Source organism: Gossypium arboreum, chromosome 10 (genome assembly GCF_025698485.1).
Source record: "Gossypium arboreum isolate Shixiya-1 chromosome 10, ASM2569848v2, whole genome shotgun sequence".
Classification (NCBI taxonomy): domain Eukaryota; kingdom Viridiplantae; phylum Streptophyta; class Magnoliopsida; order Malvales; family Malvaceae; genus Gossypium; species Gossypium arboreum.
In genome coordinates, this window is record NC_069079.1 from 8,857,159 (window position 1) to 8,918,106 (window position 60,948).

Below are 60,948 nucleotides of genomic sequence, written 5' to 3' on the forward strand. Positions count from 1 at the left end.
TGTTCTGATTGTTGTCATCTAAGTATGTCACGCAAAGCATGTTCATACGAGTATTCGTAGTCTGCATGTCAATATGCATAAAATAGACGTAGTATTAAATTTTTTTAAAAATTTAAATTTTAATCTGATTAAAAATAGATTTAAATAATTTTTGAAAATAAATTTAAATACTTCTATAAAAACAAAATCAAATTAAAAAGAATTTGTAAAAAATTAAAATATTAACCAAATTTCTAAAATTACAAAATCTATAAAATAGATTTAAATATTAAATTAAATAATATTTAAAAACACATTTAAAATACTGTGAAAATAAAAAAACCTAAAACACATATTTAAAAATTAAAACCATTAACAAAATAGATATTAAAAATAATAAAATTGTTAAAAAATAAATTTTAATAAATTTACATTACTTATATTGTTTCTTTTACGTAAAATTTTAATAAATATAATTTTTACATAATTTTTTCACCAATATATCATAATCTAATAAAATTATAAAAATGACATACTGATTATTCCAGAAAAAAATATACAGATGGGTTTCAATCAAATAATAATTAAATTAAAGATAACTAGAGTCCCCAAAATGAATAATTATTTGCATTAATAGATGAAATCTAAACATTGATTATGTGCCTATATTAATACATGAACTCTAGTTCATGAACATTAATTCTGCAACAATTTTGTGCACTAATGCATGAACTCTACAGGCCTATATTAAATGGTTGCACTAAGTAGAGTCAAACAGTAGCAACTACCAAGGATTTAGGTTTTAATTCTGCAACACAATACAAATATAATTATCAGGATAATAATTATATTTTTATAATTATAAAAATTGTAATTTTTTAAACGTGCGTCATTTTAATTTTTTTTTTTCATATTTGTGATGCAATCGTAAACTAATTAAAAGTTCGATAAAGGCAAGTGCATCTAACAATTAATAATATAGCTACGGTAAGCAAAGATTTCGTTCCCACGAAGACTAAAAGTATTAGTAATTGTTGTCTTTCTATTATTTAACCGAAAATTTGGAGTGATTGATAAACCAGGAAAATAAACGATTAACAACCAAGAAGCGAGACAATACTCAGGAAAGAATTGACCTAGACTTCATCTGTCATTATCAATCTATATTACACATTTTCTTCACTTAGTATTTTCATCCATAGATTTATAAAAAAAATAGAAATTGCCCAAAACTTTCATAATACTTAATTTATAAATAATATTATTTTTTGCCATTACTTTTAATTTTTTATAAATAAATTACGAGAAAAATTATAACTTTTTTGTTAATAAATATATTATTTTTATAATATATAGTAAGGACACATAAATAAGTTATATTTATACTTGACCATAAATTTTATAAATAATATATTATAAAACTCTTATAACATGTAAATTATTTTTATAACAATTTTTAATCATAACTTTAATTTTTTTAGAATTTAAATAATATTTTTATAATTTTATAAAATACACAAAATTATTTCTATAATATTAATTTTAGGATTTATATTAAAGAATTTTTTGTCATGACCATTCTAAAGAGTCATACATGTCATTAGAGATGCTCATGAGTCGGGTTGGGTCAGGCCTAAAGATGATATTAATATACTTTATACTTGCCCAAACTGACCCGAGCAAAATATAAGCCTAAATTTTTACCAAATCCGCCCATATTTGTAAAAGACTAATCCAAACCCATTTTAGGCCCACCCATATTATATTTTTTAATTTTAAAAATAATTATTTTATTTTAATCTTTAATATTTAATGATTTTATATATTTTTATTTATTGAAAATTTTATATAATCATCTTAACATTATTTTAATTTTGCTTTATAGTAGTATTATATATTCAAGATAGATTTATTTTTTAATGTGTTCTAAATTACATAATATATAAAAAAATAATATAATATAAACTTAAAAATGAGTTGAGCCTAATTTTTTTACCCACCCTCCCAAATTTAGGGTAGGCCTTCATGCTTAGAGAGTAGCCCAACCCATGAACAGGTATACCTGTCATGCTTATAATATAATTTTATAACTTGTATAATAATATTTTTTAAAATTTGAATTTGAGTGTAATTACTCCAATTCTTACCCTTAAGAATTGGAAAGTGTAATTAGATGCTCTAATTATACTCAATTCAATAAGACCCATCAATTACAATGGTTACTCAAACATGCCATTCTTATGTAATTACAAGTAATTATTCTAAAATCCATTTACTATGTGACTTTCTAAATGCTGACTATGTGACTTTCTAAATGCTGAGTTAGTAATATATATTCCTGTTTATAGTGAAGAAAGGGGTTGCAGCTCATCGAGAAGCAACATGATTGGAGTGTTTACGAGGTTTCCTAGATTACTGCAAGCCACATACATAGTAGGTTTTGCGGAGGAACCCCCATGGCAATGCTGCCAGAGTTTACCCAACACCAGAGTTTTCGCAAGATTGCGAGAATTGGTTGCAATGTTATTAACTATTCTCTCCGTCGTAGCATGCATGCATGTCTTCAACTTTTACTTGGTTTTGATTAATCATTTCATAAACCATGTTTATAATTGGTTGCAATGTTTGTGAAGAAACGGAGTCGTTCTATAATTGTTCTCTATGTTATTTGTAGCATCCGTTAGCCAATATATATCAATTGTTGGCACCCCAATTCAATGAAGATCTGTTAGCAATAAATCTGAAATGAGTATTATGATGTTGTAGTTAATCGCAACATTTAATTTAATGTGCAATACATGAATAATATTGTAAAAGTTTTTTAAAAGTAACTTTTCTTAAGATCAAGGTTGTTCAGTACTGAAAACTCGACATCTGATCAGTTAATACTTGATCAATCAAGATTTTAGAATAGTTTGAGGGGATTTATTGGCTTATTTGACTTGTATTGTGATTTATGGATGTGTTTCATTGTGTCTCATAGTCATGATCGACGAATTTGGAGTATTGAAAAGGTTAATATCGATTTAACTGTGTGAATAAAATTTATACTTATCTTTTATATTTATTCTAATAGATTTATGTATTAATTTAAAAAAAAATTATTCTACTTTATTTTGAAATAATTATTAGAGATAATTTAAGAATATATATTGAGATTATTAGCGTATAAATAGGTTTGCTGTAGAATCCATATTTGAAATCTTATGTCAGCAGGTTCTTATGTTTAAGAAAAAATTTTGAGGGAAAAGCAACAGAAATGTTGTCCTAGTGGTGGGGTGGGGTAAGTTCTTTATTATATAAACAAATTAACCAATCGGTGTTCCAATGGAACACAAACAAAGTGCTGGGAATTTGACTTTTTGTTCTAAATAATAAGCAAAAGACAGGTTCAAATTTACAATCTGAAATCTAGCAAGGACCCAAGTGAAGACATTGATTTCCTCATCGACAACATCCCTCATGGAAGAGCAACAAAGATACAGATGATATATAAGGCAAAAATGAGTAAACGAAGGGTACGACTTAACTTTGACAGGATCTATTCTGTAAGCTTGAACTGAGATTGTGTTTCCCCTGAGGACCCGATTTTGGCCTGTCCAACTTAGACTGGAGTGGTTGCACAATTGTCGAACTTGACATTTTTCTTTTCCCCCTCAACAGAGTTGCTGCCATGATAAAGGATAGCTTTAGAAATATTGGAAGAATGAATGGACTCAAAACTCACCCGAAAAAACATCAAACAATCTGTTGTGAGAGATAAAATAAGATCTATGAATGACAAAACCACATTTATGAGACCACAAAGAATATCACTTTTATAAGAGATTCTCACCCTTTTCTTCATAAAACCCAAAAAAAAAAAAGAAGGGATTTGTTACACTGCAATCCATAGTTTTTGAGTGAGGGACAACTCTCTCTCAAAACTACGCCTCAAATGTCTCTCACAAACAAACTATATATATTTTATTAAAAATTATTTGTTACACTATCAAAACAAAAGGTTCACAAATCTCCTATAGAAATTTATTAAAATATTAAAAATATAAAAAAATTACATTGCCCATGTATAAAATATTTATGTATTGTACTGGTCCAAATTTGACCGGGCCCAAAACTCAACAACCCTAGCCCAAAATTCATTTTCTAACCCCAAAGCCCAAACCTAAAAAAATTAAACCCAAATACCCCTAAACCCCAAACCAGTCCAACTGGCCTAAATTTAGAGTGTTAGACTCTGAAACCCTAAACCACTTGCCCTCTGACGCCTCTGACGACGCCTCAGCACCGCCCCACCATCCTCCAAGTTGCACCGTCACTCACCTGCAAGCATTAAACGAGAAAAGACAGAAAGTAAGAAAAGGAGCAGTGTAAACGAATATATATGCCAAACATACAATGTAAAAGACACCTTTTTTTTCGAATGCAAAGAAAAGAAGCAGATTCAAATAAATATAGCAAGCAAACGAAGAGATCTATCGTGCAAAGGTCTCATCCTTTTGTTTATTTTTCTTTTCTTTTCCTTCCGAATACACGTACATCTATTTTCTTTATTTTTTTTATTTATTAAAAACAACATATATATATATAGTCACACAAAAATATAAAAAAAATTATAAAAAAATTTACCTTTTTTTTGAAACTCCACGGTGGCCGGTGACGGCGGTCCGGTGACCGAACGGTGACCGGCCCTGTGGCCGGGAATCGCCCCCTTCCCCTCTCTTCCCTTTTTTTTTTCTTTCTTCTCCAGCAGCTCAAATGAATTTTTTTTGAAAGAACTTGGCCTTTTATAGCCTCCCAAAACGACGTCGTTTTGGGGGCTGCCTTTTAACCCCAAAACGACGTCGTTTTGAGCATGACTCGAGTGATCCACGTGTTTTCACTAATTGGGCTATTTACACCTATAGTCCTTCCGTATTTTTTATTCTTTTAATTTAATCCTTTTGTTATTTTTCTTTTGTTTTTAAATTTGGCCACGTAAATTCGCTTGGAGCTCAATTTGGTCCCTAATGCGTGGATGCGCCAGTGATGGACACATGTCCAGAAATTGGTTTTATTTCTGTTTGGTCCTCAAAACTCACGCGTGTTTTTGTATTTACCCCCTGTTTTTTTAATTATAATTTTCACCTCTGATTCCATTTTTACTCCAATTTAACCCCTTATCAGTTTGATTTTAGTCCTTTTTTATTTTTATTTACTTATTCATTTTATTATTAATTCATTTATTTCATTTAGTCATTTAATTTGCCATTGTTATTTTGTTTATTTTATATTTTATTATTCTTACTTGATACTTTTATATATATATATATATATGTCATATAGTATTATTAATAGTTTTTAATATTATGGTTTTTATTAATGTACTTGTATGTCATATAGGTATTCTTTTAATATATACACATTATACTCCATATTATGTATATATATATTAGTATTATATTATGTATATTCGTTCTTTTGAACGTTATACATATATATATTTTATTTTTTATTTTGTATATTATGTCTATATTTTAATATATTATGCATATTTTATATATCATGTACATATTATGTTTATACTTTTAATATTATCATATATTTATTTTCAATATATATTTATGTAATATTATTAACAATTTTTTATTTTATTATTATCATTATCATTGTATTGTTACTATTATTATTATACCCTTCATTGCTATCTCTATTGTATTATTACTACTATTATTATAACATTTTCTTCCTTTTGTAATTACTTATACGCTATTATTTTTATACTAGCATATATATATATATATATATATATATATATATATATATATATATTAGCACACTTATTTTGCTTATATATCATTACTCTTATTATTATCGTTTCATCACGAATTTATTTATATCTTTGTAAATAATTTCAAACCTTAAATTATGCATTATTTGTATTATCATTATTATTATTACTAATATTAATATTCTTATATGACTATTATTATTATTATCATTAGTATTATCATATTTTACCACTATTATCATTATTTATATTACTATTATTATTATCGTTTTCGTTATCATTGTCTTTTTTTATTTTGTTATGTTTTATTTATTTTTATTTATTTATTTACTTATGTATTCGATCATTACATTTACCTTATGCTTTTGTTTTATATTTTTATATTACTAGCCTTGCTTTCATCTTTTATAATTGCTCGTATAATTGTTATTGACACTGTCGCATTTATTATTACGTATTAGCACCATAATTTGCTTTTATGTTTTACTATAAATCACATTATATTTTTACTCAATACATTAAAATAATTCTTTCATGAAAGTAATATTCCGTATTTGGTAATTCAAGACAATCGTGCCCTAACTTACTGGGTTTCGATTTCTTCTCATTTTACCTAAATAACGGAATATTCTTTTTAATCACAATACGAGTTTTAAAAAAATGTTTATTTTCGGAGATACGAGGTGTGGTGCCCTAACTTACTGGGTATGACATTTTGTTACCTCGAAATAAGATTTTTCGCAAATAAAGGCAATATTCGGTATTCGAAAATTCGAGGAAACGTGCCCTAACTTACTGGGTTTCGATTTTCCTCGTTCACCCTAACTAACCGAATATCCTTTTAAAAGAAATTAAAATACATTAATTTTAAATAAAAGGCATGCTCAGTCTCAAAGCTCGAGATGTCGTGTCCTTACTTACTGGGCATGACATTTTATTACTTCGAGATGAGAGAGTCCTTAACATCTGTTTTAATTTACTTAGCATTTTTAAATTAACATTAATACCAAGAGGGATTGTATTTTAAATTCTTTCAAGTTTTCAAATTTTCGACATTGAGACACTAATTAATCAACTAGGTACTAATTCTTAGGCGTATCGAGGATGCTAATCCTTCCTCGTGCGTAACCGACTCCCAAACTCATTTTCTGATTTTCGTAGACCAAAAATTAACATTTTAGTAAATCTTAACTTTTATTAAAATGATTAATTTAAGGTGATCCGATCACACCTCATCAAAAAAGGATTGGTGGCGACTCCCATTTTTTTTATTTTTGTTTCCAAAACCAAAGTCGATCCCCGTTTTTAAAAAAAAATAGTTTTGACACCTATATTTTATAATTTACTACAAACTACACGTTCATTATGTGAAAATTATTAAATAAAAGTACATAAAAAAAGGAAATTGTTATTAATGTTCAAGTAAAGAAAATAATTAAGGTTTGATAAATACGAAAGGAAGTGCAAAGCAATCAATGCTTCACTTATTTATGTTGTATAACTATAATGTAAAACACATTAGTCACCCAAACAACTGTTCAAAGGTCGGGTAGCTCATCTAACTCGATAGATTCGATTCGATTTGAGTCGAGTATGAATAAAAATTTTGTACCTTGAGTTGAGTCTGCTTAACCCGAATTTAATTTAAATAATAAAGAATATTTATAAAATTTAAATTTAATTATAAAATATATAAAATATCAATTAAAAATATTTTTTAAAATATTTTATTAATTTTTAATAGTAAAAATGAGTTTTTTTAGCAGGCCAAGCCAATCAAAAAACAAGTCTAAACATAAGAAATTTTTAGAACAAGGCCTCGATTTAGTCCATAGACAACTCTAATCACGCAAACTTAAAAATATAGACTTTGCTTCATTAGTAGAATTTAGGTTTTCAAAATTTTGAATATCATGTTTAAGCTTTACTTTGTATAAATACACAAATTGTATCTAAATTTATGTTGGTTAGCTTGTTAGTTAGCTAATTTCAATTGAATTAATTATTCATTAAATCCCTCTAATAATTCATTGTATTGAAACTATTCTAACTCCAAACATAGATAGGTAGATGGGAACATATACTATTTGAACTCAATACACCACTATTTTATTTAACATTAACTATATGTGCATTACAAAACTGAAAATTAGGTTAAAAAGTGCTCTAAGACCCTTATTTTTTTTTATAAATTTAGATTTTAGTCTCTATTTTTAAAATTAAAATGTAAGTTCAATGATTAACACTATTAATTTTTTTGTTAAATTCGAGTCATTAAAACATTATTTGTCTGTTACATAACTATGAAGTGGGTATTTTTCAAATTTCAAAAATTTTAAGTTGGCATTAATAATTAGACTTAAAAATTGAAAAGTATAAAGACTAAATTTCATGAAATAAAAATAGAGATGAAATAAAAATAGAGAGACTAAGTTCTAAATTTATGAAAAGTAGAAAAACTTAAAAGCATATTTAACCCAAAAATTATAGATTTCTTGAGCACAAAAAAAACAAACAAACAAACAAAGGTTGTTAAACGTTTTTCTCATGTCATAAAAAATATTCTAAAAGCAACTTTGCCCGAAAATCTTTACAAAAGAGGAGAACAAAAGCCCTAATATCATATCATATCATGAGAGAGAAATTGTTCATGAATGTGAATTAAAGATTTAAATACAATTTTTATCGTTTTATTAAGCAATATTACTTTATTTAATTAAAGTAGAATAACTATTCAATTTAATAACTAATAATCATAATTAAAATATATAAATTATTTTGATAATTTAAATATTATAATAATATAATAATTATTAATTGTTAGTAAAGCATTTGTGACGTGTTATAAATTAATACTATTCACTCTTCAATTATTATTTTTCTTTTTTTAATAATCAATAAAATGACTGTAATAATTCATAGACAGTATATAATAAATATAAAATATTATTTTATATTTTGCTATATAAATGTTTTTCTATAAAATTTATATATGGGATATAAATAATTAAAACTAAAATAAAATAAATTTTATTTTTAATTTTTCTAGTTAATGAAAAAGTAATATGTCAAATATAAAACTTAACATTTTATGTATTATTATATACATTTATTTAATAAATATCTATTAAGATAAATTTTTTTTGAACAATCGTTCCGATCATTTTTTGTTTTTTTTTTTACCTAATATCTAGGACTATTCATAATCCCTCCTCAACTCATAAATAGGAAGATAATGTACTTCAGCGCACTCGAACCCACGGCCTCCTACATTGGTAACAATGTTCATGTCAATCGAACTAAGACTCAATCGACTTATTAAGATACAGTAAAACTCTCTTCTTTTTAATAATTATTTTTAGATACAAGAAAAAAGTAAAATATTTTTTTGAATACAATAAAATATACATTAAAAGGTAAAATAAAACTTTCTTAGTGGGCTAATGCTTCTTTATCAAAACAATGCATATTTCTTCGGATTTGTGGTGCGAAAGTACAGCACTAAATTTAATTAATACAGCCACTATACCAGAAATAATAAGGGTAAATATACATTTTGGTACTTAAAATCGGCTTTACTTATATTTTTTGTCTAAGTAAGTACCTAAACTTGGCCTCAATGTTTAATTTGATACCTAAACTTTTTTTGGTCCAAATAGGTACCCAAACTTGTTCAAATTAGTACTTGAACTTGGCTTCATAATTCAAATTGATTCAAAAAAGTCATTTACCATAAGTACTAATTTGGACCAAAAAACCAAGTTCAGGTACCAATTTGAACCAAGAAGCCAAGTTTAGATACCTAATTGGATCAAAATAAACTTTAGGTACCAAATTGGATCTTAAAGTCAAGTTCAAGTACCTAATTGGATTGAAAAAACCTTAGGTGCCAATTTGAACTTTGAAGGCAAGTTCAGGTACCAAAATGTATATTTACCCAAATAATACAAAGAATTAATAAAGTAATATAATTTGGCAGAAGAAACGACGACAAGAAAAGGTGGTTGAGTGAAGGAATCCAATCAAAATTAGGTACTCGTTAAATACTTTTAATAATATATAAATATTACCAAAATTTTTATTTAATCTGATTTTTCTAAAATATAGAAAAACAATTAGCTGCCGACACTTATATTCCCGAACCTACCACTCAGTGCGAAGAGCCAGCTATGGTCCCAAACCTCTTCTCTATGTTACATCATCTCACTTTTTTTTAAAAATAATAAAAAATATGATATAAAACATGCGCTATTTAATAAAGATAAAACTAATGTAATAATTATAGACTAAAAAAACGATATGATATATCTAAATATAATTAATATAAATAATTTAATTTATTAATTTATATGAGTAATATAAAATATAACACACTAATTATTAAATTATTTTTTATAAAATTATAAATTTTATTGAATTATTTATTAGAAAATACGTTTGATTGTTTAAAATTTTTTTATGCAAAATGAAATGTTTATTTAAATATAAATTAAAATCCTAGAACTTTTAATATAAATTAAAGATTAAATGTTTATTTAATACAAATTAGAAGACAATGACTTATTTAAATGTAATAAAAATTTTAAAATTTGATACTTTGTCTATTTAATATAAAAATTCATGGCTTTTTTTTTTAAATTATTAAAAAAAAAACAGTTGTATTTCTTTTGGATTACTTTACTCTATCTGTATGCAAGCATAAAAAGACAGAGACAAAGAGTGAAACAGAGAGTTAGTGAACTCAATTGTTGCCCCTTTCACCTTTATATTATCTTTAATGTTTTTCTTTTCCTTATTCAGTTATTAATTTGTATCAGCTCTTTTCCTTGCTTACTTAAAGTTTTTGGCAAGAATTCCATGAATTTTCTTTGTATTGGGTACTAAATTCTCTGTTTTTAGTGCTTTGCTCTGCATGCTTTAGTCGTTTTCTTAGAGTTTTGGAGTGCACCCCAAGTAGAAAAGATGCTGTCAACGAAGTCGGAATCGGATATCACAAGCCTTGCTCCATCATCACCGTCGAGGTCTCCCAAACGTCCCGTATACTATGTTCAGAGTCCATCACGAGACTCTCATGATGGAGACAAGTCATCCACCATGCAACCGAGTCCCATGGAGTCGCCTTCACACCCTTCCTCCGTTGGCCGCCATTCCAGGAACTCTTCGGCTAGTCGGTTTTCGGGGATATTCCGCTCGTCCTCCGGTAGGAAAGGGGGGAGGAAGAGGAATGATAAAGGGTGGCCTGAGTGTGGGGTAATTATGGAAGAAGGGCCCTATGATGAGTTCGAGGATAAGGCTTTCACTAGGCGTTGCCAGGCCTTGATTGCTCTTTTCACTTTTGTGGTATTGTTTACTGTGTTTTGCTTGATTATTTGGGGTGCCAGCAGGCCTTACAAAGCTGAAATCCTGGTCAAGGTATGCTAATTTTATCCATTTCTTCATTTTCTAATCATACTTACGTTAAAATATCAGAAAAAGTAAGAATATTTATACTCTCTAACACGTTTAGGTCTGTTTGGTTGAGAGGAAAAAAAGAAAGGAGTTAACGAAAAGTGGAAAGAAAATAAATCAAAATCTCCAGGTTCATTACTGTTGACAGTAAACTTAGATAAGCAGAAACCATGAGTTCCTCCACTCATATGCAAATGCAATATGCATATTTTATCACTTGTTTTTATATGTTTTGTGTTGATTTGATGAAGAATGTGAGTCTCCCAGAGCTTTGCAGTGCACAACTTCTATATCGGGGAAGGTTCAGATTTCTCAGGGGTACCAACAAAATTGCTGACTGTCAATGGCACCTTGAAGCTGAGTGTATACAACCCTGCTACAATATTTGGGATTCATGTTACTTCCAATCCCGTCAATCTCGTATACTCAGAAATTCCCGTTGCAACCGGTCAGGTACGATTTCGTGTTGACGATTCATTGAAATCCCGATCATGTTTGGTTATAAACTTGTGATGCAATGAAGTGAATGTCTTAACCAAATCTATTGCAGCTGAAGAAATATTATCAGCCAAGGAAGAGCCGTAGGACTGTATCAGTGGTGTTGGAAGGGAAAAAAGTGCCACTTTATGGGGCTGGATCAACCTTAACATTTACACAAAATGGTGCTGCAGAAATTCCATTGGTACTGAAGTTTGAAGTCCGGTCGAGGGGAAATGTGGTCGGGAAACTTGTGAGAACGAAGCACCGGAAACAAATTTCTTGCCCTTTGGTCATTGATTCTACAAAGACCAAGCTCATTAAATTCAAGAAAACCACATGCACATATCATTGAGTCGTTTAATGGGGGATGATGGTTTGCAGTCTCTTTGCTAGCACTCATCATTAAAACTCCAAGGTGTTCCCATGGCCTCCTCTTTTTCTATCTATCTTGTTGGAAGGTTGTAAATGTTTATTGTTTTGGGTTAATATTGTGAGTTATATTAATGGAAATAAAACAAATGTATAGATGATATAAGAGGTTCTTTGTGGATGAGTTGCTTAGGAATGTCATAACATAGCAGTAATAAAGAGAGTTACAATGTTGTTCTATTCCTCCCAATAGCCTGTGTTATTCGATCTTTTTTACTTATTGTTTTGAGAAATCCTAGCATATATTCATTCACGAAAAGAGACCAAGTACAACATTCCAAGGGTCAGACAGCAAGGGAGCCAATCTCAAACAAAAGGAAACAAGGACAGCATCGACCCAGAGTCAAGCCTACATCAAGGAGGCCAAGGGGCTGCAAAATCCCTCGGTTTGCACTTCTGTTTAGCATTGATGTATGTACTATTGGTGAAACAAAAAAACTTGGTTTACAGCTGTATAAAATACATTTTTGTTCTAACTTCTGTTGAAAAAGAATAAGGATAGAATTAAGAGAGTTTGCAAAACAAATCCAAAGCCCAAGTGAGTTAGAGATTAGTAAAGAGAGAATTGGCACATGGTATTTCTTACTGCAATTTGGATTCCCCAATCCTATAGCAGAGTCTCAATTAGTGAATGATTTTATTCACCAATTGTTTAAATCACTAATTGCTGGGATCAATCTATTGGCTTATGCCCAATCTACACTTACAGAAAAAAATAATTCAAACTCCAATATCAACGCCAATTGTACAAATCACTCTCCTCCAAAGACCTTACTTTACATAATTTCTTTCCATAACAAATCTCTACACAATGGCGTGTTAGAGACGCCCCACATGACTGAAGTAGAATGTCGATCAATAGCCTATTTATAGGTTCTCTAACGTGATCAACAATAATGTTTTGATAAGCTTTAAACTCCTATTTAAAAATTAAAATAATCTCATTAATTATCCTGAGTATTTATTAAGTAAAAGTCTTCAGAAATCAGTCTTTCAACAGCTCCAAAACTCTCTAAAATAAATATGATATTTATCTCTAAAAAATAGCACTTCAATCACTAAGAGACAAAATACTTTCAAGCTTATCTAACTACCTCAAATTATTCAATTGAGAAACTTAGTATCCAAGTCAACCCATGCTTCTGTTTTTTCAAATATGTCACACTCAGGTAGACCAAATTCAGCTTAATTGAGATCTATACGAAGCCCAACACGATGGCCCAAGTAGTAAAATAGGTTTGTTAGAACAAAACATAGAACAAGCAACAACAACTCCCCTAACAATCTCCCTTTTGACATTTTTGACAAAATCCTATAACAAATTGTTAGCCTTCATAACAAAATGTGAAAATAAAAAGAACTCAATTGAAACCCCATCTAAGAGTATGCATCACCAATTGTCTTGCTTAAACTCTCTCTATCACTATATGCATCACCAATTGTCTTGCTTAAACTCTCTGTATCACTATGAATCATGAAATATCACTATGCACTATGCACCATAAGGCAGTTTGCTGCTGCCATAATATCCCATTTTTGGAAAAGATGCCAAAGAGGGTTCTTTTCACTTTATGATCTTCTCTAAAATATTTCAGTAAAGTGCATATGTAACACCCCTTACCCGACTCGATCATTGGGTCCAAGTTACCGGATGTTACAGTCGTTGTCAGAGCAACTACTATCAAATTCACAACAAATCATCATTTCACATCATCATTCATGATCGTTCATGCAATAAAAAATGAAACAATATTAAATATCATGAACATTCTTTCCCGGGTCTTATACGAACATACAAATGCTTTAAAAATAACTTGAGATCAATAGGGATATTTTTACAAGTTTTTAAAACTTCATATCAAATACACCATAAATAAATCATTCAAATATTCAATCATATCATAATTACTTATATATTATGATACATAATTAAATTCAAGTCTTAATCGAGCTTACTAAAGCTCTTTTGTTGAACCGAGCTTAAAATAGGACCAAATTGTAAACTTTCAAAAATTTTGAAAATGTACGGATACCCTTGATAGGTACCGATACTATTTTTAACTTTGAATTTTTGAGAAATTGATAAAAAAATGACAAGTATGGATACTTGTTCTAAAGTATTGATACACTATGTAAAGTATCTATACTTTATTATAGTATTGATATCGTTTTGAAGTTTGATGTTTTGAAAATTCAATAAAATTTCTAAAGCATCGATACCCAACCCCATGGCATCAATACCTCCTATTAAGTTTGCAAAAATCTTCATTTTGGTGCCTATTTCATACAAACAAACAACTTATACAACTAGTGCATAAATGCACTCTTATACCTACACCAAACTGATCTAAAACATACCTACTCAAGCATACAATCATTCATAACCCATCCAACTCAACAATTTAACCAATTCGGCATCTAATTTATCATACCATCGTATACAAGCTTAACTTTCAAAATCATACCATTTAACCATTCAAACTCATCACATTGAAATTACCATTCTACATTCAAATTTACCACTTATATACCACATTCATAGCTTAACTTATAACCAAACATATACACATACATAACATTCCCTGTAACACCCCTATAACCCGTATCCGTCGCCAGAGTGGGTTATGAGGAGTTACCAATCTAAAACACTACATTTGTACATTCACACTTACATAAGTTCATTAGCAATTATATGCATAGCCAAACAAAATCAAAGATCGAAATTCAGACTTATACCGACATTCAAAAGTTACCATATTCACATGGCTTATATACAACAACATCTCAAAATATCATTCACTTAAGTCTATTCTATACATGCCATACTAGCCCCAAAACATAGTAGTACCAAAATGATAGATAGTGTGACGAGTTCTTGTGATCCCCGAAAGCGGTGACTGGAGTCAACAATCTATAAAAGCAAAAAACGTAACAAATGAGTAAGCTTTCATAAGCTTAGTAAGTTTTAAGCAATGCAAACAAATAAACTCAATTATACTTCGATCATTCAATTTCTCAAGAGGCCATTTTCTAGGTAAATTGCCATTTGGCCGAATATACACAAGCACATAATGCACATTTAGCATTCCTATTTCACTTAATCTGAATTCATATAACATAAATAAATCAAATACTTTCACATACATTCACACCTTGATCGAATGTATCATGATGATAGATATAGTTATAACATTTATTCACATATGTATCACATTATACACTTATGATTCAATTCAAATCAAACTCACATATAAGTACATAATACGTACCTGGCCAACTTAACGTATTGAATGTATTCATTTGTCGTTCTAACACGAGGTATCTTAGTCTTAGACTTTTATCAAATCACTGGCATTTAGCCTGCTAGGTTTTAAACCCGAATTCATCCACCGGCATTTCGCCTGCTAGGTTCGAAGCCCGATATCATTTCACTGGCATTATAGCTTGCTAGGCTCGAAGGCCTGAATAGTATCTCACCGGCATTATAGCCTGCTAGGCTCAAAGGCCCGAATAGTATCTCACCGGCATTATAGCCTGCTAGGCTCAAAGGCCCAAATAGTACCGTACAATATTCAAATCAACAAGTTTCGTATAACACAATCACACTAAATTAGGTACTAGCATCATTCGAATATATCATCCTACATTTTATTCACTTTTATTTCATTTCATCATTCACACTTATCATTTGATAGTTTACACAGAACATCTCACTCATATTCATCTAACACTTATCATTTGATCATAAAAGCATATCACATTTTACTTCCATATTATATTTGTCATTCGGCCATATACATACATTACAAGTAATACTTAATTCTCATAATATGTCATGTCATTATCAAATATTATTTATGTTTAACTACTTAAAACTTACCTCGAATATTTTCGAACAGTCTCGGATCGGCTATTCAACTACTTTCTCTTTTCCCCTGTCCAACCTTAGTTCTCTATGCTCTTGAGCTAATTCAAACAAATTTAACTTATTAAAGTCCCATTATGCTAGCTTATGGTCGAATATGACAAGAAATTTAATAGATCATATAGCTACTTTTAGCTCAAATACAAAATGGTCATACACATTTTTAATCACATTAAGCAATTTAATACAATTAATTTAACATTTCCTCATGTACACCTTTATGACTGAATACACATATCAAATAAGTAAATTACCTTAACACATAACCCACATAGCCAAAGTACATATAACCCTAATGACCGAATATGTATATCACCAAAATTCCTATGACTTAACCTTTAACCTTCATAGCCGAATATTTATTGTATACTTAGTTCACATACACAAACACAAAACTCATATGGCTTATCATAATTTCATATACATATCTTAACCATATAGCCGAATATATAGCTCATCAAATAGATATTTATTCACGTTCCCTTAACACATATTGATCAACTAGTCCAGCATTGTATCATGAGTATATTCGGCTTTCACACATATTAAACATAGTAATAATCATGCACATTATAATCAAGGTGCAATTAATCCCATACACAAAAATATATGACACTTCATTTCTATCTACTTATATACACGTATCACATAAGACCATTTCATACTTTCTATCACCTAAATAAACAACAAATTTTCCAATTAATTTCTTAAGTTCACATTCGGCATCTATATCCACATAAACACATTAGTCGATTACTATAATCATCTAATTCAAACTTTCAATAATCTCACTTTGCAAACAATCACTCATTTCATTCACCAAAATGTCATTCGGTAATTATTCAAACAGAATTATCATTTAAACATTTCTTCTTCTTTTTTAACATTTAACAAAATCTACTTACTTTAACAGAATAACCGATTATCATTTTTCACCTAAATCACACATACATATCATGCTAGCACATAACACCATGACCGAATGCTCTCATCTTTTATTTATTCAATTAAACCAGTCCTTGACCAAATATTACATTCGACCATGGAATAGGCTAATTTAACAAATAAACACATACTTCCAACAATTAACAAGAATTTTTACAACTTAACACCAATACCCGAATAACATTTTAAACACTTATTCAATTCATTAACTATTTGATCATTCGGCAATTATATCTCCCATTCAAGCCATATTTTAAACTACCATGTACAATTCTTGCATTATACTCTAATAGCCGATTACCATTTATCTTTCTAACCACAACTATCCTTATTCATCAAGCTCAACTCATCTATCATCACATTTAATACCAAAAACATCAAACACCTTCAAAGACACTCAAACAACCCATAGCCGAATGCATCACTTCAAACCAATAACAAAAATTGAGTCATGGGCTATGAAAGGAGCTTAGCAATTAACTCAATTTCACATAAATTATCAAGAAATAAAATCAAACATACCTCCAATTAGATTCACCAAGGCCGAATATCAAAGAGCCTTTTGTTTTACCTTGTTCTTTAGATTTCGGGAAATGAAAGAAAGAATGGATGAAAACTTTGTTTTCATCACCTATTACTTTATTAATTAATATATTTCCTCTTATAAAATCATTAAATATTATAATACTAATATGGAATGCATATAATATCCATTAAGTTATTATTTTACTAACACAAAATACATATATTACTTATCATCTATCATCATTGCCGTCCATTAATTTAATAGTGGTCCATTTGACATGCAAATCCTCCTTGTCACATTCTACCTATCACATTTTTAAGTTTTATCACACAAGTCCTTTTTAACAATTCCACATCCAAATGACAAAATCAAAGCATGAAATTTTCACACATGCAATTTCACATATAATAGACATATAATATAACATTTAATTATTTTTGTGACTAGATTTTGTGGTCCCGAAACCACTTTCCGATTAGGGTCAAATTAGGGCTGTCACATTCCCTAATTCAAATATTAATCAAATTCAAACCAACTATTGTTCATATACATGTCACATATCCAATTTTAAACTATCAAAAGACTACCGAGTCAGAGTTGGATAATGTGAGCTTCTGGATGATCCGCAAGACACGTTCTGCAAGTAGACAATCTACAAAAAGAGGAAAGACAACGGGTTGAGCATTTCGAATGCTTAGTAAATCCATATAAAATTTACTTAACTTACCTTGACATTTCAACTATTTAAGTAACTAAACATGTTGGAATTAAGCATGATAATCCTTTGCATCTTATACCTTCTGTGCATTTCAACGAAACACTTCAAATAGGTTAGTTCAACTACAGGTCATGAATTTATAATACATTCGAATAATACATAACATTTCATCTAATAACAACTAAGTCATATTCATCTTATAACACATATAATTTCATTTATATACATTCATTTCGACCATTGTGTTTCCATTTAGTACCAATCTCATTCCTTTCTTTCTTTCTTTCTTTTTTATCTCGAAGAACCCTAGTAAATTGAGCTCGAATACACGAGACTAATTTTGTTCACATAAGCTGACATATTTAGGCTGTTAACACTAGCTTCAGATTAGGGTTGCTAATACTAGCTTAGTACGATGCTACTAACACTAGCTTCAGAGAGTCTGCAACAAATGCTAGATCTCAAGTCATCGTATTAATCCTTGATCAAACACCTATTTTACTTTTCGGAACCCTAATGGCTTGCCATTCATATCCTGATTGTTTATTAAGTTCACACAGGCACTATTACAATATTCAAATCATTTCAATCTTTATAAGGCCATCATTTATATGTCATCCAATCATATAAACATTTCATACCCATTCAGTATCTTGTATTTGTTTGTGTCATGTATTTTATTATTTATGGTTTAATCTATTCGATGCCAAAAGTCATTATTTTCATATTAATTTAAAAAAAACAAAATAATACAATACAAATGTAACAAGAATTAACTTAGTAAGTTTCATATGAACTTACCTAACAAGAACAACAACAAACAAGACAACGAGGACTAATATGCAATTTTACTTTTTCCTTGATTATTCTCTGGTTGATTCAATTTTCGTTCTATAATCATTTATTCTAATTTATCAATTTCATACATCTTATAATAGCCTATTATAAACATGTATTAATTCAATTTCATTTTTAATTCTTCTAAATTTTTGCATTTTAGTTAATTTAGTCTTTAAAACCAAAATTATCATATCTTTCAAAATTGAGCTTCGATTTTAAAATTAATCTCAATTTCATCCTTCTACAGCCCTATATTATCTAAAATTATAAAAACAAATTTACATAAATTTTGAAATTTATGCACTTTAGTCCCTATGTTCAAAAACTAGCAATTTAACTTTATAGACTAGTCTCTTTTTTTATATCTAAGCTTAAAATCTAACAAATTAACACCAATTTCATCAAGTATTCAATAATAACAACTTTTGAGAACTTTAACAGTTTTGCAAAATAGTACATGAGTCAGCAAAATCAAGCTCACAGGATCTCAAAAACATAATAATTACAAGAAACGGGCTTGAAAATGCTTACTAATTGAAGGACCAAATAGTGAAAGCTTCAAACCTTAATATTCTTCCTTTTCTTCGTGAAAAGATGAAGATGAATGAAAATAAATTATTTTATTTCAATTCTAACTTATATACTTGATTAACATTTAATTAATTATAATTTATTTAATTAAAATTTGATTAATTAAACATAAATCTAATTAACAAACTTAGTGGAGGCCAGATATCATCCACCACCAGTTGGCATTTTAAAGAAGATCCAATTGCTCAATTGGTCCTTAAAGTAATTAAAAATTTGTAGGGATTAAATTTTATGACTTTTACAATTTAATCCTTGTACCTTAATTAATTATCTGATTCACAAAATTAATGGACCAAAATTTACTTAAGTTTTATACTTACCTCATAAATATTAAATAATAATATTTACAAACTCAAACATAAAAAATGAGATTTCAAAACTATTATTTTCGACACCACTGAAAAACAGGTTGTTTACAGCATAAGCATCCAATAAACTAGTAGGGATTAAGAATAAAACCAAGTGCAACAAAAACCAACTTCAAGTTTGAAAGCAATATATGCACAAAGTGAGTGCATAAAAAAATGGAATTGATAAGCAAGAGCAACAATCAAAAACCAAATCAGTAACATATTTGTTGATATCATCTTCTCTCCGTGCCAGTTCATAATTTTACTCTATTTTCAAATGAGTTTCCTAATCAATATGTTTGTTCATCCCATTGTCCATCAAGCATACACACATTCTTAAATTAATTTTGAAGGGATATAGAGCATGACAAATAAGTTAAATATAAATCATATAGTATTCAACAAAAACAACATCAAGTTGCATAAAGAGATCACCAGATAAACAATAAATCAGCATCTACCATTTGCTACGCCATGTTGACTCCTTTGACAAAGCATAAACTAGCAACTATCAATATTACCTATGTCAATTTGATATAATTGTTGACATATTTCCTTAGCCCTACAACATTGACTATGAGAGACTCCTTATCTAAATTTTTCATTGGACTTTATTCAACACTAGAATTCCTTTTTGTTGCTTTCTTCACCCTCACCATATATATCAAATTGTTTTCATAAATTTATCACATCATACAACACATAATTTTCAATATGGTGTGCCCCCAAAATCTACTACCAATTTATTAAGTGTAGCACCACATTTTTGCCCAAGCCTACAAAGCATCGATAAACTTAATTAATGCAAACCGAACACTGGATTGTCTTCAAATAACTCTTGAAACTTGCTTTGATACCAATTGAAAAATCTCTCGATTTGCACTTCATTCTAACATTGATGTATGTACTATTGCTGGAACAACAAAACTTGGTTTACCGCCATTCAAAAAACAATTTCGTTCTAACTTTTGTTGGAATAAAATCTGGACAGAATTAAGAGAGTTTGCAAAACAAATCCAAAACGCAAGTGAGTAAGAGGGATAGGTAAAAAGAGAATCGACATACGATATTTTGTTAACACCTTTTGGATTTCCCAATCCTATATCTGCAAAGCCTTGCTCAAAGAATAATTTTATTCACCAATTATCTGTATCACTTGTTGGCTTAATCCTAATCTATCCCTACACAAAAGTAATTCCAGCCCTAATACCGACCCCAATTGTACAAATCATTATCCCCTAAATACCTCACTTTACATCATTTTCCTACATAATAAATCTCTACACGAGGACATGTCTTCAACACCACACATAGTTAAAGTAGAATGTCGATCAACCACCTATTTATAGGCTATCCAATTGGATCAACAATAGTATTTTGATAGGCTTTAAACTCTTATTTAAAAACTGAAATTATTTTATCAATTATTTGAGTATTTATCAAGTAAAAGTCTTCATAAATTAGTCTTTCAACAACTTAAAAACTCTCTTGAATAAATATGATATTTATCTCTAAAAAATAGCACTTCAATCACCAAAAGATAAAAGAAATTCAAGCTTATCAAACCACCTCAAAGTTTTCAATTGGGAGACTTAGTATCCAAGTTGACTCATGCTTCTGTTTTATCAAATATGCCATCCTAGGTGGACTGAATTCAATTTAACAGAAATTTGTACAAGGCCTAACACGATGGCTCAAGCAGTAAAACATGTAACAATCTAGTTTAGACCTTAGTCAGAATTATGGTTTCGGCACCACAAATCTGAGTCAAAAAATATTTTAAATATATTTTTTGTGTTTATAATATGTGAATTGACATGTGTGAAAGTTTCGTATGAAAATTTGATCAATTGCGTGCTTAACTTGTGAAAAAGACCTAATCGCATAAAACGTAAAAGTGGCCTTCTATTTGTTAAAGTGCTTATTTGATATGTCTTTGTAAATGAAAGGTCTTTAAATATTTGACCATTGTAAGCTTGAGTGGACATTAATGGCCTTGATATTAATGTTTTAAATGTTTAAAATGCAAGGGTAAATTGATAATTTATGTATTAAAGTATATTAAATAAACCAAAACATAATTTTAGTCATTTTATCATCCATTTTGCCGAATTCACAAAGAAATAAGAAGTTCTATTCTTATTTTAGGGTTTCAGCCTTTGAGTTTAAAATTAGATCAAGAATTAAAGAAAATGAAATTAGATCGGGGAAAGTCAAAAATCGTTGAGTAGCCTATTCCGTTTATCCGAATTCGTACGAGGTAAGTCAATATACAAATAAATGTGTTTGAGATGGTTTATTTATGCTTATATGCTATTGAAAAATGGTGAATGGCTATGTGCATTGATTATGAGATATCCGAAAAAGTATCGACAATTTCTGACATCCGAAAAGCCCCGTACGAACCTTAGGAATAGTTAGGATACGTATGTCATGACATAGGATTTTCGATATGTGATATCGTGTAAGACCACGTCTGGATGTTGGCATCGTATTTGATTTCGTGTAAGACCCTGTCTGGGACAGTGACATCGATATTTGATTACATGTAAGACCACGTCTGGGAAGTTGGCATTATACGAGCTTTTCAAGCTATCTGCGTATCCTTATGATTCCGAACGGTTCAACAGGCATTCTAAGAAAAGAATGATTATATAAATTGTGTATCCGATTCAGGTACGTTTGAAATGTGTACTATATTTGAGAATAAAAGGTAAGTACATGTGAAATTGTTGATATGTGATATAAGTATGAGAAAATATGCTATATGTGCAAATGAATTAGAAATATGAGAAATGTATATGAACTATGTGATTTGTGATATTATTTGGCTATGGAACATATGTATTTTATGTTGTTTATATGTTTTAAATGATAATTTTATTTGTATATGGCTTATTAAGCTTTTGAAAGCTTATTTTGTGTATGTTTGCATTGTTTTATAGATATCGTAACTATCGGGAGCTCGGGGATTATCGAGGATCATCATCACACTATCGAACTCTATTTTGGTACCTTTTGAAAATGTATATATTAAAGTATGGCATGTATAGGCTAGAGGATTTTGGTTATATTTTGTAATGTGTATATCTAGCCATGTGATATGGCTTGGTTATGGATGAGATTATGAATGAATTTAGTATATGCTTGTGTTCATAAATGGCATGTTTTGATGTGCTTTAATAACCAAATGAAATGGTCAATTTTGGTAAGTTTTGATATGTGCAAATTGTGAAATTGGTAAATTTATAGCATGTGATTAAATGAAAATAAAATGAGGTTATGAAACAAATGTTTAGATATGATTTTTCTTATGTTTTGGCATAATTTGGTATGACTATTAAGCATGAAATTGGTTGATAAGGTTATGGCATGAGTGATGTAAGTTTTGGTATTGAAATTAGCTGAAATTATAGTGCAAATGTGCTTGGTTTGATGCTTGTAGGTTTGACCCAAATTGGGTGGCAAATTGGCTTTTCAAATGGCCTATTTTTGTCCACACGGGTAGAGACACGGATGTGTGTCTCAGCCGTGTGCGACACACGGCCATGTTGCACTGCCGTGTGTCCCCTTGGGTACCCTACGATTTTAAGTTAGTCTTGAGCACGGCCAAGGCACACGGGCGTGTGCCTAGCTGTGTGACACAAGTCAAGTTTCGACTATGGCCAAGGCACACGGGCATGTATTGTGGCCGTGTGACTAAGTCAGTATGTATGCCCTGTTTTGACACGGCCTAGACATACGGGCGAGTCTAAAGCCGTGTGAGGCACACGGTCTATTCACACGGGTGTGTGGCCTGTACAACTTTGAAAAATTTTTAAGTTTCAAAAAATTTTGTATGAGTTCGGTTTAGTCCCGAACCTTCTCTAAAGCATGTTTAAGGTTTCGTAAACCTTCTAAAGGGACTATTTGCGTATAAATTGCTATGATATGATTATGTATGATTTATAATTTTGTAATGTTCCAATTTGTCCGGTAATGCCTCTTAACCCTAGTCCGGCAATAGATACGGGTTAGGGGTGTTACAAAACAAGTTCATTACAACAGAACATGGAACGAGAAACAACAACTTCTCCAATAGGGGCACCACAACCGCAACACTGGTAGGGTAAACAGTAGATACCTACAGTTCTCAAACCATGTTGCGGAGGGGGAGGTATTCATCAGCCCAAACAAATATCCAAGCCATAGGTAACAATACAACCAAAGTTGCTCATCAGCCAAACCATTCGTTTATGCAAAAATCCTACTTGCCAAAGAGGGTTGAGAGTCATACTTAAACTCTACCCTATAGGGAAAAAATAAGGTTAATATATACGAAGGCACTTGAACTTGCCAACTTGTACCTATTTGATACCTAAACTTTTTTTTTTAGTACCTAACTGGTACTGTAAGCTAACTTAGTATTTTTTTTTTAGGTGTTCGACTAACACTGTTAAAATATATTTACGTGACATTAAAATCCAAGTCAAGTAACGTTCAAATCAGCATCACATCGATTTTTTAACAATATTTGTCAAGTACCTAAAAATAGTACCAAATTGACTTACACATTTTTAAGTTTAAAAACCAAATAAATATAGATTGCCAAATTTAAGTAGTTCCGTATATATTAACCTAAATAAAATAAAATATTAAGTGCATACAGGTTGGAATCCTACATAAATGCATTTTTGTCCGACATGTAGCCCAATTTGTGTATCACTTATTATGAAGGGACCCTCACCAGTGTCCAATCTCAGAGCCACTTGAGTTCATTTTTGACTGACAAAACTAACCAAACCAAACCGTAATAAAGTCGACCTGTTCATTCTTTTAGCTCAGCCCAGGCTTCAATTTGACACCTGACATGGCAGTAACTCACAACGGATTGAAAAGTTGCACTAAATTCAACTATTTTTAGCGATGGAAGTGTTAAGTAATTTGCCCATCAAGATTATCCATCACAGTACGATACATGATGGAAAACATAAAAAGGGAATACAACAGAAGCTCCATATTTTATTATTACAGAATATGAGTGATCACAGCGTAGGAAGTAGGAGGCATGGTACAATTACTTTTAAACATGAATTTTTTTTAGTTCGAAATTGAATGAAAAATCAACAAGAGGAGGATCAACCCAACTTTTCTTTTCTAACCAATTTATGATACAAAAATCCAAATCTTATGTCATCACTAGTTTATTACTAATAGTCAGAGCCTGCAATATTAACTGATAGAAATGCGAAATCTACAGCAGCTGTTTTTGCACCTCTGACAAAACAAGATCCATCCAATGACTCATTTAACATTCGCAGCCTGTAGATCTCTGTGGCCGTCCTCCACTAGCAACATCAATGGTTTCCGGAAGGTAGCTGTCAATTCACCATCAGAGAACACAAGTAGTAAACAAAACCAATTAGCAAAGACTGGTAACCCAATCTAATTTGTACATTCATAAGGCTTTCTATAAACCATCAATAGATACACATACATATGGAAATTATATTTTATACATGTGAAACAATTCATTAAATATACATACAGACAGAAACATAAGGGATAAAGCAAATTTTATGAGAAATTCATTGTCTATTAGAAAAAGTCTTATATCCTGCAGATTAGCTTTTGAACTGTATAAGGCTCAACTGGTTTATTTAACTTTAACAAGAACCCATGGTCCACCTAATAGAAGATGCTAGAAGAATCTAATGCACATAAAACAAAGATCCTCAAGGAAGAATTCCAGTAACAAAGCAGTTCAAAATTGGAATTACATTACCCCAACAACACGTCAGTTTTGGCTCCAGTGTGGTGAGTATGCATCCCCGCCACACTTGAAGCCATTCACCAAACAGGCCCATAATGGTGTGTGGATAGTTCAACCCTCAAAGTAAACCCACAAAACAAGTTTAACAAGTTCCTAAGAAATTTCTTAATATGAGAAGCATTCAGTTGCTGTTCAAGAAATAAGCTGGTCCATCATAGAAAGTTCAGACACATCTCCTAGCATCAATTAACTACCTTTGTTATGTTGTACTTTAATATTTTATTTATTTATTTATTTGGAGACTGATGCATCGGTGTTAACAGTTTATTAGGCATCACCTGCTTCTTTTAAGAACATGTTGATTTAAGAAAATACTTACATTTCTTCTTCAGGCTCATTCTTGAGAGCATTTCTGGCTATGCACTCAAAAGCAGCATCGACATTGAATCCTTCTTTTGCAGAGGTCTCAAAGTAAGGTATGTTTCCCTTTGAAGCACACCATGCCTTTGCTTTCTTCTCAGAAACCTAAACCAGAGAGATATAACCTCATCAATACACCATCAAGAAACCCATTTGAACTCCCATATGATACTATAAAACACTAAGAAAATTGTAAGCAAACATGGAAGGGAGAAAGGCATCTTACCACGCGACTGTTACCACCATCAACATCAACCTTGTTTCCCAGCACAACAAATGGAAAGTTTTCAGGGTCAGACGGACTCGCCTGAACACTCAACCAAAAGATAACATCAGTCATTCTTCCAATTAAGGTACTACATGTGTCATAGTATAGAAACATTACCTGAATCAGAAACTCTTCTCGCCAGTTGTTAAGATTATCAAAGGACTTCATGACATTAACATCATGCACAAGTACACAGCAATCAGCACCCCGATAGAAAGCCACACCTAAACTTTGAAACCTTTCCTGCCCAGCAGTATCCCATATCTATGCAAGCAAGCAAAAGAAAATGAGTATCGACACTAAGAACTGTAATTAAAATTTATTTATCTCTATTTCTCAACCAAAATGAAAATATTCGCGAAGTACAGAAAAAACTGAGCTCGGTTTCTACAGTTGACGACAGCCACTCAAGGATTGAAAAATCAGACAATATATTAAACTTAAACAAATGCAAAATTCACATTGCATTATCATCATTAGGCACAAGAGAAACCAAATTCTATTGCCAACAGTTGCATATAAAAATCAAGAAATAAAAATGTTCTGTTTAAGAAATGACCATATTTTTACCTGCAATGTAAACAATCTATCATCAAACTGAACCTCTTTTGTCAAAAAATCGGCTCCAATCGTAGCTTTGTACTGATTACTGAACTTACGATTAACATACCTAATTTCAATAAAATTAAAAACTAAAACATCAGAACCAGCATATGCAAAATTGAAGAATTAAATAAAATTTAAAGGATTTCAGATTCAAAGCTTACTGATTCATGAGAGATGTTTTCCCAACCCTAAAAACAAAAATCAAAAGAAAATGCATGAACCGAAATTTAAAAAAAAATCTTCAAATTCAAATAGGTAAAAAAAAAAAGGATTACCCGCTATCACCGAGAATTATAACCTTTAACAGCATACGCCGGCGAGAAGCCATGGGATCAGATTTGAGATTTTTATAATTTTTTAGCGATTGCTGGAAAATTGTGAGATTTTATATGATCTTTGGTCAGAGAATAGAGAGATTATAAAAGAAAACTTTGTGGCTGTTAATTTAATTTGATGTGTTTTTTTCAGAAAACGAAATAGATAGTTTTCAGCAAAAGGGAAGACTGTTGGTGATATTCCAAAACTGCCCATATTTATAAATCGAATTTACATCCTCTTTTTGGCTTTAGCCGTTAAGTAATGGTAATCAGTTTCAAATTTCAATTTTTATTGCGGTATCTAGAAAAAGGATATTACCTGTTCTCTTTGACTTTTGGATGGTTTGGCCAAGTTTTGCCTTTAAAGTAAATGGACATGGATTGCTTTAACTTTTAACTAATACTAACTTACGTAATTATTTAACTAATACTTACTTAAGGAAAAAATTGTTTTGTTTTACCGAATACAAGTTATATTAGATGGTAAATTGTTTTAAGGGAGACTTAGAGATTGAATTATTAATTTTTAAGGATTAAGGTTTAAATTTATTATTATATTAATTTGTGATTTTTTAAATTTTGAAGGGGTTACAAGGTAGTTTTACCATTTGAGGAAGGGGACAAAGTCTTTGTCAACCCTGAAAGTGAAAAAAGTTATTATATTGTCTACAAGTCTAGGGTTAACTACAATAATAGTTACTTTTGTTTGTCTCAGATTATATTTTAGTCACTTATATTTAAAATGTTACGTTTTAGTCACTTAAGTTATCGTTTTGTTACGAAGTAGTCACTTTACTGTTAAACCTCGTTACCTCCCTAACGGAAATCTTACGTGGTAGTTCAAATGAATTTTAAATGTCAACTTGGATGTCCAACTAGGATGAGAATAATATTTTCAATCAAAGTGGAAAAGAAAACTAAAAGAAAAAGGGGAAGAACGGTTTTTCTTTTCTAGCACAATGTGTAATTAATTAAAAACTTTCAATTAATTATATTTATTTAATTAAAAACCTATTCTCGTCTCAGTTGGACATCCAAGTTGGCATTTAAAACCCATTTGAACTGTCACGTAGGATTGCCGTTAGAGAGGCAACAGAACTTAATAGCAAAGTGACCACTTCGTAACAAAACGATAACGTAACATTTCAAACATAAGTGACTAAAATGTAATCTAAGGCAAACAAAAGCAACTATTTTTATAGTTTACCGTAAGTCTAATTAGGAAATAGTTTGTCTTGAATATATAAGTTGGATTAACTCCTAAGATAGAAACATAAATATAGTATTCTAGACTAATAGTACATTGGACTAGTCCTTGGATGAATTGATCCCAGATTTGTTTGTGTATTAATTCACTTGTGACAACTCAGCTTAATTTTAAGTAAATGAATGGTTATGTATGTATAACTTGTATATTTCGATGTAACGAAAATTTATGTGTCTTGAAGTAGTAAGCAAAAGTTTGGCATATTTGATTTACATAGTTTCACATATAGATGGTAGAATCATAGCTCAATAAAAAGCAAATTATATCCTCTTGGTAGCATTTTATGGTTTATGAGAATGTAACAAGACCACAAGTCATTTGTTCAGGATCAATAATTTAATCATTATCGATGCATATAATGATCGTTTTCATCATAGTAGATGCAATACAAACCTTAAGATAAAAGTGACAACTTAGGTGAAAGGATTAAACCTCAAAAGATCATGAATATCATATGAAGGTAATATGGATATAACAAGGTCACTAGATCAAATCTTAATAGCACATGGAGCTTTTGTAATGATATATAATAACGAGTTTAGCCATGTTACTTTTAGTGGTTTGACTCCATAATTAAATAACTATGTAATTCATAGACGAAGTATTAAAACTTAATTACGTGTTATTTTTGCCTTAATTATATATGTACAATCAATCATTCTGCTAGTTCATTACAACTCTATATGAATTGCATGTAAAACTCAGAACTAGTGGATAAACCAAACAGAAAAATAGATTGTATAAGTTACTAATATTAATAATTGCGTTTTCTCAAAATAACAAGAGATGAACCAAGGTTAATTTAGATTTTTTTAAATTATCATTTAACTAGAGGAATAAATTAAATAATCCAGTTTAAAGTGAAAATTAAATTAATTACTTATTGGAGTTAACTTTACTTGGTTTCTATAATTAAATAAACTTACACATAAATTCTAAAACGGTAAAACTAATGCTTTTGATGAAATAGAATTAAGTGATGTACACTATTTAATTATATTAATTAATTTTAATTTTGAATATCTTTTTAATTAGTTATTGAAATTATTTTTTATCCAAATCAAAATAAAGTAGCTCAATTAAAAGTGGTGGATTGCTTGCTACTCAAGCGAGGGAAAATCTTCCATAGGGGTTACTTAGCCCCTAAGTAATCGGTTTACCACTCCCTTGAGCCTCCTTTATAAGACTAAAGCTCCTTTAGTTTCATTGTTTTATGACTTTCAATTTAAATTAGACTGTTGCATATTTTTCCTCTATGAATATACAGCCATGGTTAGTTATATTAGCTATTAAAATAGTTTGGGATTACTCTGAAAAAATTAATGATAATTTATTTGGGTATTTTCTTTTTACTTAAATAATTTTTATTTTTCTTGACTTTTGATTTTTTTAATTTGAGTGAAATTACATATAACAATTATAATTTAAGATTTAATGAATTTTAGGATGTTTTGTTAGTTTCTATAGAGAATTATACCTCTTTTAGGGTCATCTTGGATTTATCTTAAAATTGTGTTTTTAGAGTAGAGCCCACTCCTCAAGTGTTGATGAGTTCAATAACAACAAAAAATTATTTAAAAATTTTCATTAATTGAAAAACTGAAATCAGATTAAAATTATATTTTAAAAAATAAAAATTAAATTCAAACAATTGTCACATCGCATGTTGGATTTTTTTTCATTTGACCTTAAATCCTATTTCAATGGTTCATCCACCAAGATAGCCACCACGATTCTCATAATCCCTCCCCATTTTACATAATTCAGATTCTCAAAGTCAATTTGAATAGAGCTGTGGAAACATGAAACCAATAGCAATAGGAATAGCATTCACAGTAGAAATCATTTGGATTGGTAGATTTGTTACCTGAATCCAGAATTCAATATCTTCAAGTGTAGCTCCAATTGGCATTCTTTGAGAAGGAGGCTTCTGCTTGTCAGCTTGAGCTTTGTCTGAAAACAAACAAGAAAATGTTTGTTTTCAATTCACTGGGTCCCTACAAAAATAGATTTAAGGAAATGATTAAATCAATGACGTGCCCAAAACTTAATCTCAGTGTTAAATTATTTTATTGGTAAAAAGGTACATATCATAAGCTGTGGCTTCAATGGACCAGACCCACATGATGCCTTCGACACTTACCAACAACATGGCTTTGGTCCATTGAAGCCACATTCGATTATCTTTCCCTCTACTGTAAAGCACAATCCCAGACAATGCAAAAGCTCGTAATAATTTCAACAACATGCGCATTAATTAGAAAAGAGAAGTATCAACGGTGCAATAGTGAATTATATTATGCTTTTTAGAGAAAAACTTAAATCGAATGTTAAAATAATATTGTTGAAAATTATAATCGCAAATTCAAAAAAATATTATCTTCATCAAATATAATTTGAACACGGAGAATAATTTTAAAAAAGTACCAATGTCGAAAGTAGTCATTGAATTTTGTTTTTATTTTTTTTTTTTTTTGCATAATTTTACTTGAAATGATTCACACATTGTAATTGAATATAAAGAGGCTCAAATTTAGGCATCAAGAAATGATAAATGCTTTATTACCAAGTTCTAATTTACTTGACAATATGTGAGGGAAGACTGTACTTTCTGCAAACTATATTTTTAATAGAATGCCACATAAGAATTAGACTGTACCTCATATAAATTGTGGAAATGTTATGCCCCTAATATGCAATACTTGAAAGTGTGGGGGGTGCTTAGCAAAAGTAGGCTTGCCTGCTTTTAAAAAGAGCACTATCGGATATAAAACTATTAATGTTGTATTTGTTGGGTATGTACTAAATAATATTGCATATAGATTCATGTCTTTGCATGATCATTTCATATGTAGATGTTGTTTTCTTTGAAAATGTTTTTCCTTTAAAGAAATCTAGTATAATCACTGATATATAGTTAGACAAGTATATTTCTTCCTCCAGTACACATAATAAAGATGTTCTTAAAAATGATATTGAACTTAAGAGGAGTAAAAGATGAAGGACTGCCACTAGTTTTGGACCTGATTTCCTTACTTTCTTTGTAACTGTGATTAGCGGTTTAGACTTGATAAGTGAGTCTATTGCTCATGCATTTTTTTATAGTTGAGGATCCAAACACCAATGATGAATCCATAAAATCAATAGATGCTAGTTTTTAGGGAGATACAAATTAATAATAAGCTAGAGTCTATTATGTCTAATCACACTTGGGAACTAATAGACTTGCCTAAAGGTTTTAGACTTATTAGAAATAAATGGGTCTTCAGAATGAAACTTAGACTAGATGGGTCAACACAGAGGTATAAGGTAAAACTAGTTGTAAAAGGGTTCATTCAAAAATTTGGAGTAGATTATTTTGATACATACTCTTCTATGACTAAGATCTCAACCATTCATGTTTTGTTTGCTTTGGCTTCCATTCACAATTTGTTGGTACATCAGATGGATGTAAAGACAACTTTCTTGAATGGTGATTTGGACGAGGAGATCTACATGAAGCAACCTTTGGGATTTGTGGCACCTAGTACGGAAGATAAAGTTTGCAGACTCAAAAAATATTTGCATAGTCTCAAACAAGCTCCAAAACAATGGCATGAGAAATTTCATAAGACTATTCTTAGTTTTGGTTTTATTGTTAATGGTGCATATGTATGTGTGTATTCTAAGATGTTTGGTTTTGATTGTGTCATCATAAGTCTACATGTGGATGACATGTTAATTTTCAGCACTAATATAGAAGTCATTAGCAAAACTAAAAATTTTTTATCTACCAAGTTCGATACGATTAATTTGGGAGAGGTAGATGTAATCTTAGAGGTTAAGGTTACTAAATTAGAAAAAGGGATTTGCTTCAAACGAATCTCACTATATAGAGAAAGTGTTAAAGAAGTTTAATAGCTTTGATGTAATCCCTATAAAGACTCCTTTTGATTCTAGCATACAAATGATAAATAATAAAGGAAATGGTGTTTCTCAATCAGAGTATGCCACAATTATTAGAAGCCTTATGTTCTTGATGAACTACACTCCACTTGATATTGCTTATACAGTCAGTAGACTAAGTAGATATATCCATAATTCTAACAATGAGCATTGAAATGCTTTAAAGCATTTGCTTAAATACTTTAAAGGTACTATAACTTGGAAGTTGGAATTTGTCAAATACCCTGTAGTCTTAGAGGGATATTGTGATACAAACTGGGTAGCTAATAATGATGAAGTTAGCTCTACAAGTGGGTATTCTTTACTTTAGGTGGAGCAGCTGTTTCTTGTATGTCTACTAAACAGACGCGTATTGCTCGCTCCACGATGGAATTAGAGTTTATAGCTCTGGACTTAGTCCGGAAAAAGGCCAAGTGGCTTAGGAATTTACTTGCAAAGATTCATTTATGGGAAAAATCTATACCTCTCGTATCTCTATTATGTAACTCACAAGTTGCAATTTGCATTGCTAAGAGCCAAGCTTACAATGGTAAGAAAGGACATATTCAAATAAGACATGAATCTGTGAGACATTTAATAAAGAATGAAGTACTTACTTTGGAGTACACAAGGTTTGAAAAGAACCCAACTGATCTACCAACCAAAGTGTTAAGTAAGAAAATGGTTTTTGATTCGTTGAGAGGGATGGGTCCTAACCCAGTGGTTGAGAAATTCATGGTGGATACCCAACTTAGTTTTCTAAGTTCAATGTGGTCAAATGAAACCATAGAAAGACTCATAGTGTACATTTTACCTATCCCTATTGTAAATGATGTACATGCATAAGGTTGAGTTCTTACTCTTTAATGAATTCATATATCAAGGTTTGGAAGGTTCTATTGAGGCAGACTTGATGAATTCATCGATATGTGATGTTGAGTTTCTTACACTTAATGAGTTTATATCTATAGTAAAATTTTAACGATTTTTCCTTGGTAAAATTTTGAGAAAATATGTTTAATATTTCACAACTCAACATGTTCACTATGACCGAATGATATTTCACAACTCAACATGTTCACTATGACCGAATGGTTTGTTTTAATTTTCGAGCTTTAAAATTACCCAAAAGCACAAACACATTCTTCTGACCATTTTTTAAGTAATCCATATAGGATTGCAAATGGATCATTTCCATTTCCATTTTTTATTTCCATTTCTATTTCTATTTTTGAAAACTTACATCCATTTCCAAATGATTCAATTTTAGAGAAAACCATAATCATTCCTGAATATTTCCCATTTCCTATTCATTCTGTTCATTTCTATTCAAACACATAATTCATTCCTAGCTTTAATGAGCTAGCAGAGACACTGATTGAACATATGTAGTTGAAACTCAAATGATTTATAATTAGGTTTCAACTTTCCACCTATTAATTATTAACTTATTTAGTCATGAAGTTATTCCACTATAGTATCGTGACTGAGCTCTCTCCAATGACATACCACTCAGTGCTTGTCCAATGACTTTGTCATAAGTGTGTTACCCTTATAGGATATCATTGATCTCTTTGGGATAATATTTGTTCTCCTAATATAATCCTATTATATCTCATGGTAAACATTACATCTTCCTTTATGAAAACTCAATCACTATCAAATAGTGATCAAGTCATCCATCACAAAGACGGATGGCTCGTGGCTACGTTTACTTTTCATTAACCATGTAATGCCAATGAGAGTATATCATTTACTCATGTTTTAGGCTATGAATTCCACTATTGCAAATGAATCTACATATTATAGAAGTTATACACCTAATGCACCAACTTTCGGTTCATTATCTATTTGAACTCAGGCTTTTACTTACATCAAAGTGTATGAATCACATGTACATAGTCCATCCACTCAAGATTTAGGTATGCCACACTATAAACATCACAAGTGAATAAATCCATAAATGAATTCAAGATCTATTCTGCTTAGGTCCATTCCGATATAAGGTCAGTCCAGTTAGTCACATCTATGTCTATATCATCTAAGAGTCAATCACTCTGATGCCCAAAACAAGGCATCTCCCCAATTAGACTTGATAGACGACATATTAGTCTTTCAATCGGTTTGCTTATTTTTTATTAGACTAAGGACATGTTTAGATTCATATACTAATATAAGCTGTCTTTCTATATTATGATCTGACCATGTAATACCACTTAATATTAATTAAACATTAGACAACCGGTGAGCAACATTTGCTTTCATTTTGCTTTGCATGCAAAAATCATGTGAAGACAATATATAAAGTATTAACGTAATTCATGAATAGTTTTATTAATCAATTTGTTCGAAAAAATTACAAGTGTATATTGACGAAAATACTATATTTAGGACACCAGATCCAACATTACCCTCATTGAGTAAATTGGGGCTAAAGGCTCAACACACGCGTGCTGCCCAGTTCGTGTCCATGTTAACACGTACTGCGCTTGTTTCTTTTTGAATAAACTTTGTGTTCCTTTTATCAGAAATATTTTTTTTTAGTTGCAGAAAATCTTCTAACTGTTGCAAAATATTTTCGATTGAGGAAAATTTTCAGCTATTTTTAGAAATTGACACTGCTATTTTACCATTTTGACCCTTCAAAAAACAATATAAATAGTAAGACATTCTTCTCATTTTTTCATAACAAAAAGCAAACATCAACCTCTTCTCTGTCTTTCTTAGCTCGCTTGTTTTCTGTTCAGAAAATTATTTCGGTCAATTTTTTGACCAAGTTTTCAGCTTTAGTTTTCAGTCTACTTTTTCGAATACTTTTGAGAGAAGTAATACCAATTATGTTCCACCTTCTTTATTCAAGTATACGAATATTAAAGTATTTTGTTAACCTTGCGGGACGATGTCCCCTACACGATTACATCGATTAGGACAGATTCTCTTTTAAGGCAGTGGTTCTTCCACGACATAATGATTATTTTATATATTTACGCTCAAATTATTATCCTGCCAGTGCTAACTATTTTGTTTTGCAATAGAATATTTTCAACACACATTTATTTGGTTATCGTTGCAATTTTTTTGCAACATCTTTAAAATTAATGAATAACTAAAAAATTATGCAAATGAATAAGATAATACAAATTTTTAATTTGGTGTTAAATACACATTTATTTTTAGCTTATATATAAATAATATAAAATTTTCAATATATCATATAAGAAACTTATATCAACATTAACATGTAAGATTTATCCGATAATCTTTGCCATTATTAAATTATGCCTTTCACAAGTTTGATTGCACGGATAATATTAAAATAATATATCAAAACAAACCAATATCAATATACACTAATTCTAATAGAAAAACAGTACATTCACCAATACAATACTATTTTGACCCAAACAATTCTCATGAAAGCGAATAGCCTGCAAATAACTTTAAATAACATTAAAAAATAAAATTTAATAAATAAGAGACATATTCCTAATAGAAAAGACAAAGACACATAATACCTTCTTCTTTTAATTGCATTGCTAATATACCTAATAATAATCCTTAAAAGAGTTTTCTTATAGAGATTGGTAATGCTTAAAACATATATTTTTTGAAGACAAAATTATTTTAATTAATTAAAAGAAAGGAATTGAAAAAGTAAAATAAAAAATAAAAAAAAGATCAAATACAAGATCAAATCCAAAAATGTACATGAAGAAGTTATCCAAAATTTTTAAAGAAAATCAGATGGAGGATCATATTGATCTCTTAATTTTCGATTTGAATCAGTCTAATTTGATTTGATATAACAGTAAAAGAAGAAGAAAATGGAAAGGCATACCCGAAAGTTGAATCATCAGTAAAACAAGACCTAACAGTCCTCGCGTTGAAGTTTCCCCCCTCAATTTATTTTTTCTATTAGTATCATTCTCATTCTTTCCTTTTTCTTTTTCACTTTCTTTACAAACACAAAATTTCCTTTGGGTTCCTTCAATTCTTTAACTTTTCACTTCAAATTCGTTGATTCGCTATTCTCACCACATGTTCTGCTTCCCCACTAATTGACATGAGAATTTTTTTTTTGGCGGTGATTTACAGTTTCCATGAAGAAAAAAGAGATATAGAAAAACACAATGTTTCGTTCGATTTAGAGATGGGTTTTTGATTTGATTTTTGTAGTCTTCATTTGGTTGAAACAATGAACAGGCAAAAGCCGAAGCCGGTGACGGTTGGTGACTTGGTGGAGGAAGCCAAGAAGCGAATTGTGATTTTAGCTATATGCGTCGTCGGATTGTCCTATCTCATGTCAGGTTAAGTTATCAAATCCTCTTTTTTGTTTTTGTAATTTTTTTTTCGTCTAATTGCCGCTGTATTGGCTCTATTTTTGATTCTTTAATTGTTCTTCTTGATCTTCAAGTTAAATTTGATTAACGCTTTCATTCAACTTGCTATTGCGTTCACTTAGGGTTTTGTCTTTGTTCAGTTAGGATGGAACTGGATCGGTTATATATGTTTTAGAGTTTGAAGTAAAAAAATTGGTTATTTAGAACTCTGGATTCAAAATTTAAGCTGGCACCATAATTTAGCCAGTCTTGCATTTGATTGTCTAGGTGATAAATCCCCAGCTGCAAGCACTAAATTTTTAGCTGTTGTCCAGGTCGCACAATTTTCCGAAACTGAACTTGTAAATTAACTTCACGAACTGCTGAACAGACTTAAATTTGTGGTACTTATTTTTGGTTCTTTAATGTGATATTATCATTGGCCTTTAGCGAGCTAAGATAGATCACACTGGTCTCTTTACATTTTGTACGTATTGCCTGCTAGTCCAGTACAATGCTATCAACCAATTGTGGCAATGAAAATTTGAAACACATGAAGTTCTTACCTTAAAATTTTCTTAATTTGGATTTGGAGTTTAAGATATTTAAAATGACATTTTCATTATATGATTTCCATTAATTCCTTTCAAATTTTTTTGTTTTTCAGTTGATATTTACTAATTTCCTGTTTCTTATATCAGTGACAAGCTCCTCGGTTTTGGTTAATTTGCCTGCTGCTGCCTCCTTAATCATTCTCCTCCGGTATTTCTCGCTCGAATATGAAATGCGGAGGAAAGCTGATGCATACAACATCAAATCTGAAGCTACAGATTCCTTGACTTCAAAGCAACCACCAGAATGTCCTAAAGTTATTGGACATTGTGATTGGAGACGTAAAGTAAATTCTCCTGTCGTTGAGAATGCAATAGATCAATTCACAAGACATGTTATTTCTGAGTGGGTGACAGATCTATGGTATTCTCGTTTAACACCTGATAAGGAAGGTCCAGAAGAATTGGTGCAGATCATAAATGGTGTTTTTGGGGAGCTAGCAGACCGCATGAGAAATATAAATCTCGTTGATTTACTCACAAGGTATAGGTCCATTCGGTTCCACCACTGTTTGTTAGTACTGTTTAAGACTTCTTAAGAGGGACTGCTTAAGAGGGAGCTAATCTACTTTGAGGATGATGCAGGGACCTAATTAATCTCTTTTGTTCACATTTGGAGCTTTTTCGTATCAGTAAAGCTAAATTTGAAAATCAGCAATCTGCACCACTAACTATCGAGTATCGAGATGCTGAAATAAGACGTGTTCTGGCTGCGGAGAATAAACTGCACCCAGCTTTATTCTCTACTGAAGCTGAGCACAAGGTTGTTGAGTTTTTACTTTGACCTTCCAGTCATTTCAAATTAGTCCATTAATCCCACATTCTTTTTAATGGTGTATTATCCTTGAGTATGACTGTGCCCACCCTGTTTATTTCAGGTGTTGCAACATTTGATGAATGGTCTAATTTCTCTCACATTCAGGCCCGAAGATCTGCAGTGCACTTTCTTTCGTTATGTTGTCAGGGAGCTTCTGGCCTGTGCAGTAATTCGACCTGTCATAAACTTAGCGAGTCCAAGGTGATCTGTCTTTTCTACATTTCTTGACTTCATTTCTTTTATGTTGCTACTTGTCTCAAATAATATTGATATTTGGTGACAGGTTTATAAACGAGAGGATCGAATCTGCTGTTATAACTATGACAAAGGCTAAAGGAGGACTTAATGCTGCACAAGATGCATCTCAACACAAACCAAATAGTTCCTCAAAGATCCCATCTGATCATTTTTCTAAGTTTCTAGATCCTTCTGTCACTGGTGTTGAACTTGTACAGTTGAAAACTAATCAGTCCGGAGCTGCTGGAGGCACCATTGCAGCAGATAACCTAAATGGAACACAACTTTCAAAGGATCCATTGCTTTCCATGGATACTCGAACTTCTCGTTCATGGAGCTCTGTGTCCTTGAATTCACAAACTGGTGCTGAAAGAGGTATCGAACGACATCGTTCTGGTGGAGAATGGGGTGACATGTTAGATCTCATGTCACGTAGAAAGACTGAGGCCCTTGCTCCTGAAAATTTTGAGAACATTTGGACAAAAGGGAGAAATTACAAAAAGAAGGAAGGTGAAAAACGATTTACTGAACAAGTTCCACAGCATTCCTCTGCTGGGAACCCTGCTACAGTGGATCATTCAAAAGTAGTATCTAAGACCAGAGACAAGTATCCAACCAAGCTTAACTCATCTGAGAGTTATGGTGCTCAACATGCACTAACTGATAAGTGGAAAATAGAAAAATCATTCCCACATGAAGTTAGGAATGTACCACACTGCTCTTCAGTACTATCTTATCAGGAAGATGATGATCACGACCTTGTTGATTTTGAAGAGGTTGAATCAGAAAGCAATGATTCCTTCACTTCAGGAGAAGAAGAAGCAGGAAATGTACTGGGTCTTGATGCTACTGGAACTAAAGTTTGGGATAGTAAGAGTAACAGAAATCTGACCGTTTCTCACATTCATCATCCACTTGAAAATCCTGCAGGCCATATGATAAAGAAGGCTGGTGGAATGCGTGTCCAATATCGAAGATTAACTAGAGCCACATCCAGCAGGAAAAGATCTAGATTGACCGGTCAGAAGTTGCCTGTCTGGCAAGAGGTTGAGAGAACAAGCTTCCTATCAGGAGATGGACAAGACATACTTAATTCATTGAATGGACATGGAAAAACTGAATATTCCAGTGACGATTCTGAGGCTGAATTCTTTGGTCGACTTCACAGTGGAGCAAGTGCTTCTTCATCTGCTTCTTCTGTCGCTGTTTCAGAAACTTGTAATTTGACTGCTAATTCCTTGCAAAATTCGTTGGCTGTGGGTTCTTTTTTTAAATTGAGATGTGAGGTACTTAATAATGACCAAGGTTGTCTTCTTATCAGTTTGCTATAATTTCGTATTACTATTTCCATGATTATTGCAATATTATTTCCTTTTGCAGGTTTTAGGTGCAAACATTGTGAAGAGTGGTTCTAAAACATTTGCTGTTTACTCCATATCTGTTACAGATGTAAATAACAAGCATAGTTGGTCTATCAAGAGAAGGTGTGTAGAGTATGCTATGTACTTTCCGGCCTTCCTTCTATGTTGCATCCTATAGCATTCATTCTTCATTGCATGGGCATCTCCATTGGATTTTTCTAAAATGTCAAACCAGTTATGCTTATCTTCACCACTATTGGAGCTGCTAGTCATTTTAATTGTTCTCCTTCAGGTTTCGACATTTTGAGGAGCTGCATCAGCGCCTTAAACAATTTCCAGAGTATAAACTTCACTTGCCGCCAAAACATTTTCTCTCAACAGGTTTAGACATTCCTGTAATACGAGAACGGTGTAAATTGCTTGATGAATATTTAAAGGTTAAACACTTAATCTCACTTTATCATTTTTCTTCGTCCTTGAGGGCATATCTGTTGACCTAAGTTATTCAAATTGATATTTTATTTCTATATTGAACTTCCTTTAGAAAGTATATTTGAAGGGCTGTTTGGTTGTTAATACTTCCATCTGCCCGAAGTGCCATATAGTTTATGTATGAGAAATAGACATTTATATACTAGATTTGATTATCTTTCTATTTTTAGTGGAATTATTAATATATATTCTTTTGTTTTCAGAAGCTCCTGCAGCTTCCTACTATTTCAGGATCAATTGAAGTTTGGGACTTCTTAAGTGTTGATTCGCAGGTGGATTTCTATTTTCCTTTTCTTATGGGGAAAAATAAACTTTCTCTTTCTGGGTAGAGATGGTGTTTCTTTTTTCCTTTTGGGAATCCCAGATTTTCCCTTTTAAGCACAGTCTCTTATTATATGCATTTTGTAATGCAGACATATGTATTCTCGAATTCTTTTTCTATCATCGAAACTTTGTCAGGTAATTCAAATATGATATGGTAGACTGTTTGTGTAGTTTTATTTTTTACTTCTTAACCTGTCTTCCGGTGATTATATTTTTTGTGTCGTTTGGAAACTTTCTAGTTGACCTTGACGATAATCCATCTGAAAAGGGAAGAAAGGCTTCAAATGTTATGGGGCCTCTGATGGGTCCCTTATCTTCCAGTAGACAACTATTAGACACTGAAAGCAAGGGACCTTCATCGCAAATCAGGCCTAATCATGCAACAGATGGATTAAGAAAAGCAAAAGATGTGCGTTATTCTCCATCAAAAAATCCCACTGAAGAATGGTGCAAGTCTGTTGAAGATACAGGCAGTGGTGATGCTAGAGTGCGAAATACTTCGTCTATAAAAAACACAGGGAAGAATGTTAAAGGAAGAGAGAATGAAAGAGTGGAAGATGCTTCTGAGTTGCTTCTTGATGCTGCTACATATCCGGCCCTTCCTGTGGAGGTAATCAGTTTAAGGTCAAATGTTGTCTTTCCTCTTTCAATGTCCCCAGAATTAACTTGGCTGTCACAATAGTGCTTTGTGGAATGAAAAACTTCATGTGCCATTTTTAGTATTTGCAACAAGATTTGAAAGGATACTAGGGTCCTCACAGGTTTTTAACAGATACATCTTCTATGCAGTGGGTGCCACCAAATTTAACAGCTCCCTTGTTGGATTTGGTGGATGTCATTTTCCAGCTCCAGGATGGTGGATGGATAAGGTACATAAATGGCTATAGAACTGTTCACTTACGTCAGCAGTATATTTTATCTTCAGCTTATCCTCCTCGCATCTACTTCTAACCAGATGCACAAATTTTACTGTACTTTGTATGTGAATTTCAGGCGGAAGGCTTTTTGGGTGGCCAAACAAATTCTACAACTTGGAATGGGTGATGCTTTTGATGACTGGCTGATAGAAAAGATCCAGATGCTGCGCAGGGGCTCAGTTGTTGCGTCAGGGATCAAGCGGATTGAGCAGGTAGTACTTGATCTCAGAAATGAATTTTTCTTTCAAAAGTATGTAACTATAAAATTGTTTAGTGGTATGAGAGACCTAAACAGACATATCCTCTTGACCAAGTTTGCAAGATTATTTAGTGGAAGGGGAAGGCCAACCCTACATGATTTAGGCTTGGCCTTTGGACCGGAACAATGTTCTTTCTAGTGTATTTTTCTATACAGCTTAGTCTAGATCAGTCTGACAAATGTTTTTAAGAGCGAGATCAATTGGGATTCTGTTCGATGTCTTATCTGACTTAAATTATATCTTTTACATCCTTTTATCTTATCTGTTCTTGCCATGTTGGAGATTGTTTCTCTATATTTTTCCTAGGACTGTAAGTGGTTTGTTTCAAATTGTTTAGAATTTTAAACAGAGGCACCTATGCTTGTAATCACTTCTAATATGGAAAGCCTGCAATTGTCATGTAGATACTTTGGCCTGATGGAATATTCATAACCAAACATCCAAGGCGACAACGTCCGCCACCATCCAGTAGCCCATCCCAAGCTTCACCTCGTTCACAATCTCCTGAATTATCTTCACCTAGATTGACTGATGAGCAACAACAACTGGAAGCAGAACGTCGTGCAAAATTTGTTTATGAGCTAATGATTGGTAGTTTGTTTATCACAAATGTTTCTTATTTATCATCTGTGCATTGCACATTTTCTAATGTCAGTAAACTGAAAATTTTAAGAAAGTCAAACAACTCTTTCTTGTTACACAGATAAAGCACCTGCTGGTATTGTGGGTCTTGTTGGTCACAAGGAATATGAACAGTGCGCCAAGGATCTCTATTTCTTTATTCAGGTAATTTAGGACATTAAGACTTCTCTTTTTTGTTCTTTTAATGTGGAGCAGGTCTTGTGTTCAGAAACAACACTTGAATTAATATGATAGTCAATATTAGCTAGGGACTTCAGATCCATTTTACAGCTGTGTGAAGGGTATCATAGGTTTATTATCAACACCGAATTCGGTAGAACATGATTGGTGCAACTTGCAGTTGTTAAGTGTTGCTGGTGGATTTGGTTATTATATTAGAAATCGTTATAGTTATGCCTTTGTTCTGTCTTGTTGCAGTCTAGTGTCTGTTTGAAGCTGCTGGCATATGACCTTATTGAGCTATTGATGTTGTCGGCATTTCCAGAGATGGAATATGTTTTCAAGCAGTTGCATGAGGAAAAACATAAGTTTGGTGAATATAAAGCGAACTAATTGAGATTTGATATGAGGAGTTTGAATAATAGAGGTTTGGCCTTGTAATGCCCCCTCAGGTAAGTCGAATGTTGAGATTCATATTTGCCATTGCCCTTGATTCATTGCATTGAGGAGATATTTACTTCATTCATGTGTTTACAGTGCCATGATCTTCCACTTCATATACAGCCATCAAATTCTGTAATTAGTTTTTTTTCTTAAAAGATTCACTCTTGGAGGAAATTGTAAGTAAATCTTGAGAACAGTGAATATATATTAATATAATGGAAAGCCTTTTCCCGCAGTTCTTTCCTCGAACTTTTCCTCTCTTAAACATGTTATGCAGTGCTTAAATTCATTTAAGGCTGGCACTGGCAGGTTTAATTTTGTCCAAAGTGACTGTCCTTCCTTTGTGGACAGCCAAGGTTCAACGTAAACAGGTCTGATGAATGGTGTATGAACCGTTTGTTTCTGTTTATTTATGAGAAGGTTAAATAAACAAATATAAATAATATTTGGAGATTGAATTTATTAAACTGAATTTCGCTTATAAGCTCGTTGTTTGATTGTTATATAATTGTTATTGCTTGTGCTTATTTTGTTTATTTATAATGTAAGTATTAATATTTTTATTTTATTATTTTATATCTGAAGTAAAAAATGTTTCATTTTTCAAAAACATGCCCCAAAAAATTCATTTAATTTAAATGAATATATTTTACTTTAATGTGGATACAACTTTTAATTTTTTAATGAATATATATTAATAACTTGATAAATAAATAAACAAACATGACGTTCTGTTCAATAATAATCCTCTCCAATTTGCAACCTTTAACTATTGATTGCAACCGTTAACTATTGGGGGTTACGTACTACATATTCGTTGGATTCAAGTTGTTATTTAACCATCAAAAATTAATTTTATTTAATAAAATATTCACAATTTAGAATTAGCTTGTACAGACATGGAAGGGTTTTCTAAAGGATTCGTTTTACTCTCAATTTCTAGACTTAGCCAATCCTTCAACTTCAAATTCAACAACTGAGTAAACAGGATAAACCACGATATCGTACAAAATAATAGCAAACTCCAATAAAACCATGACAAAACAAAAAATTAAGAATAAAAATGATTTGCACACTCATTTTATAATTTACTATCAGTTTGTTCAACTTTCCAGTTTTATGATCGGATTTGGGTTCCACCAATTGATGCATGTGGTTAGACATAAGAGTTGGGCAAGATATTGGCAAGAAAAATATCATGCCAAATACACTAAGATAAGCAAAGAACCTAAACCTCACATGGAATAAACAAAGAAAATTTTAAAATCACATAATCTGATTCACAGCACATACCATCAAACATGTGTTTTGGAACAGTGAAGTTTCAGTATCAGCTGCAGAATTTATATAATAAAAAGGACTGATACCTTGGATTTTATTGTGGCAAGTGCCAAGCAAAGATTATACTTTTCTAGAATGTAACTCACAAGATGTAGAAAATACTTCAAACAACAATACTCGAATAAAGAAGACTATAATTTGAAACAAGATGAAGGGCATCATAACTGAAACAAGCACATGATTAACTTCATCCACAAAAATATCCAGTAATTAAGTGTCAAGCAACAATAGCCTAAGCAGCTACATGAAAATAGAAACCACAAATATTTAAAAGCATCCAATGTAATAATTGACATTTCTCATGTAATGTTCCCATAAAACTTTTACTAAAATAGATGGATTCATCAAAACAACCTCATAGCCAACTTAAGCCGAAGCTGCTGCAACCTTCTTCCTCGGTGCTGCTTCAGTACCTAGTATCATGATCCAACACAAATATTTAACAAAATGAAGGGGGGAAAGCCCTTAAACTAGAACAGAATATGTTTATATAATGAAATTAGCAATTTCATACCTTCTCTGAAACCAGTCTTGAACCTACGAGGAACATGGCGAAGATACCTCATCCTACCAGTTCCAGTGGTCTTTCTTCGGATTGCCTTAACACTCCAGTTATCTGATTCCCACGATAAACAAGTACCCCTTAGATTTACAATCCATTAACATACACACTCTTAAAACTCTCAAATATATTCATGGCACCCGGATTAATACGATCTGTGAGTATAAGCACGTTTCTTGTAACATTTAAACTAACAAATATCAAAATCATAACAAGAAACTGCAGATATTACCATACAAGTTATATTTTAGAAATGCACATTCAAAGTTCAAACTCCTACTTATATACAAGTTCATACCTTTTTTCTTAAAAAAAAAAAAAACAGCAGATGACATTCAAGCTGTGCCAGGAAAACAGGGTTAAAGATTCTAGGATTGTTACAACCGCCTCTAAATGTAAGAACTTTAACTTATATGCCCAGATTTTACTAAACAAAGATAAAAGGGATAAGAGGAATGATAGTCAATTAGAATAAATACATTGAAGTGGAAAAACAAACTAGAAAACTACAATCACAGATACAGTCTTATCAAAGAGATTAATTTGATTAAAATGAGCACGTAAAGAAACAAACCCAGAAAATAAATCAAACAAAGAAGAAATCCAGATTTTGAAAGCCGACCTAATAACATATGCAACAAAAAAAAAGAGGGGCACTTACATTTCCTCTTACGGGCAGCAGGGAAAGCACAGGCAGAGCAACGGCTCTTCTGGAGATGGAAGCTACGGCGGCCGCATCTCACGCAAAGAGTGTGGGTCTTGTTCCTTCGTTTACCAAAACTCCCAGTTCCCTTTCCCTGCGAATTACGATATTCATTTCAATTGTAAGCATCCAACCAGATCAAAGGAAGGAAAAAAAAAACAAAAAGGAAAAGAAAAGAAGTGTTGCTTTTTGCTATTTCACCATTGGAGCTGACGCAGGAGAACCCCAAGAGTTTATTCTTTGGGCTCTGAACAAGAAAGGGAGCGGCGGAGGAAGAAAGTAGCATGGCACCAAAGGGTTTATCAGGATTGAGTTGAAGAAGAGTTTGATTACATGGATGGGCCAATATCTGGGTTGTTTCCATTTTGGGCTAAAATCAGAGATTGACCCAATTTAACCTTCCAAAGGACTAGAACACATAGGGTAAACTACATTAGTAGTCTCTCAATTATTATTTTTTCTTTTACAAAATAGTCACCTAATTATTATTAAATTTGTTTTGGTCACCCAACTATGAACAGTTGCAAAATATTCACTCAACTATTTAATTTATTTTTATTTTTACTCACCCAACTATATTGAGTTTTTGAGTGTTTCCATTTCTACGTTAGTTAATTGGTGACCGACAAAGACAAAATTGAATAGTTTGGTGACTGTTTTGTAACTTTTCATAGTTGGGTGATCAAAAAAGAAATTTATTTATAGTTATGTGATCATTTTGTAATTTTTCATAGTTAAGTGACCAAAAGAGAAAAAACTATAATTGGGTGACCTCTACTGTAATTTACCCAAACAAATATCTGTTCTTTCAAATGGGCTTAGGTTTGGTCGAGAAAATAGTATATAATTTTTTTTTAAAAAAAACCTATTCTTTAAGGGGATTTAGCGGGAAAATCAGAGGAGAACAGCAAAAGAACTTGGGGAAAAAAAGGCGAAGGCGCCCAAGTTTTAGTCGAGAAAAAAAAAATGGAAAATGGAGGAGAGGCAAAATTTCCAGCATTCCCTTATAAGCCATATTCAATCCAGATCGATTTCATGAATGCACTTTATCACTCTTTGGATAAAGGCGGCGTCTCCATGCTCGAAAGCCCCACCGGTACTTTATCTTTCTCTCTGTCTACTATTTTTTTTAAGGTTTGGTTGCTGAGAAAATGGTTAGAAGAATATTGCAATGTTGAAGCGGTAAAAGAAGAAAAGCTAAAATATTTGTATTTTAACTTAAATCGAGTCCCCCCACCCCCCTTAATGTATATTTTGTATAATTGATTTTTTGTACATGCTTGGTTCCTTCTTTTTGGTAGAACCAGAGGGTTGTTAATTTTAATTGAAAACATAGAATTTTTTTTTGAATTTTTCATGTAAAATCAGGAACCGGCAAAACTCTGAGCATTATCTGTAGTGCTTTGCAATGGGTGCTTGATCAGAGACAAAAAGATCAATCTGAAAAAAGGGTAGAATCTGATGAAAAAAAGGGAAAAAATGGTGAAATTGGTTCAGATGATGAACCTGATTGGATCAAAAACTTTGTTGTGAACAAAGACAACCAAGTTGATGAGAAGAAGAGCGAAAAAAATAAACATGGTTTTGCATCAGAAAAATACAAAAAAAGAATGAATAAAGATAGTCACCGGGACTTATTTTCACGCAATATAGATGAAGAAAGTTTCCTTGAAAACAAAGAATGCAAAAGGTCAGTTAAGAAAAATGATGTGGTGGACTTGGATGATAATGAGTTTCTGCTTGAAGAATATGAAAGTGAAGAGGAAGGCGGTATTGGAAGTTTGAATTCAAAGAGGAAAGGCAATAAGTTTACTGTTAATTCTTCGAGTGAAGAGGAGGAAGATGAGTTTGAGGAAGAGGAGGAAGTGAAATTGAAGGTCTATTTTTGCAGTCGAACGCATTCGCAGCTTTCACAGTTCGTGAAGGAGCTAAGAAAGACTATCTTTGCCAATGAAATGAATGTTGTGTCGTTGGGTTCAAGGAAGAACTTTTGCATCAATGAAGGTATATCCAAAACTTCGTAATTTAGTATTTTGTTATTTATTTTTTAATTTGATATATAGCTGACCTTGTGGAAGTTTTACATTTCAGAGGTTTTGAGACTAGGAAACTCTACTCAAATTAATGAGCGTTGCTTGGAGCTTCAAAAGAGTAAGAAAAAGGAAATTTCTAAAATGAAGGTACTTGATATCCTTGTTCTAACTCCATAGTTAAGTTGTAATGCACTTTATCATGGATGGTATCCCAAGCCTGTTAGCAGTTGCAGTTTGGAACTTAGAGCTAGAAGTTCACCAGATTGTCAATGCAACCATGCAGGTTGCAGCCACATAACTAGTTACTTATCCATATTCCATTACGTCATTAGCAAAGTTAAGACATCATACACCCAGGTCTGTTTACTTTGGAGACCTTTAGTCTTGCTTTTAAGTTCAGTTCACACCCTAATTCAAGTAAGACTAACAACCAAAGAATGTGTTGCTGGAAAAAAAAGAGGGATTTCTTGACTGATGACAATGTACTTCATCTTTTGCAGAATTTAGGCACAGAGGGAAAAGTACGGCGAACCAAGGCTTCTTCTGGATGCCCAATGCTCAGAAAACATAAGCTACAAAAACAGTTTAGGGATGAAATTTCTCACCAAGGGGTATTGGATATTGAAGATCTTGTTCAACTCGGAAGAAATATAGGAACATGTCCATATTACGGTTCCCGAAGTATGATCACGTCAGCTGATCTTGTAGTTCTTCCATATCAATCACTCCTTTCAAAAGCATCCCGTGAAGCTCTGGGGCTGAATTTGAAGGATAGTATTGTTATAATAGATGAGGCTCACAATCTAGCTGATTCCCTCATTAGTATGTATGATGCGAAAATTACTTTGTCACAGGTATTTTGGTTTTGCCATTGGTACTTGAGAAATAGTGTGCAATCTTGGTAGTTACAAATTGATTTAGAAACCTCATCGTTTTTAGAAGGAATTTGAATCTCCTCCTACGTATTGTTTTACTCAGATGTACTAGCTTTTGATGTTATATTGTTTATGCTAATTCATCTAAAATTAGAGTCACTGAATTATTCCATGATTCTTTTCAGTTGGAGAATGTACATAGCCACATAGAGAAGTACTTCGGAAGATTCCGCAGTCTATTGGGTCCTGGAAATCGAAGATATATTCAAACACTTTTGGTCCTTACCCGGGCATTCCTCCGCGTTCTACTCAATGATAAGGATGGGAATCGTTTAAACACTTGCCCAGATGCTGAAAAAGGTGTTAGAGAAAACAAAACCTTTGACTCTTCCATGGCCATAAATGATTTTTTATTCTCCCTCGATATTGACAACATTAATTTGATCAAACTGTTTCAGTATATAAAGGAAAGCAACATTATGCATAAGGTGATTTGTGTCCATACGACTTTTTTTTCTATATTCTGAAATTATGAGCTTAGCTCTTTCTCTCTTTTATTTTTCCCAATTTTATGTCAGAACTCACAGTACCATTGCTCCAGGTCAGTGGGTATGGAGATAAAATGACTACCATGCAGAAAGGTTTAGCAGTCAAGGAAAATGGGGAAAGTTGTGATCATGGTAGCATTCTATCTGGCTTTCAGGCATTAGCAAATATGTTATTGTCACTGACAAATAATGATGGTGATGGAAGGATAATAATCTCAAGGAAGAGACCATCATCTTCAGGAGAAGGGGCTTACTTGAAATACGTTATGCTCACAGGGGAAAAGATTTTCTCTGAGGTTAGTCTAAGAATTCAATAATTTCAATAATTGTTTTTAGTTCATTTATTCCTTTGCTTGAGATCAAAACTTGGTATTGAAATCTGTATTTTAAATACTTGACATGGTCTTGCTCTATTAAGGTAATCCTGTCTACAACTACTTGCAGATTGTGCATGAAACACACGCTGTTATACTGGCAGGGGGAACTCTGCAACCAATAGAAGAAACAAGAGAGCGACTTTTTCCATGGTTACCATTGGATCATCTCCATTTCTTTTCATGTAGCCACATTGTTCCTCCTGAGAGTATATTGCCACTTGCGGTATCTCGTGGACCATCCGGGAGATCTTTTGATTTTAGCTATGGTTCGAGAAGTTCATCAACTATGGTGGGTGTATTGCATCAGAATCTGTTATTGCAATGAAGTTTTAACGAACCATTATTGAACCTCTTTCTTTTTTCTCAATTTGGTTATGGTCAAACTCACTTAAAGTGACTTCATTACTGTTTTCATTTTCTGGATATTGAATATACAGATAGAGGAACTAGGTCTCTTACTTTGCAATTTGGCAACAGTCATTCCTGAAGGAATTGTTGTGTTCTTTTCTTCATTCGAGTATGAAGGACAGGTCTATGATGCATGGAAAACCTCAGGAATACTTGAAAGGATTTTGAAGAAAAAGCACATTTTCAGAGAACCTAGAAAAAATACAGAGATAGAGGTCATTCTCATGAAATACAAGGAAGCAATTGATAACCCTGCTCCTAAAAGTGGTGCAATACTCCTAGCAGTGGTTGGTGGCAAGATATCAGAAGGCATCAACTTCAGTGATGGGATGGGTCGATGCATAGTCATGGTTGGACTCCCCTATCCTAGCCCTTCTGACATTGAATTGTTGGAAAAGGTGAAGCATATTGAAAGCTTGGGTGATACAAGTTCTATGGAAATCCCAAAACTTTCAATTAGTGAAGAACATTATGGAGGAGACGTTCAGTCTGGTTTCAGCATTCTAAGGAGTTGTAGGCGCAGGGGGAAAGAATATTATGAAAATCTATGCATGAAAGCTGTAAATCAATCAATCGGTAAGTGCAAACCATTATTATAGTACATACTATTGTGAGGATATATCTTGTGTGATATTTGTTATAGTCACTGTATAGGAAAGGAGGTGAAATTGATTTCTCTAGGCTCATTGGCTGAAAAATCTTGGCCTAATTTCTTTAAAACTGAACAAAATTCTAGATGTAGGGTTTCTGTTTGAGTAGTACCTATACAGGAAATAATTCAAAATGAATTCCTGCCTTCAATGCTAAATGCATACGCTCATAAATGTAACTATATATTCTCCACAATCTCTTGCTTTATGTCAATCTTGATTTTTGACATTGAACTGCATCTTATGTTTGAAATCTTTATTTGGTTTATCTTAGGTAGAGCAATTCGGCATGTAAATGACTATGCTGCAATTTTATTAGTGGACATCCGTTATGCTTCAGATTCTTCGAAAAGAAGCTTTTCTCATCCAAGCAGCAAACTCCCACAGTGGATAAAAGAGAGTCTTGTTTCTGCAACTAATAATTATGGTGAAGTTCACAAGCTGCTGCATCAGTTCTTCAGATTCAACAAAAACAGAAATTGTAATTAGAAGCTGATTAGAGGTAATAATGAATGATAAAGCAAAAGCCATTGTATTTATGTACAAGTCAAGAAACCGATAGCCATTCTGAGAACTTGAAATTGGGAAGGTAGCTACGGATAGATTCCTTTCTCTATTAGATATTAATACTTGTTTTTTGCTACCATATATGTTCCTCCACACATGAAGATGACTCAACATAGAAGAGCATCTCATAATTTCCTGTTGAGGAACCAATAAAATGTGTATGGATACAAGTGTATGTATTGTGGCAATGCTTGCACTATCGAACTTTTGCAGCTTTTGGGATTTTTTACACTTGGAGCACCTTCCACGATAACTTTCTCTAGTAAAAGTTTGCAAATCAAATTCATCTGTTTTGCTGCATTAGATGGACGAACTTTGGTAGCACCGATCTCTGTATCAATATCATGCTCATCATTGTTCATATTCAGGCAGTTCTACAACATCATTATCAATTTTTGAGAGTAATCGATGGAAGAAAAAGCATCTCTTTTTTTGCCAAAAGCCACGAAACTGTTTTAATATTTGATTTTTTGTTTTAATCGGAAGAACTAAACAAAAGATGATAGTTTGTTTTGATGGAACAATTAAGCAAAAATGATTATTTTGAGTGTGGAAAAACTAATTTAAATTTTAAATTCTAAAATTTTAATTTTAACTTAATATTTAAAATTAAAATTTTTTAAATGTTTAGGATGGTACAAAATTGATGTATCAACAATTAATATTTTTGTATAATTTATTTTATTTTACTTTTTAATTAATAAAATATGATATTTTTAAAAAATTAAATATACATGTTAATTAAATATTTTAAAATAAATATCTATTTTTATTATTTATCTTTTATTTTAAATTTTATTAAAATTTAAATTAATAAAAATGGAATAATTTATTTTAAAACCCCAAAACTTTTCTTCATCGTCTTTGCGTCTCGCCGAACTATCCAGCTAAGACTGCAACAAAGAACTAATCGTCAAAATCCTCTGCAGTGATGGCTCGGAATATAGGGAAATCTCTGCCTGACTCCAAAATCTCCTATGAAGAACTTCAAGAAATGTTGCTTGACCACGAGGCTTTTCTGCATACAATTACAACCGGTTGATCAAAAGAGCAATCCCACTCGCACTACTCATGGAGATCTGCTTCACCTATTTGATATCTACTTTGTAATCTGTTGCTGGTTTCCGAACAAATGCCGATGGCATCGAGGGAGTCCAAATGGGTGATGGCAATCTCTAACACTTTATGTGTACCGAAGATCAAACAAAACCTTATCTTTATTTCTAAATCATGTTACATCAATTGAAATTTTTTCCTTTTATTTTCTTATGAAGGACGCTAGCATACGACCAGAGGTGGATTTTATGAGTGGTCACAAATTCATCCACCAAACCTTCTGTTCAAACATGACACCTACACCTAAAAGTTATGCGGTTAATTTTGAATAAATTTACCCTTGTAGTGCAGTTAATACAAGAAGAACCTTTCTGATCATTAGATTCATAAGACCGCAATCGCTTCGAAATCTTTAATTTGCATTTTTCAACTACTCCTTCAGCCCCCAATGCCATTGCGATGAAGAAAAAGAGAGTGAAAGTGGCAAAAATAGGAAGGATAAGGATAAAATGTAGGGAAAGTCAGTGCAAAGCCTATACAGAAGAAAATTGCAGCTCTGGGCTCCATAAGCTTTGTCTTTAGTTGCATCTAGAAACACCAATAGATTATTAACAAGCCTGTGCCTCACCATACAACACTACTTGCCAAAAAATAGCTGCTGATAGAAACACCGATAACTTGTTTCACAAACCACTTTAGAACCTTAAATCTTTCTTCTTTGTTGGATACCAAAAAAGCTATCCAAACCCCCCTTTTTTTTGAGAACTGGGAAGTTGGTTTAGTGGCAAAGATGAGAAACAATGATGCCATCACATTATTGAAAGCGCAAATGAGCATGAGCTTTGTAGATAAGAGTCCAATGAAGATCAAAAAGCATAATGGAGGAAAAGAGGAGAAAAACAAAGTGGGAAGTTCACAATTGAGTAAAGGAGAGGAGCAGTTTTATATCAAGAGAAACGGAGGAGGAAGTTATGCATTAGCAAAAAAGATGAAGGAATTGGAGATGATGAATGTTGGAGACATGGAGCATGTATTGGATGTAGAAGAAGCACTCCATTATTATTTTAGGCTTAAAAGTCCGGCTTACCTTTCTATTGTTGACAGGTTCTTCATGGAAATGTACTCGGAAATCTTCATTCCACCGGCTTCCTCCTCCGCCGCTGGCATCAACAGTTCAAAGCGTAGGTTCGGATCAATTAGGATGTAGATCAAGTCTTGAAAGCCTTTCATTGTGCATATCAATATGCTTTCCTTAGCCCAATTTGTTTTCTGTGTTGTGTTTTTGTCTGCATTGTTTCTGCTGCTTTAGATTTTAGTTGTGTTTCTCTTTGATGGTTATAATTTGTTTGAGAAGTTTCAAAGCTATTGTTACTGATTTGCCATGGAAGTTTGATATCAAGATTTCAAAGCCCATAAAACATTTGAAAAATTAACCACCAAAGTAAACCGCAAATTCATTACGTAATAATTCACGCAGTGCCTTTTTATGTTTCTTTCTTTTTTGTAAATGAAACATAGGATGATTCCGGTTACAATGCTGCAGAACTTTACAATGGCAACCCAAAAGGCATGAAAATGCCTAATGGCTAATTCTTTTTAAAAGTAACAAAATAAAGGAAAAAAAAAAAAAAGAGGATAGCATTATGGAAAAGAAAGAAGGGCAGCTCACATGGTGAATCTGAATCATCCAGCAAACTGCTGCCAAATCAAATTCTCAACAGAATCTCCCTTAAAAATTGTAAAAAATAAAAAATCACAAATCCAAAGACGCTTAACCAAACTAGCAATGTATCTGGGAGAAGTCAAATGAATAGTTTTGACTTCTATCTTCGATTCTGTAATCAATAGCCGGATGAAGATACTAACACATTGTGTTCCTTCAAGCGCCTCTGGAAATTAGCCAGGCGAGTTTGTAACTGTGTGATACCAGCAGCCTTCTGAGAAAGAATAGTGGTCAATCTCGATATATAATCATCCAGCTGGTTCCCAGGTTGATCTGCTTCAACCAGCAGGTTCATCTCCTGCATATATATGTCCCAAGATCATGAAATAGCTCAAAACTATTGCTTAATGAATTAAGATAATGGAAACCCAATGAGCTAAAGAATGTGTAAAGAACTAAGATAATGGAAACCCAATGAGCTAAAGAATGTGTAAAGAACTAAGGGTTACCTCTTTGACAATATTCATAGTTTCCTCCACTTGTTTCCTATGGGCATTTACAAGATCCTCCTCTTCCTGTGTAAAGGCAAACACATGGGCTTTTTAACAATATTCATAGTTTCCTATGGGCATTTACAAGCTACTTTTTGTCTCGTAACAATATCATTATCTTGTAAAAGTTACCTGTAGGAGAGCATTCAAATCATCATCTGATTTTGAATGCTTAATATCTGATCTTACTGGTTCTTTCCATTTTGTCTGACCATTAGGCTTCCGTAACTTGTTCTCTACTGCAGTAGAGAAACCGTATTGATCGAGCTTCCCATTTTTCTTCCACATCAGTATCTCCTGCTCAAAGGAGTCTTCTGGTACATTGAAATCATCTCTTTCATTTTGGTCAGGCCATGTATTGTTAATATCATCCTCGAAGGTCGACGCAGTTGGTAAAACCGATGATAAGGGCTGAGCAGTTGATTCTTTCAGATTCATGGTTGAAGATAAAACATCTTTCTTAGAGTTTCCCCCTTTTGAAAGGCTCTTCACCCTAGATGTAGATTTTACAACGAATAGAAGTCAAATGCGTGAAAGGAAAAAAGAAACTAAAACCAAAAGAGGAATAATTTAAAAGAGATGTTATAAACCATTTTTATAATCAGGTAACTCTTATTTACCTATCGGCATATCTTAAGGTGTTCAGAGTGTGTTCACATGACCCTGAACTTGGTGAAATGCAAGATATCATAACTGTACGGGAATTTCCCATAAATGAGTCCCTTAGAACCTCTGTCAATTTACTGCCTCTGAAAGGAATGTGACCCTGATCATTGTCAAGGGCTCTTATGCACTCCTTCAAAGCAAGCAAGCTCTTGTTGATCTCTGCACCTTCCATTCTGCATTACAAATAGAAATGGCTAAATTAAACAAGCACATCCAGCAAAATTAAACTCGTACATATCTAAAGCTTGTCCACATAAAGGGAAAAGTTTTGGTATGCTAGATCTGAAATCACGAATTGAAACCAAATTCTAAATGCAAAAATATTAAGTCCAGGACTGTTCAGACTACCAAAACACCTTTCTATTTTGAAATGTTTGAACTTACTAACAAATCATGAAGTAAAATCAATGTAGTGGCCAAAGCCACTAAGACAACTACATTGAAAGTTGAGATGATCCAGAAACTGTAGACTATTTGGCTTAACTGTCTCCAAAATTGTCTTTTTAGCTTATATACTAACAACATTTTTTATTTTATACCAATTTCTGCAATTGAATCTGCTCTATATGTATGTCATGTTGCAATTTAAAAGATGCAGCCTACCTTGTCTGCTTATCATTATCTGTAGTATCTGCACCTCGTTCGCTTCCAGCCAGATCTATAAAGGAGAGCTTGCCAACAACACGGGGAGGCTTCGATTCTTTGCCATCAACAGATCTCTTGATGGCAAGCTGAAGTATGGCATGAGATCGGGATGATTCCTCATTTGCACCTGTGGTCCCAGTACTTCTTGTGGCATTTCCTTTCTCAATAAGCTCCTTAATAGTCTCTACATCCGATACTCTGAACTCTTGCAGACCAACAATGCAAACTTGCTGCTTACCGTCCTCTCGCATGCAAAGTTTCCTGCAGTAAGAAGGATTAGTTTTCAATGAATTCAGAAACTAATAGCTCTAACCAGATAAGATGAATGCTTGTAACAACTTACTTCCTATCACTGAGGAGATCATAAAGTTTTCCTCCATATATCTCAAAGAAGCTTACAAACAAATGAAACCCTTGGTTCCTGTAGGTATGGTGCATCAACCTCAAAATATCCCTAGAAGCTTTAAGCGGAAGAGGCTTCATAGTATAAGTTTTTCCACTCCCTGAACAAGAGAAAGACCTATAAGTACAAGAGAGCTTAAATCTGTAATTTAAAAATAAGAAATAACTTGATGCAGAAGGCAAACTTTAGTGTCCAAAAAGAAAATCTCACAGTAAAAAACAACCACCACCTCCTTCAACTTCAACAATGATGGAAACCCCAATGACCAACAGTATAAAATCACATATCCTCATAAAAGATTAAGCCAATTAAATATTACACTAGATGACTGAATTCAAATTTTGGGTCATGCAATCAACTCCGTCAAAGTATCTATCCAAGAATCAGTGACAGTTATTCACCTGTTTGACCATATGCAAAACAAGTGGCTTTAGTGCGTTGAAAAATTATAGGAACTATGGGCTCCACTGTCTCACGATAGACCTACAGAGAGAAAATGAAGCCAAGACAGGCTGAGAAAAACAACCATTCCAGGAAATCCATGTCCTGTAATATATCCTTCCCTTATCCACTAATAAATTTAGATCATCAACTCACCTCATCATTTGAGACCTCCTCGTTCAGCACTGCATCAAAAACAAATTCATGCTTCTCCATGTATTCTGTAAGGTCAACCTACAAAATGTCAAGAACCACGTGTGTCAGTAAATAGCATAGATTACCACTCATAAGCTACAATGCTAGACTGTTAGTTTAAGTGTGTTAAAAACCAAGTAATAAATGAACAAAACATAAAAATGCTATAAGTTTCTTAATGTACTATGTCATGGCATAAAAAACATATAATACTTCCTCTAAGAAGGACCAAAATAATAATTTGATACTGAAATACAAGTGAACATCCCTTGAGATTCCTGATTGATGCACGTAACTGCTGCTCAGAATAATTAACTGTTGAAACAACATGTTCTTAGTTCCATTAGCATTTTTCTTTGTTACCTCAGGGCATAAAATTGGGAAATATATATATTGGAGATTCTCTGGGTTCATTTGGATCCCTATGCTCTTATTTGACCTTTCTAGTATGGTACAGTGTTGACCTTGTAGAGGACAAAACAGTGTTATTGTTACCTTAAGTTTCGTCTCATGCACTACCAGGGAATTCGAAAGCGTCTCTATAATATCTTCCTCATTCTTCGCTAACTCCTTTTTATTGAGGGGTCTCTTGCGCACCTGCAGCCAAAAACCATAGAAACTCTGAATGGTGGTGGTAGTAGTAGCCAGAAGTAAAGATTAAACAAGATGTTGAGCATTATTTTACTTGTGCAAAGCATGTCATGCATGCATGTGGTTCAGCATGAATTCACAAGCTTAACCATCATCTGCTGCTCTTGCTGGTGTTGCAATTTGTTTAGGTTGCAAACTGAGCAAATTAAGAAGTCAAAGTTAAACCAGCAGAACAAAGACATACCACAACTTTGATCTTTGCAACTGAATTGACCTTCTCTTTGTCCACAGCAAAGCTTTTCAGGAGCTCATTCTCTGGCACAACACCACCTCTTCCTGTTTGTTTGTTTGAAATATAGGGCTCAGAGTCATCAAAGCTTCTACCTCGAACTGGATTATAGAGAGAAGGACCATTATACAGGTTGGGAACAGGCATCTGTCACCAATAAAAAAAAAAACAGTACAATAAATAAGCATGAAAAATGAAATTACTCCTGATTTTTTTTTTCCCCAATGCGTTGGCAACAGCAAAAAAAGTGTTCAAAAAGTAGATGTAACACATTTGACGCATTTGGCATCAAATCCATAGGTTCAAAAACTCACAATTGAATCTCAAAATATTAACTTGCATACTTCTAGAGAAAGCTAAAGTATAAATATCTTTCAATTTCATTGCTACTTTGTATTTATGGGCAAACGGAAGTATGCATTGAATAAAAAGGAAGACTAACAAAAGCCATGGATTGCATATGGCACAAATCAAAATAAGTTATTAACCATAACTAAGTAATCCACCCAAAATTATATTAAGTGATGGAGAACTCAATCCTAAGTTGTCATAAGAAGAAATTGAATTCACTCAAATAGCTTACTTACAGCAATCACCAAAACATCAATTTATACTAATTTTCATACATGCTCCTTCCCTCTTTTTCTAAATGTAAGCATTAACTAGTAATAATCAAAATTGCAAGAATCTAAACTATCTTGTCTTTGTTTTTTTTGTTGAACAATAATGTTTCACAATTCTAAAACTGGAAACTATTATCTTAGTTTCCAATAAACTATTCAAAGACTCCAAACTAATGATTCAACGAATGTATGCAGCCCCGATAAAGAAAACACACACTAATTATTTTTAAAGAAAAAAGGGAGTGACCAACCTCAGGCAGAAGCTCTGTATCAAAAGAATGCAGATCTAATAGACCTGGACTGAACTCATTGGGCGACTGATCGCCATTCATCCTCTGGCTTGACGGCCGAGAACCAACTGGAGGAGTTGTAGGCTCCGTGAAAAAGTCATTCCCCATATTGAATTCCCTCTGCATATTCCTATACATTCTAGACCCTTGTCCTCCCCCATCTCCACCGCCATAAAATGCATAATCCTGATCTCAATTCAAGCAGAAAAATAGCACAATCAAGCATTCAAAAGAATAACAAACTTTTATTGAACATCAATCAATAAAGATCCAGAAGGCACTTCTTCAATTTAAACATTCTCTTCCTGATTTTTTCCATCTTTACTTTTTCACTCTTCAAGTAATAAAACGTCAACAGAGCATCAAAATTTTAACAGATTATACGAATACCCTCTTTTACTTCTTAGTTCTTATTTTTAACGGTAAAGAAAATTTAGATCTACCCAAAAAATAATAGTAAAGAGCAAAACCCATTTATGTTCCAATGAAATGGCATCTAAAAAACTATAAAATATATAAATACCAAAATAATTTTGAGTTAAAGCAACCGGCAATTTTCTTTATCATTAAGACTAAAAATTATGTAATTAGATCTAAAAAATTTCACTCATTGTCCATTTATTATTACCAAAGGAAGTATATGTGTATACACTTAGATAGATAATTTCATTTTGAGTTATCTGCGCATTATCCGGAACCATATAATGCAACAAAATTTAAAAAGTGAAAGGGGAAAAAAAGAAGTGTGAGAACCTGAAGAGGAGGAATGGAGTTGTTAGAAGAGTGAAGATGCTGAAGACCAGCAGACTGAAGCCACCTTCCATTGGATGTCGTTTCCAAGAAGTTATCCGAGTGTTGTCTCTGATGGTGAACCTGCAACCCTGCCGCACCAGATCTCTTCCCCTGTCTCCCCATTCCGTTCATCTCCCAACTCTCTCTCCCCTTCCTCGATTATTTATACTTGCAATATAATGTTTTTATATAACAAAAAACAAAAGCTTGGATGCTTCGATCCAAAGCTTTCCTTGTTCAGTCCCTTCTTAAAATGAAACTAAAAAAGAAATAAAATGCACTCGATTTACACTTAATTGGATCTTAATAGGGTTTTACCCAAAAGAAGAAAAAAAAATCTCTTTTATATTTGAATTTCTTTAGCTTTTGGTTTCAGACAAGATTCAAGGGAAGAGTGAAAAAGAAGAGGACTGTGTCAGTGAGAGGAAGAGAGAAAATATTTGATTTTTGAATTTTTGAAGACAGATTTAAAGACACGTGCCGCACGTGCCGTGTGGGGTGAAATGAGGGGAGACCTATAAACGACGGCGCACTGTGCTTTGATTGGGATGGTGGTGGATCCAGTGGGCCGTACAGAGCTTGGGTAAACTGGATTTTTTTTTTTTTGAGAATGGGCCTATCAGCAACCACCGTCCCACATGGTGGGGCCGGCAGTATTAATCGGTTGCTCGGCCGGTTTTGACTTTTTATGTAAGCCTTCTCATTCAAAATCCCCACACGTGCCATGACTTATTTTTCCTTTTCCTTTTTAATTCTTAAATACATTTTTTAACTTGCCGTTGAACCTATTTGTTTGGCACATAATTTGATAGACATAATTTTTTCTCTTCATTTAATACAAATTGTCGAAACTTTTTTATCTTGAAAAACGAGATCGAATTTAAAAAATTGAAATTAGTCGCTACCAATTCTTTTTGTTTAAGTGTGATCGGATCATTTTATAAAATATTTTATTTTATTAAAATATTAATTTTGGCCCACGATATTAAAAACGGGTTCGGGAGTCGGTTACGTACGAGGAAAGATTAGCACTCTCGTCATGCCCAAGATTGGTACCAAATTGATTAACTAATGTCCTAATATTGAAAATTTGAAAAGTTTTAAAACGCAATCCTTTTTAAAGAATGTTTGAATAACTCGAATTGGATTTAAGACTCACTCGTCTCGAAGGGATAAAATACTATATCCAGTACGTTAGGATATGACATTTTAAGCCCTCAAAAACTGAGACCATCTCATGATTTTCAAAGCATGCAATTAAAAGGATATTTAGTTATTTGGTCAAACGAAAAACTGAAACCCAGCACGTTAGGGCATGATTTCTCGAATTTTCAAATACGAAATATTGCCTTTATCTGAAAATTACTTTTTTATGAGCTTGGGTAAAAAAAAGAAGAAGATAAAATCAATATAACATTTAAAATAGGAAATTAGTTAAAACGCAAAAATGGTCATACTTGGCGAATAATAATAATGCAAAAACAATAACGGCGTAGGCTAAAACACGTAGATCCTTAAGTCAGGTCGGGTTGGGTCGTGCA

At 32.4% G+C, this 60,948-nt stretch overlaps 7 protein-coding genes across 9 annotated transcripts; 4 read left to right on the forward strand and 3 right to left on the reverse strand.

Annotated features, from left to right (window-relative positions):
- The first annotated feature begins 10,409 nt into the window (after positions 1-10,409).
- LOC108480557 (uncharacterized) lies at positions 10,410-12,296 on the forward strand. The gene is made up of 3 exons (XM_017783593.2): positions 10,410-11,161; positions 11,465-11,650; positions 11,748-12,296. Exons 1-3 carry the CDS (start codon positions 10,712-10,714, stop codon positions 12,027-12,029), a joined length of 918 nt encoding a protein of 305 aa, XP_017639082.1. The 5' UTR covers positions 10,410-10,711; the 3' UTR covers positions 12,030-12,296.
- A 12,686-nt stretch (positions 12,297-24,982) lies between these two features.
- On the reverse strand, positions 24,983-27,553 carry LOC108480597 (ras-related protein Rab7). Of its 2 annotated transcripts, XM_017783647.2 has the most exons (7): positions 27,323-27,553; positions 27,209-27,235; positions 27,012-27,111; positions 26,559-26,705; positions 26,400-26,480; positions 26,133-26,278; positions 24,983-25,358 (listed from the first exon to the last, which is right to left on the reverse strand). In XM_017783647.2, exons 1-7 carry the CDS (start codon positions 27,373-27,375, stop codon positions 25,289-25,291), a joined length of 624 nt encoding a protein of 207 aa, XP_017639136.1. In that variant the 5' UTR covers positions 27,376-27,553; the 3' UTR covers positions 24,983-25,288. The 2 variants fall into 2 exon arrangements, with proteins under 2 accessions (XP_017639136.1, XP_052876745.1); XM_053020785.1 differs by having other exon boundaries at positions 26,400-26,705; positions 27,323-27,543.
- Positions 27,554-36,190: 8,637 nt separating this feature from the next.
- LOC108482816 (uncharacterized) lies at positions 36,191-43,605 on the forward strand. Of its 2 annotated transcripts, XR_001870956.2 has the most exons (16): positions 36,212-36,862; positions 37,576-37,969; positions 38,071-38,248; positions 38,364-38,503; positions 38,586-39,825; positions 39,920-40,023; positions 40,193-40,337; positions 40,596-40,664; positions 40,806-40,851; positions 40,956-41,326; positions 41,506-41,585; positions 41,710-41,845; positions 42,298-42,484; positions 42,597-42,679; positions 42,953-43,146; positions 43,232-43,605. XR_001870956.2 is itself a non-coding variant. In XM_017785909.2 (15 exons), the coding sequence occupies exons 1-15, from the start codon at positions 36,751-36,753 to the stop codon at positions 43,085-43,087; spliced, it is 3,420 nt and encodes a 1,139-aa protein (XP_017641398.1). In that variant the 5' UTR covers positions 36,191-36,750; the 3' UTR covers positions 43,088-43,605. The 2 variants fall into 2 exon arrangements, 1 of the variants encoding a protein (XP_017641398.1); XM_017785909.2 differs by having other exon boundaries at positions 36,191-36,862; positions 42,953-43,605.
- Positions 43,606-44,616: 1,011 nt separating this feature from the next.
- LOC108482821 (60S ribosomal protein L37-3) lies at positions 44,617-46,081 on the reverse strand. The gene is made up of 4 exons (XM_017785914.2): positions 45,946-46,081; positions 45,703-45,838; positions 44,994-45,095; positions 44,617-44,892 (listed from the first exon to the last, which is right to left on the reverse strand). Exons 1-4 carry the CDS (start codon positions 45,946-45,948, stop codon positions 44,846-44,848), a joined length of 288 nt encoding a protein of 95 aa, XP_017641403.1. The 5' UTR covers positions 45,949-46,081; the 3' UTR covers positions 44,617-44,845.
- A 507-nt stretch (positions 46,082-46,588) lies between these two features.
- On the forward strand, positions 46,589-51,431 carry LOC108482818 (uncharacterized). The gene is made up of 9 exons (XM_017785910.2): positions 46,589-46,840; positions 47,113-47,748; positions 47,836-47,924; positions 48,278-48,631; positions 48,838-49,140; positions 49,254-49,496; positions 49,645-49,866; positions 50,015-50,561; positions 50,910-51,431. The coding sequence occupies exons 1-9, from the start codon at positions 46,711-46,713 to the stop codon at positions 51,122-51,124; spliced, it is 2,739 nt and encodes a 912-aa protein (XP_017641399.1). The 5' UTR covers positions 46,589-46,710; the 3' UTR covers positions 51,125-51,431.
- A 1,251-nt stretch (positions 51,432-52,682) lies between these two features.
- LOC108482820 (uncharacterized) lies at positions 52,683-53,657 on the forward strand. Its single transcript, XM_017785912.2, has one exon. The coding sequence runs from the start codon at positions 53,049-53,051 to the stop codon at positions 53,463-53,465; it is 417 nt and encodes a 138-aa protein (XP_017641401.1). The 5' UTR covers positions 52,683-53,048; the 3' UTR covers positions 53,466-53,657.
- A 21-nt stretch (positions 53,658-53,678) lies between these two features.
- On the reverse strand, positions 53,679-59,913 carry LOC108482819 (kinesin-like protein KIN-13B). Its single transcript, XM_017785911.2, has 12 exons — positions 59,369-59,913; positions 58,577-58,801; positions 57,658-57,849; positions 57,318-57,419; positions 56,784-56,861; positions 56,588-56,669; positions 56,127-56,286; positions 55,742-56,044; positions 55,093-55,311; positions 54,605-54,965; positions 54,431-54,496; positions 53,679-54,279 (listed from the first exon to the last, which is right to left on the reverse strand). Exons 1-12 carry the CDS (start codon positions 59,537-59,539, stop codon positions 54,100-54,102), a joined length of 2,139 nt encoding a protein of 712 aa, XP_017641400.1. The 5' UTR covers positions 59,540-59,913; the 3' UTR covers positions 53,679-54,099.
- Positions 59,914-60,948: the final 1,035 nt, after the last annotated feature.

Coding starts and splice junctions, on each gene's coding strand:
- LOC108480557 (XM_017783593.2), top strand. CDS start 10,712: ATGCTGTCAACGAAGTCGGAATCGGATATCACAAGCCTTGCTCCATCA. Junction 11,162..11,464: donor AAGCTGAAATCCTGGTCAAG/GTATGCTAATTT, acceptor TGAGTCTCCCAG/AGCTTTGCAGTGCACAACTT. Junction 11,651..11,747: donor TTCCCGTTGCAACCGGTCAG/GTACGATTTCGT, acceptor AATCTATTGCAG/CTGAAGAAATATTATCAGCC.
- LOC108480597 (XM_053020785.1), bottom strand. CDS start 27,375: ATGGCTTCTCGCCGGCGTATGCTGTTAAAGGTTATAATTCTCGGTGAT. Junction 27,112..27,208: donor AAAACATCTCTCATGAATCA/GTAAGCTTTGAA, acceptor TATTGAAATTAG/GTATGTTAATCGTAAGTTCA. Junction 26,279..26,399: donor ATGGTGGTAACAGTCGCGTG/GTAAGATGCCTT, acceptor TCTCTGGTTTAG/GTTTCTGAGAAGAAAGCAAA.
- LOC108482816 (XM_017785909.2), top strand. CDS start 36,751: ATGAACAGGCAAAAGCCGAAGCCGGTGACGGTTGGTGACTTGGTGGAG. Junction 36,863..37,575: donor ATTGTCCTATCTCATGTCAG/GTTAAGTTATCA, acceptor TTCTTATATCAG/TGACAAGCTCCTCGGTTTTG. Junction 39,826..39,919: donor TTTTTAAATTGAGATGTGAG/GTACTTAATAAT, acceptor TTCCTTTTGCAG/GTTTTAGGTGCAAACATTGT.
- LOC108482821 (XM_017785914.2), bottom strand. Junction 45,096..45,702: donor TGCTGCCCGTAAGAGGAAAT/GTAAGTGCCCCT, acceptor CGTGGGAATCAG/ATAACTGGAGTGTTAAGGCA. Junction 44,893..44,993: donor CAAGACTGGTTTCAGAGAAG/GTATGAAATTGC, acceptor TCATGATACTAG/GTACTGAAGCAGCACCGAGG.
- LOC108482818 (XM_017785910.2), top strand. CDS start 46,711: ATGGAAAATGGAGGAGAGGCAAAATTTCCAGCATTCCCTTATAAGCCA. Junction 49,141..49,253: donor AAAGCAACATTATGCATAAG/GTGATTTGTGTC, acceptor CCATTGCTCCAG/GTCAGTGGGTATGGAGATAA. Junction 50,562..50,909: donor AGCTGTAAATCAATCAATCG/GTAAGTGCAAAC, acceptor GGTTTATCTTAG/GTAGAGCAATTCGGCATGTA.
- LOC108482820 (XM_017785912.2), top strand. CDS start 53,049: ATGAGAAACAATGATGCCATCACATTATTGAAAGCGCAAATGAGCATG.
- LOC108482819 (XM_017785911.2), bottom strand. CDS start 59,539: ATGAACGGAATGGGGAGACAGGGGAAGAGATCTGGTGCGGCAGGGTTG. Junction 56,862..57,317: donor TGCATGAGACGAAACTTAAG/GTAACAATAACA, acceptor GACATTTTGTAG/GTTGACCTTACAGAATACAT. Junction 54,497..54,604: donor ATTTGAATGCTCTCCTACAG/GTAACTTTTACA, acceptor GCCTTTACACAG/GAAGAGGAGGATCTTGTAAA.